Source organism: Panicum virgatum, chromosome 7K (genome assembly GCF_016808335.1).
Source record: "Panicum virgatum strain AP13 chromosome 7K, P.virgatum_v5, whole genome shotgun sequence".
Classification (NCBI taxonomy): domain Eukaryota; kingdom Viridiplantae; phylum Streptophyta; class Magnoliopsida; order Poales; family Poaceae; genus Panicum; species Panicum virgatum.
This window is the reverse complement of record NC_053142.1, coordinates 35,181,834-35,252,653: the sequence shown is the minus strand read 5'-3', so window position 1 is coordinate 35,252,653 and position 70,820 is coordinate 35,181,834. Positions and strand designations below refer to the sequence as shown.

The following is a 70,820-nucleotide window of genomic DNA, read 5'->3' as shown; positions in this document are numbered from 1 at the left end:
GCGGCGGCGGCTGCGCGCGCCCGCCCGGGCGAGCCGGAGCCGACAAGGAGTCCCGCCCGTGCGGGCGACGCGCGCGCGCGCGCCCCGTCAATGTCCGCGTCAGCGTCCGCCACCCGGACACGGCATCGCTCGCGCGGCACGGCGGTTCACGCCGGCGCGCGCACCGGCGGCGCCGGGCCGGGGACACGTAGCCGGAAGAGGATTTTGCCAGGGTAGCGCGCGGCGAGCGGGAGCATGGCCGCCGCTGCGACTTGAGGGATGGGCATGGCATGGTGGCAGGCCGTCGCTCGCCGGTCAGCTAGCTAGCTGAGCACGCTCGTCCCCGTCGTACGTCGTGCCGCTTGGCTTTCCCATTAAGACCCTTTAATCTTTACCTGTAAAACCTGTAAACACAAAAAAAAATATCACATCGAATGTTTCGACACATGCATGGAGTACTAAATAAAATCTATTTACAAAACTTTTTGCATGGATGAGCTGTAAATCGCGAGACGAATCTAATGAGTCTACTTAATCCATGATTTGCAACAGTGATAATACAGTAACCATCCGCTAATTATAGATTAATTAGCATCATTAGATTCGTCTCGTGATTTACAACCCATCTGTGTAAAAAATTTTGTAAATAGACTTCATTTAGTACTTCAAATTAGTAAGATTCCAACGCAAAAATTTTTTGCGCTCGAACTAAACACAACCTAAACAACTCGTCTCCGAAAGGAACGCCCCGGCTAAACAACATTATCCCTGGTTCTATAGATGGACATTTGGCCCGATACCCATGGGGCCCGAAGCCCGGCCCATATTAGCCCGACCCGAGCACGGCACGGGCCCGAATATTATTGGGCTCGGGCCGGCACAGGCACGATAGCCGGGCCGTGCCTGGGCTTCAATCCTGCCCCATGGACACGTCCAAGCATGGCCCGAAAAAGCCGGCCCGATCGGCCCGATGGGCGGCACGGCGGCCCAGGCACGGCCCACGGCCCGCTCCCCAGGCCAAGACAGCAAAAGAGCCGTTGGAGGCCTGCTGCCGGCCCAGCCCAGTGGAGCGAGTATGTAAGGGGCGCCGGCCTCCATTCGCCCGCCCCCGGCCTCCATTCGCTCGCCCCGCCCGCCCCCAACCCCTCTCGGCCTCTCCGCTCCCCTCGCGGACTCGCCTAACCCTAACCCTAGATCGAGCCTCTCCGCTCCCCTCCCGTCTCCGTCTCGATCTGACCGTCTTCTCCAACTCCGGTCGTCGGCTCGCCACCGTTGGCCGTCCACTCTACCCTCTTCTCTTTGTTTTCCTCCCTACTTTTGCATCTTCACCGGTCGACTCGCTTCCTCAACTCAAATCCGTCCCCAAACCCGGTCATCCCTGTATAAATCTCGTAGATCCGGCCGTCCTCGATCTCGCCGGCGTCCTTGGTGCTCCGGATCTGGTAAGTCCCTAAACCCTAACGTGTTTTTTTCAGTTTTTTTATTTCTTTCTCCTATTCTGATCTTTTTGACCTCTCTAAGTAGTTGCTCGGCCGATGCAAAGCCGTTGGGGTACCTGAGGGGGCTGGATCTGGGGTCTTTGGACCCTAACCGGCAGCTCAGTTCCCTCGGTTCCCTCAGTACCTTGATGAAACTCCAGCATAAGCTGTTGTGTAATAGGATAGTTTATTTGCACTGTATGACTATGAGGTTAATTTAACACTGGAACTTGAACTTAATGAGCTGGGCTGTACTCTTTTTTCCTATCTAGGGTTTTCTCATGAGGTGTGAGTTTTTACCTAGATAGATTTTTAATGAGGCAGTCATTGCATAAAACAGTTCATCATTGATATTTTGTTGATTTCTGTCATTTTTTGTTACTCAAGATGAATCGATCTGTTGAATGAGCCATGTTGTGATTTTAGTGCCTAGCCTCATGCCTGGGCACTTGGGTGGCATGAGCTCGGCGGGCGGCACGAGCCCGGCGGGCGGCACGGCACGGGCCGAAAGGGTTTAGTGCCGTGCCTGGGCCTCAAGTCCGGCACGCTGGGCGGCACGGCACGGCACGAAAGTCTTTTCGTGCCCAGGCGTGCCGTGCCTAGTCGTGCCGTGCCTAGGCGTGCCTGGGCCGGGTCGTGCTGTGCCGCCCATTTGGCCATCTATACCTGGTTCTTTCTCCGCCACTGCGCCGTGGCTCTGCATGTGTGCTCCCTCGCCATTTTCGCGCCATATATGATACTAGGTATATGGTGCGCTCCGCCGCACTCCACTTATTTGTTTTTCCATTTTTAAATTTTCTCTTCCATTTCTTTTTTCTTTTCTTTTTTATTCCTTCCTTTTCTATTTTCCTTTTTTTTTCTTTTTTCCCCTTCTTCCTTATCCTCTTCGTCTCCCACCGTGGGACCCCCACCATCGTCCCCCGACCTCCTTTTCTTGGCCTCTTCGCCGGTGTCAACCGCCCGTGCCGCTCCACTCCTGCCACCCTGCGCTGCTCCACCCGCGTGGCTTGCTCACGCGCCGGCCACTGCGCGCTCCTCCCTGCTGCACCCTGCTTTCGCCTCTCTCTCCAGCGAGCCCAGTGGCGCGGGGACCGGCGACGCCCGCACGGATCCGGGCGGTGCGGCCTCCGGCGAGCCCAGAAGCCTGCAAGCGGCAAATCGATGGTGCGGCCTCGCGCGCGAAGCGAGGAGGCGCGAGCGCAAGAGAGCTCCAACCAGGGCCCTCAACCCGTGCATCCAGCAGCCGCGGGCGGGTTCGACGCGGCCGTCGGCTGCGGCGCGGGCAGAGGCAGGAGGCTTGGGCGCGGCCTCGGCGTCGCCCTCGTGCGCCCGCTGGGGGCTGTCGTCGCCGCACTCGGTGGATGGCCCCCACCCATCGGCGTGCCATCTCGCCGAACGGGAGCCGCCACCCACCGCCGCGCCATCTCGCCGACCGGGAGCTGCGCAGACGCCCCATGGAGCTGTTGTTGGAAGACCGCGGCGCGACCAACTCGGGCGAGGTCCCTTGGCAGGTGGCGACGCCCAATCCAGGGACCGTGTCGGGCGTCTCTCTCCATGCCAATTTTTTTTGGATCACGGGACATGTGTCGCCTCCCGGAAGCATAGACGCTCCAAGGACGCTTTCTCTAGGGTGTATAGTATATACAGTATCCGTGCCAAATTTTTTTTAGATCGCGGGATACGTGTCGCCTCCCGGAAGCATAGACGCTCCAAGGACGCTTTCTGAGTGTATAGTATATACAGTAAGTATTGTGCCGGGAGGACTGAGGAGGAGGAAGATGTATCGTGTGCGTTTGTACTCTTGGCGCTTCTGCTGGGTCACACGTGTAAACATTTTTTCTGTTGCTACCTGTGGCTGTCTGACGCGTGCGCGTGCCCTGCAATTGCCGGCTAGCATCTGATGCCACGGAGGCACGGGGCGTTGAAGCACGCTGCCATTTTTAGGCCCCGTTTGGTAGGGTTTCGGCTCTTCCAAAAACAGTTCCGGCTCTGCCTCCTCAGATGGAGCGGCTTTTCTGGTGGAGTTGGAGCCGTTTTAGAAAATGTTTGGCAAAACAGCTTCACTTGTTAGATTGATGTGTAAGCCGCGTGAAGCCACGATTTCATAGTTTCATCTTGCCTGTGTAAGCCGCTGACGGCTTCAGAACCGGCTTCACACGTGAAGCCGGTCCTGAAACAAACATTTGGGAGGGTTTCACCTGAAGCCGCTCGTGAAGCCGCCGGTGAAGCCCTCCCAAACGGGACCTTAAAGTAATAAACGTATCAGTGGTCAGCAAGTGCGGATGCTGAAAATAGTGCGTGTTTGGTAAACCATCAAATCAAGTTTACACAAAAAGACGAATGTTCGCATGGAGTACTAAATGAAGTCTATTTGCAAAACCTTTTCAGGGATGAGTGTAACTTTCCGAGACGAATCTAATGACGGTAATTAATCGATGATTTGCTACAGTGATGCTACAGTAACCATTCTCGAATCACGCGGTCAAAGGCCTCATTAGATTCGTCTCGCGATTTACACGGGGGTTGTGGAGGCGGTTTTGTAATTAGACTTCATTTGATACTCTAAATTAGCGGTCAAAGCGTGCTACAGTAATTCCTGGGAAAAACCAAACGCGGCCGTACTACACGCTCAAAGTGTACGAACATGTAGAATCCAGTCACCAGTTACTATCAGAGGGGGGGGGGGGGGGGGGACTCCGGTCGCCAGTTCACCTATCAGACTGCATACTCCGAGGGCACCCAAGCGGGACTGATTGTTCCTGCAGAGACAGGTCGATAAGCAGGCCGCGTAGCAAATTTGACTGTCTGAAGAAAGACACGGATTTCCCCGGTGAGACACCAACATTATCTTTGATACTCAGATTAACGTCCATTAGACCATTGCCCTGTTCATTGTCTGCGATTCTTGACCGGGGATGCCTTTTTCGAATCCTCACGTCTCTCGCCCATCCATCCATCCATCCCGTCGCGAGGATGCACGGCAGCGCGCTCACTGGTTCGGCCTGCCCAAATGGACCGAACGAACCTCCCAGCCGAAAACGATGGCCAGCTTAGCGACTCCGTAATCATCATCATCATCTCCTAACCGACGTGTTAGCCTGCACTCCCGCCATTTCTGGAGCCCTTCTTTTTCCCACGGAAAAGATGGTACGAGGGCCAGTGGGCGCTCGATGATTCCGGGTGAAGAAACCAGGGAATCGTTTCGCCGAAATGATCAGCTGATGTTAGGCTGTTAGCAACTAACAGCAGGACCCGGAGACGAGAAGGCATCACAGGCAGCTCTCTACCTGCAGTGTCTCCATGCTCTTCCATTATCTTAAAAAAAATGTCTCCATGCTTTCCAGATCGAGCATTTTCTTTCGGTTGGAATTACGGGCTTGGCCCATTTATTCTAATCAATGCAATAAAAAAATTTAAAGCCCACTATTAAATACTAGGAAATCAATTGCTTAATTTCATATCGGGATTTGAGAAGGATCTCAACTGACTTAAAAGATGGACCTCGTGTACACCACTTGTGAAGCCGGTAAGAGGAGGTCGGTGAACCGCACGCGCGCGCGCTCGCCTCACCAAGCCGAGGCCGAGGCCGGCATGGGCGTGGCGCGGCCGGACGGGCGGTGCGTGTGCGTGGCGAACAAGCGGTTAATGAGATTCCTGTGACTCAATTGCACCAGTAATTGCTGCTCATCAAAGCCCATTATGACGTCCAGGTTCGTTGAATCTGAGGCACCTCCACGCCTATATAAACCAGGCCCTCCTCCATTCATCCTCACACCACAAGCACTTTTGCTTCAGGTACTCCTGCTTAGGAGACCTCTCCCTTCTCCCTCTGCTGCTTTCTGTCATTCCCATCGCTAGTGTTGCGCGCACAGCTCTAGCGAGAGCAGGCCTCCGGAACCTCTTCTCGCTGAAGGTCCTGCATGGGGCGCGGGCAATTATTTTTTTGAGGAGCGTCTTGACGCGACTGCTCGCTCCCTGAACGACTACTTCGTCTACATCCCGGCATGAACGACTACTTCGTCTACTTCCTGATGACCGTTCGTGGGACTGCACTGCGAACCTATTTCTGCATCGACGTCGTTCGGCTATATCATACAAGGCCAGTCGAATAAAATGTCTATTCCAGCTGGTAATGGCGCAACCGGTGCCTCCGGCACTGGTCCCGCCTTGGGGTACATTCTAAACCTATTCTGGTTTAACATTTTGTTCATGCTTATTAGTGAGAATAACATGAACACAAGCACATATTTTGTTCACACATTATCACTCTTTTATGCCATAAAATTGCTAGTAATATTTGGAATTAAAATATACCGGAAATTGCCTAGTTTTCTAACAATCCAAAAACCTAAACTTGTTAATAGGCTTTCAGTATCTAGTTTTGCTGCAACAATCAAACCACCACCTTTTGATGATTTTAATTACAAACACTGGCAAGAGCGGCTTATACTATGGTTGACAGTGCTGAGAGTGATGCATGTAAAAGAGGGTAAGCCTGAACATTTCACTCCAGAGGAAGGGAGTGCGTTCGATGAGGCTGATACCCTCTTTCGAGGCTGCGTCATTAGTGTTCTCGCTGAAAACCTGGTGGATTCTTATGTCATACTACCAACTGGCAAAGAATTGCGGGATGCTCTTGAGGCTCAATATGGAGTGTCTGATGCCGGCAGTGAGTTGTATGTGATAAGCAGTTTCTTGACTATAGGATGGTCGAAGACCAATCTGTAGTGGAACAGGCTCATGAAATACATACTCTGGCAAAAGATCTCAAAAATTACAGCAAATAGTCGCCATGTGTGTTACCCGATAAGTTTGTGGCCGGAGCTATTATTTCTAAGCTACCACCTTCTTGTAGGGACTTTGCTACTTCCCTAAAACACAAGAGACAGGAGTTCACCATAGATGGACTCATTGGGACTCTTGATGTTGAGATGAAGGCGAGAGCAAAGGACATACGTGGGAAAGGAGTTGTTGGTGCTTCTAGCGCCAATTTTATTCAGAAGAACAACTCCCACAAGAACAAAAAAAAAACCACCGCAGAGCCAACCAAAGACTAAGTAGACAACCACCTTCAAGAAGAAGAAGAAGAAGGGAACTTGCTATGTGTGCGCTAGTACGGAACACTTTGCTGCAAAGTGTCCGAACCGAAAAGGCAAGAACTCCGCCAACATGGTTATTAGCGAGCCTGGAGGAACATCAGGGTAAGATAATTTATTACCTACAGTTTCACAAGTCATGGACATGGGGATGTCAAACTAATAATGTGGGCTCATGTGAGACATGAGATTGAACTGACCCAACACGTGATGATGACTTCTCATTACACAATATGTACGTTGTGTCCTAAGACCTGAGATCGTCGTATGTATTCAAGATGTGAACCGACTTACTTAGGAGCCATCAAACGCTGCACCGTAACTGGGTAGTTATAAAGGTGGCTTTCGGGTCTGTCAAGAAGCATGATGTGAGACATAGTCGGTCAAGACGAGATTTGCGCCTCTCTACAAGAGAGAGATATCTCTGGCCCCCTCGAGTGATTTGGATCAGGAAATGCATGGTCATGCTGGGGTTAAGAGTTAACCAAGGATTTTGAATCACAGGATCGAGAAAGAGTGGTCGGCTTCAAGCAAGACCAAATATTGTGAGGCAAAGAGAACAGCATGTATAAGATTGTGACGGCTCGACAGATATGATTCGCGCGTGCTTAGGAGTTGACACATCTTGCTAGAGACCGCTATCAACTATTGGCCAGTTAGAGTACTAGGCCATATCTATTCACGCGTGAGCCCATAGGGTCACACACTTAAGGGCCAGAAGCCTAATGAGGATGAGATCCAAATTAGATAGGGCTTCGATGCACTAATGGGCTTCAGTTGGCCCATCAGGGGATGCCTAAGGTAGGGCCCATGAAAGCCCACCTAAGGGGCGCCCAAAAAAGCTATAAATACAGAGGGGGGTAGGTACTGTAGCATCTACCCCTAGTTCATTCTCGCGGATCTAGTAATCCGGAGTGTGAAGCTTCTTCCCGTTAGTGTGGACTTCGTGGAGGTGCTGTGTTTGCTGCACAAGGACGAGCTGTTCGTCAGGTGGTTCACGCAACTGCACTGCCGGCTTCCATCTACACTACACCGACGCGCTACAGAAGTTCCGCAACCGCGCGTCTTGTGGTAATCCCGTGATCTATAACTGCAGTAATCCTGATTTATGTGGTAGAAATTTTTTGATTTTGCTACCCCATATTCCTACGTGGTGGCGAGTACTTCTCAAATTTATTCACTTTATTCTGCGAGGAACATGGTATTATTCATGACAGGACGCCTCCCTATTCACCTCAGTTAAATGGGGTTGCCGAAAGAAAGAACCGCACTCTAACGGATTTGGTTAACGCCATGTTAGATACAGCGGGATTTTCCAAGGAATGGTGTGATGAGGCTATATTGACTGCATGTCATGTTTTAAACCGTGTCTGTACAAAGAATAAAGAGATAACACCATTCGAGGAATGGGAGAAGAAAATACCAATACTTTCATACTTACGTATATGGGGTTGTTTGGCAAAAATGAGTGTGCCAATAACCAAGAAACATAAGTTTGGACCTAAAACTGTGGATTGTGTCTTTCTAGGTTATGCTATTCACAGCGTTGGGCATATATTTTTAATAGTAAAATTTGGAGTACCTGACATGCATATTGGTACTATAATGGAGTCCAGAGATGCTATATTTTTTGAAAATATTTTTTTCATGAGAGATGGAACAAGTTCATCTAGGCAAGAGTTCATTGAGGATGATAGCTCTGCTGAGCCGATAGAACACAATGAACCTACACTTGTGGAAAATTCTGATGAGGATAACAATGATGCTCATAGAAAGAGCAAGAGACAAAGAACTGTAAAGTCTTTTGGTGATAATTTCATTGTATACCTCATGGATGATACACCCAAAACTATTGAAGAGGCATATTCATCTCCTGATGCTGACTATTGGAAGGAAACAGTGAGGAGTGAGATGGATTCTATAATGTCTAATGGAACCTAGGAGGTCGTTGAACGTCCTTATGGATGTAAACCTGTTGGATGCAAATAGGTGTTCAAAAAAAAGCTTAGACCAAATGGTACTATTGAAAAGTATAAGGCCAGACTTGTGGCCAAAGGTTATACCCAAAAAGAAGAAGAAAATTGCTTTGACACTTATTCACCAGTTGCCCGATTGACCACAATTCGAGTGTTACTTTCCCTGGCAGCCTCTTATGGTCTTCTCGTTCATCAGATGGACGTTAAGACGACTTTCCTCAATGGAGAGTTAGAAGAAGAGATCTATATGAATCAGCCGGATGAGTTTGTATCAAAGGGTCAAGAAGGAATGGTTTGTAAATTGTTGAAATCTTTACATGGTCTCAAACAAGAGCCTAAGCAGTGGCATGAAAAGTTCGACAGAACTTTGATGTTTGCTGGCTTTGTTGTGAATGAAGCTGACAAATGTGTGTACTATCACTATGGTGGGGATGAAGGAGTGATTTTATGCTTGTATGTGGATGACATACTGATTTTTGGCACTAGCCTTAATGTGATTAAGGATGTCAAAGAGTTTTTATCTCAAAGTTTTGAGATGAAGGATCTGGGAGAAGCTGATGTTATCCTTAATATAAAGCTGGTAAAAGAGAGCAATGGTGGGGTGATTCTTACACAGTCTCACTATGTGGAGAAGGTGTTAAGTCGCTTTGGTTATAGCGACTATAAACCTGTCTCAACACCATATGATTCCAGTTTAATTCTTAGGAAGAACAAAAGGATAATGCGAGATCAGCTGAGATATTATCAGATCATTGGTTCATTGATGTATTTAGCTAGTGCTACAAGACCTAACATCTCGTTTGCTGTAAGCAAACTGAGCCGGTTTGTTTCAAACCCGAGAGATGATCATTGGAAGGCTCTTGAAAGAGTAATGCGCTATCTAAAGGGGACAATGAAATATGAAATTCACTACACCGGGTACCCAAGAGTACTAGAATGGTATAGTGATTCAAACTGGATTTCTGATGCTGATGAGATAAAGGCCACAAGTGAATATGTGTTTACACTTGGTGGTGGAGCTGTTTCCTGTAAGTCTTGCAAGCAGACCATCTTAACGAGGTCAACTATGGAAGATTGGAAGCAGAACTCACAGCATACCGCCACTGTTGAGGCTGAGTGGCTTCGTGAGCTCCTTATGGACTTGCCGATAATTGAAAAACCGATACCGACAATTCTAATGAACTGTGACAATCAAACGGTGATTATTAAGGTTAATAGTTCAAAGGATAACATGTAGTCATCTAGACATGTGAAAAGGCGGTTGAAATCTGTCAGAAAATTAAGAAACTTTGGAGTTATAGCCTTGGACTATGTTCAGACGGCTAAAAATCTGGCAGATCAGATTACAAAGGGTCTTTCACGAAATATGATCGACAATGTATCTATGAAATTGGGCTTGAGACCCACGTGAGTCATTCTATAGTGAAAACCTGTCCTATGTGATCGGAGATCCCGTGAAGTAGGATGGTGAAACAAACTAAAGTCTGACTGAGAAGAGAACCTTTGTGAAAAAAGAGAACCTTTGTGAAAAAAGCTCATTCCGTGTATAAGGTGCATTTCTCTTCTAATTTGTATGGCAGGTTGGTCTATACCTTAATGTGTTCCAGGTGGTTTCTTTAAAACAAATGAGTTGTTTTCTTGAAACAAAGATGTTGTCCTACAGAACATCTGAAAGGAACACACCTATATGAGTCTGACTACTGGTCATGGTCTATGAGAACTGGGTATTCTCTAGAAACTCATGAAGGGCCTGGAGTATGACTTATAAGCTCCAAACCGCAGAGATGATTATGCAGCCTAGTACCAGTGTAGGGTTCTGGTCAAACTTGTTTGCACAAGACTGACAATTCAAGGCATAGTCCATTATATAGTTGTGAATAAGTGTAGCCTTTGTTCTAGATGGAAGTTCAACTTAACAGTCTCTATCAAATACTGGTATATCAATGAGGGAATGAGAGCATTTCTAGTATGGCTTGAATTTCTTGGTGGGGATTGTTGGAATTATGGGCATGGCCCATTTATTCTAATCAATGCAATAAAAGAATTTAAAATCCACCATTAAATGCTAGGAAATCAATTGCTTAATTCTGTACCGGGATCTCAACCGACTTAAAGGGTGGAGCTCGCGCACACCACTTGTGAAGATGGTAAGAGGTGGTCGGTGAACCACACACGTGCGCGCTCGCCTCACCGGGCCGGGCCGAGGCCGAGGGCGTGGGCGTGGGCGTGGGCGCGGCGCGGCGCGGCCGGACGTGACGTGCAGGTGCGGTGCGGTGCGACGTGATGTGTTGAGATGAGAGAACGTTTTGCTGTTGAAATCATTAAAATAGAGACAATAAAATGTTGGCATTAACAGTTGAATGATGACACAAAATAAAACCTTTGCGGTTAATGAGATTTCTGTGACTCAATTGCACCAGTAATTGCTGCTCATCAAAGCCCATTATGACGTTCAGGTTCGTTGAACCTGAGGCACCTCCACGCCTATATAAACCAGGCCCTCCTCCACTCATCCTCACACCACAAGCATTCTTACTTCAGGTACTCCTGCTTAGTAGACATCTCCTTTCTCCCTCTGCTGCTTTCTGCCATTCCCATCGCGAGCGTTGCGCGCACAGCTCTAGCGAGAGCAGGCCTCCGGAACCTCTGCTCGCTGAAGGTCCTGCATGGGGCGCGGGCAATTATGTTTTTGGGGAGCGTCTTGACGCGACTGCTCGCTCCATGAACGACTACTTCGTCTACATCCCGGCGTGAACGACTATTTCGTCTACTTCCTGGTGACCGTTTGTGGGACTGTACTGCGAACCTCTTCCTGCATCGACGTTGTTCAGCTACATCATGTAAGGCCAGTTGAATAGAATGTATATTCCAGCTGGTAACGGCGCAACCGGTGCCTCTGGCACTGGTCCTGTCTTGGGGTGCATTCTAAACCTATTCTAGTTTAACATTTTGTTCATGCTTATTAGTGAGAATAACATGAACACAAGCACATATTTTGTTCACACGTTATCACTCTTTTATGCCATGAAATTGCTAGTAATATTTGAAATTAAAATATACCAAAAATTACCTAATTTTCTAACACTTTCATCCCTAAACCTGATGCTCTTCGCTCGAAGTTTCCACATTTGTGCAGGCCAGCACAACGCGCACCCCCATCCTGAAGATGTGGTCGCAACACCGTCCATGCAATGCCACCACACAGCACCGCATATAAAAACATACTAAAATGTACTCGCTGCTCATAATAAAATGCCGGTCAAATCGCGATCTGTGAGGATATACAGGGACACCGGGGAGCGTTGACCGAAATCTGCTGGTGAGGTGAGGCAGCATTTTCTCGAGGCTTAATAGTTGCTCGCTCTCTTGTTTTGGATGGACAGCGCGACAATTTAATTTCTTTTTTTTTTAAATAAACGACAATTTAATTTCTGAGTGGCTGGGACAACGCCCTGCAGAAAATTTGACCTCTTCAGAAGTTCAGATGGGATAAAGAATTGGAGCACCAGAGGCGTATTTCTGCGGCGTCGGTTCCAAGTCGTCGATGCGGTGGCGCCGCATTGCAGGACAAGTGCGAGAACCTGCATGTCACCCGATACCTCAGCTCAATATATTTATGCAGATAATGCAGATCAACGTATACGGAAATCTTCAATGCAGGTGTTCATCAAAGCGAATGGTAGCACATAGTCAGATGCGAGGATCCCAACTACTTCAGATTTGCAGTGGTCATCGCTGCTGTCATGCCATGGAGTGCTTTTGGCCGGCTCAGTGTAGATGCAGCCCGCTGCTTCGTTCTAGCGCTGCGCGCGAAACCTGACAGAGGTTACATGTGTAGCATATTTGTACACCGGGTTCAAATACTCATTAGACTGTGTCAGCTCCTGCAAGTTAGGGCTTAATTAACTAAAATATTTGAGTTCCCATAGTGAAAACTGAAAGCCCAGATCCATGGTATGCTGAACAGATGCGATGGATCATGTCACCGCTCGCTCACCACTGATAACAAAGGTGGGCCAAGTATGAAGTAGTATAACCTAAATATGATTATGATGTGGGCTAATGCTGCTGTACCTTCTTCTCTGAGACGCTATCTCATCTCCAGCATGTTCAGCCAACGTGTTAAACAAATGTCACGTTTGGGCTCATCAATATACATATATTTTCCTGCATCATCAGAATGTAATAGCGTCGATGGCCCGGGAAGAAATCAAACGCACCAAATCACAGTAGTTAGGCAATGCTAGGATTAAAATTTGTCATTGCCTGTAAATAAGTCTGGTGTGTCGATGTGAACTAAACTGAAAAGTTCTGAACATCTTCATCTGCTTGCCACATTATCAGAAAGTAGCTGGATGAAACCAAAATAATACCCCCTTGATCATTTCATCTCCCATGTTTGGATGAAGAGATCCCAAGACATTGAGCCCATAAAAACACGACCACCCCCGAAGACAATGAAGTGGCATGTACAGACTAAACTAAAATGGATACAAGATGAGAAGCAGAGCAGGATACTGCCCATTAAGTCGTTCACTTGCCTGAAATCTATGCAGGAAAGAAATTTCCTGCGAACAGTCAGATATATATTGTTATCAACAATATTGATAGGTTTGAGCTACAGCTGTGAAGGTACCAGCTTTATACTTTGTTGATGTGGGCACTACAGTTACTGTAAACTTCAGGAATAAATATTGTTTCTGCACTCCAGCTCTTTCAATACAATCAGAGGAAATATTTCAACATGATTAATCTTTACTTTCATTTAGCTTCTGTCAGCATGTGCACAGAAAGTTGATTCAGTAAATATGCCCAAAAGAAGGCAGTAAATGAGATCAGATATCAGTGTAACTATTAATTTTTGACTTGAAATATCATGAACGGAGTGTACTTGACAGCAAAATGACAATAGAGTAAGAGTTACTCACAAGGTAGTGAAAGATAACTTTGGTACATCTGGTATTTTTTGTTTCTTCTAGTTCAATAAAACTGTTTTCTGATGTTAGAATTAAAAAAATATGGAAAGCCATATTTACCACACATTACCGTAAATTCTATTCTGATTTCAGTATGATTTTATTTTGAATGCCAAGGAATGATGGACACTACAACACATTATTAGAGTTGACAACACACCAAGGGAAGAAAGTATAGATCTGAAAATAAGTTGACATGACCATCTATTCTGAATTCATGAACAATGTATGTACAACTCAGGAGTAGAGATTCAAATGATGTCCTCAAGGACTAGAAATCTACAACACAGGAACCTGCATTCAAAGCCAAATCAAAACAATTTGGCGCGAAGAATCAACTGTCTTGATATCTGAATCTCATGCTTGCAGTTCATATGCGCAGACCAATAATGAACCCTTCAATTTCTGGACCAACTTCCACTCTTTCCCCCAGATTTGTGCTGCAGACAGACATCTGTTATACAAATGTCCTTTGAAGCGGCTTTGCACATGTCATAAACTGTGAGGCCGGCAATGGCTACTGCAGTCATTGCTTCCATCTCAACCCCTGTCTTTCCGCTGGTTGTGGCTTCCCCTTCTATCACGACACTAGAATCCTCTTCATTGAGACTAAGATCAACACGAACATGGGAAAGATTAATGTTGTGGCACAGGGGTATAAGGTTGCTAGTTTGCTTTGCTCCAGTTATTCCAGCAATCTTGGCAACAGTAAGGACATCTCCTTTCGCAATCTCATTTGATGCAACCAAATTAAACACCTTTTGGCCTAGTAAGACCCTGCAACTAGCAATAGCAACTCTCTTACTATCTTCTTTGGGTGAGACATCAACCATCTTTGCCTGCCCGCTCCTATCAGTATGTGTAAGCACTGGTTGTGAATCCTCAGCTTCATAAGCAGGCTGGACTGGTTGCTGGGGAGGACTTGAGCCCAAAGGACTGGATGATGGAGATTCACCAAATATTGATTCCATTTCCTACGATCGCAAATTTTGAGATAATTATTAATAGTCATTCAATTAAACAACCTGGTGCCATTATTTAAGTGTATTTCAATGAAGACGTCACACAGGATTAAGTTAAAAGCCAATATCTAGCTTCTGTACATACAGCATTAATAATAGAATTCCACAGAATGCTATAATTCAGCACTTAAGGCTGAGTGTAATATCAAAAAAATTTAGTGGCAAATTCTAATTCGTGAGCAACACCTGTTAAGCAAAAATGGCACATTTTGCACTATCAAAATGTAGACAAGAATTGAACAAAACTCAAACACACAGGGAAATGATATGAATAATGTTTCTACTTGTAACTTGATTATGTCCTGACTTTTGGTTGACATGGAGAAATCGTGAATACATTATTACAGGGGAGATATCAAATGTAATATAATCCTGTGTCCTGTGGGAAACATCACAATTGTCTATTAAGGTAACTTTCAATTCTAACTGAAACTGTAATTACAGGTCTGCAACCTAGAATACGGAGTACCCAATCCAGGATTATGTTAGAATGCGCCTACATACTATGTCCAGTACTCTAGTTTCAGTTAGATATCCAGGCAACAGGAGAAATAATATTAGTGAAAGACAACATCCAAAACGGATATTCAAATGCCTAACCTTGTTTAGCTCTGCTATATCATCGTAAGGAATCCCAGTTGAAAAGCATCTCCAGCCATTAGATCTTGTTACTCTTGGGAGGACGGAACGGAACATGGACATCATAACCACACCCTTCTGCAACAAGGAAACAGACATGCTTTGTTGCTTACTCTCTACATAAACGGCAATTCCAAGTAGAACATGTCGCGATCAACTACTAATTTAGTAATTTGAGCATGTCACACGACTTTTATCTCAATAGCCTCGCACGCGCTAAAATCCGAATCTATCTAGTGAATCTGGAAACTGATTGAGCACAGTCTATCAGGTTTTAGCCAAGATTTCGAATCATTTGTGTTTTAACTAAAACAGAATTTCATTTCTAGTTTGAGAGCCAAGGCTCCAAGCGTCAGACTGCACAATAGAAGTACCAAACACGGCGGAAACCTTTTTGGATGTTGTCTTTCACTAATATTATTTCACCCGATTAACAGGAGTACCAACAGAAGTACCAAACACGGCTGGGCCACCAGCGAGGACCGGAGTGACGAGCAAGGGCCGGCGCAAGGCAAGTGGACACAGGATATGGGTCGTATAGAGGCCATAAGCGATGGCCCGGCCAGCTCGTTTTCACGTTGGAGGTGTGCAGCCCATGGGTGGGGGCACGGTGGTGGGTCCGGTGCCGCTGGTGCCGGCATTCCCGGTGGCAGTGTTCAGGAGAGGATCGACGACGGGCATCAAGAGGCTGCATCATCCGATCAAGAGTTCTCAGTCCAATCTATCCGTCCAGGTGGCAGATGCAGATCCACTCCCATCGACTCAGCCCTGGACTGGATACCAGCACCATGCTCATGGCCGTGTGGGAGGTTTCCTCTCGTGCGTGTATGGTGTACCAGCACCACCTTGACAACGACGGTCGTGCGGCGATGGGCCAGGGGCTGCGTCTGTGCCGCGTGGACCGCGAGCGACACGGTTTCGCCCACTTGAGACTCGGCCGTCCCCACCTGTCTGCACTGCCCCAGATAATTCGACGAGCACTACGATGATCGCGCTAACTCAGGATTTGAAACTACAGTAATCCTGGATAAAAAATTTCAAAGTGCAGTATGGTATAATCTAGTAGCAATTCGATAACAATACGATATATAATAACCAAATTTACAATAATATAGCTAAAAGGTCATTAATATAGCTAAAAAGGTCCCATAATACGCTAAATCCAACAATGTTTTCATTCTTCATGGCTAAACATCCTGATAATACACGGAAGCAATACAAATGGATGCACCAATTATTCACTTAATATCTGAATTAGAAGTGAGATTGAGATGGAATAGAGTGAGAGAAAAAGCAATACACACCAGTGAGGGGACTGCAATCGGGCAATGGAGATAGTAGAATTGGGGATGCTAGATGCCAGAACCCGGAATGTCTGTTGGCTTGCTGCGGCTGGTGCTCGTGGCCCCCTGCCGCTCGCGGTGCGCGTGCAGTACCCACGCGCGTTGGCGTGGCCGGGCGGGAAGCGGTGGGCGCTGCCCGGTGACAGCTGGGTGCGGGCTGCGGAGCTGCGCCGAGCGCCTGGAGTCGGGGCGCGGCCGCGCGGTTGCCGGCAGGAGGCGCGGGCCTGCCCCGAGCAGGCCAGCTCCGAGCAAGGGTCCGCCGGATTCGAGGGGCAGGCGACGGACACGGCGTGGGGTGAGGACGCGGGTCGGCGGTGCAGCCACACGCATAGGCGGCCGGTGGATGCTCGGGCGGGCAGCGGCCGGCGGAGGCGCGAGCGGGTCAGTGGCGGCGCAGCCCCACACCAAGGTGAAGGGGGTAGGGTGGAGGCATAGGCGGTTTGGGCCTGGCCGATGGCCGCATGGGCTGCCTGTCGACGATTTGGGCTTCGGTTGGATTGTTGGGCCAAAATATCAAAGAACTAACCGTGGTGAGCTTTATTTTGGGCATTTCTCTGCCATCTCTTTTTCGTCTTGTTTTGGCTGTGAAAAGGAACCAGGGCCATGTTTGGATGGAGAGGTAAAAGGGGTCTTTTTACCTCTCCATCCAAACATGAGGTAAAACTTGTTGAGGTAAATGTTTTACCCCTTCTTTTTCCTTTACCCCTCTTTAGGTGTCAAATGGGAGTAAAATGACCAATTAAATGCTATTTTCCAACCATATTTGCCTCTAATCCAAACATCTTTATGGGATAAAATTGTTGGGGGGAAATGATTGGAATAAAATATTTGACTTGAGGCAAATTTACCCCTCCACATCCAAACACGGCGCAGGTTTGGTTTGGGAGAGTCTCCGTGCGGAGAAAGTAAACCGTGGGTGGAAAAAATCGAACAGAGTACACTGTGACGGTCGACCTTCAGGTGTCAGAAATTAAATCGACCTTCGACCAAGAGTCAAACCGAGCCGATTTAAAAACTCAGTGAAACACGTCTCCCCTACAAATGCGTAGAGAGCCAAGCGGCCGGGCAACGGGATTGGTGGGGAGATAAATGTGTGGGTCTCACGAATCGATGGGCACGCTAAAGGTATCAAATCGAAGTTTAGTTCGTCTGGCGTGGATTGGTCGGTCGGATTGAGCACTGGAGCTGCCCTAATAATGTAAAATAATCGATTTGGTCTCTAGGAGAAGTTCATCATTCAACTTTTAGATAGGTCAATTTTTGGGCCAAACCCATTCTTATGTTGATATTATACTCCATAATAATATAAAATTATGCAAAAGTCCTTTCTACCTTATTTTCTTTCCCGTCTAAATCTAGCAACATTTTATTTATCCATAGAATTTTATGGAACATCTTAGGTTGTGTTTAGTTCGCGAAATTTTTTGGATTTTGGTATTGTAGTATATTTCATTATTATTTAACAATTAATGTCCAATCATGGACTAATTAGACTTAAAAGATTCATCTCGTATAAATCAGTTAGACTACATGCTTAATTATTTTTTAACTGTATTTAATGTTTCATACATTTGTCCAAAGATTCGATGTGACGGGTAATGTAGAAAATTTTTTGAGAACTAAACAGGGCCTTAAGTGTTTAATTTAGAACATAAATTTTTTTACCCATACATCGCATTGTATTGTGGACGCAATGAAGCGTAAAATGAAAGCAACTTGCTGTATAACTACGTACCATCACAGAAAATATTATAGAAAGTTAAACGAACAGTTATACAATAGAGAAATTGAGGGGGAGAAAAAGACCATGGGTAAGATGGACTTTTTAGATTTATCTCATGTTATTATAGAGTACAATACATGAATAAGGATAAGTTTGATCCCAGAATAAAAGTTGAGGGACTATATTGACCTATTTGAAAGTTAAAGGATGAAATTGACCCTTAGAATAAAGTTGAGGGACTAAAATACATATTTTACCTGCTTTTTATGTTTCTGGTAGCTAGTGTTGTAGCAGATTATTCAAAGGATTGAGTACTGGAGGGAGGAATCTCTACATTTGAGCAAAAAGGAGATGTATTTTGGCGATCACAAAAATTTTTTGGTATTGGCAATGGAATTAGTAATTTTTTGGAGCACATCCTATTACAAACAAATATATTTTTAGTTTTGGAGAGAGCGATGAGTAATCTGCTAGGTTGGCGTCACAGTTAGTCGTGTTGCCATTTTTATCTTTTGCGTGTGTAAACATAGGCTTGACCCTAAACCCTAATTTCGCTATGGAGAATCCTTCTACACTTGTAATTTTATTACTTTCTGGTAAGGCAAAATAGCCGAATTCATCCCTGAACTATCATGTTGGCTCAATTTCGTCCCTAAGTTATGAAAATGTCCAATTCAGTTCAGAACTATCCAAATTGGCTCAACTTCGTCCATTTGCTGATGTGGCACGTTATGTTTGCTTGCCTCATCAACGCTCAGTCAGCTTAGAGTTTCGACTATTAAAATGACCATTTTACCCGTCCAAGTTTTGAACAGGCCAGCCGTAAACTCGTTTATGCCAACGGGCCTGTTCAAAATGAGATGCTGCTAACCGGTTTGGTGTACTTACAACTGGTTTGTTCGAAACGAGATGCTGTTAACTGGTCTGGTCTTTTCAAAAATGAGATGCTACTGGTCTGTTCAAAACGAGGATGGGTAAAATGGTCATTTCAATATGAGTTGAAAATCCTAAGCTGACTAGACAGTGACTAAGGACAGTGAAGAGTCAAGTCAATATGGCATGCCACGCCAGCAAATAGATGAAGTTGGGCCAATTTGGATAGTTCAGGGGCTGAATTGGACGTTTTCAATGTTGAGGGATGAAATTGAGCCAAACACGATAATTTATGGATGAATTTGGCCATTTTGCCTTCCGGTAATGAATGAAATTCAGGCACTCCCTACCGTGGAGAAAACAAATGATTGCACAATACAGACTAGGGGCAAACCTAGAGCCGTGGCCCTCAGGGCGTCCGCAGCGGTAGTCGATTTACCCGGCGATTTGGTTTTTTTAATTGATAGATAGTGGCACACAGTGCCGAGCTAGCGACTCTCTCGACGCTAGCGTGCACGTTTGCCGATGCCGTCTCCTCTCTGAGGCACGCTCGCCCACGCCCCTACCGGCACTGTGCCGAGCTCGTTTGAGCCGGCGACGTCGCTAGCACTGGCTAGGATCTTTGCGGGTGCCCTCAGGGCGCCCGCCCATGCTCTCCTGCCGCTGACTCAGTTAGCTTCTTCAATATCTAGACTCTAGTTGTTAGGTAACACCAAGGGTAGAGATGTTGAACTGATGCGTCTATATTCGTCGCAGTTGCTGGATCCGCCATTACAACAAACGGTATCTGTTCTGCGATTTTCGATAACTTCGCACTGTCACAACTTTACTTTTCAGGCAGCTCGTTTGCTTTGGCCCAGAGGAAGACATAGGTTCCAACAATCACCAGAGTTGTCCCAATGAGACTGCATGTAAAGAGGATATTAAGCAGAGCAACACAATACAACCAGTCGTGGCAAAATGCCATCAAAACAAACAATCCACTGTGCTAATCAATTAGCTTGTTTCAAGATTAGTGAGAATTCGAGAGATGGCATAGTGGAAGCACCTTTTTTTTAATTACTCAAGAAAAGAAGATAGAAGATGCAGATGGAGAGTGAGAAAAAGTAGAAAAGCAACGGAGAACGGACCTTCCCACAGTGATGTCGTGCGATTTTTTCTTTTTTTATATTTAAAAAAAATCAAAAATATATGTCTGAAAAATTTCAAAAATATACCTCGGTCGCCCTATGGGGGCGATATGCCCTAAATGTAATTTTTTTTCTTCAAATTTGCAACGAGGTCCCTGGCCGCGGGCGCGCGGGTGAAGGGGGGCCTGTCGCCCCTCCCTCGGGCGACCGGGGGGCCCACCCACAGGCGCGACAGGGGGGGGCTGCCCCCCTCGGGCGACCGGGTCTTGCCCCCTTATATAAGCATTCTCTCCTCATTTAAGCCCAAAAATTCCACAAAAAATCCAGAAAAAAGAGAGGGGTGAGGAGAAGGAAAGCGGCGAACCCCTGCCAGATTACGCACTTGTGATCTGCAGGTTAGTATATTTAGCTTATGTATTTTTCCATTGGTATTGTAGAGTAATTTAATTTAATTAGTGCTATAGTAGAACCATTTAAGTAGGAATTTAATGATACTTTAGTTACGTAGTAGTAAATTAGTTTAGAAAATTAGTACTACACATTTATTATTACAATTGTAGTACTATTAGAGGCATGTTTATAAATTAATTACGATTTAGAATAGAATTTCGCATATGCAGTATAGAATTTGAGTGTCATCACATAGTTATGAATACTTATATATTGTAGTTGAAATCCGTACTTAGTTTTTACGAATTATTGAATAAGGTAGTGAAGTAAAGAGTATAACTCGATAAGTATTCTGTGATATACAGATATGTCGAGCAAGATGCAGTTTCAAGTATTTTTTGGTGACTACAATATTTTGTATGGGCCAAATAGAGTATACTTTTCTGCCTTTAAGTGCACATCTAGCGCCATAGATAAACCTCTGGAAAGGAGTTTTGGTTCCATATGTAAGTGGTTGCAGCGTGGGTTCCGTGTTGATCCGTTGACACATATGATGACCGTCCAGTCTCTTGTTAATTGGGAGGTAGAAAGTGATTTATGAAAATTGATGATGATACACAGCACTGATGACTGGCAGAAGTACATGGAAGCAGCTCTAGAGCGTGGGTGGCCTCTGACCATTCTTGTTCAAATCCGGGAGAAGACATAAAATGAAATCCAACATGGTGCAGATCAAGCAACTCCGAGTATTCGAAGAGAGACCAACTATGTTAAGCAAGATAAGTCAGAAGAGATTGAGAACCAAAATATCGGACCACAGAGCCTTGCTGATGAGGGAGAGAGGATACATAGCATTGTGGACGAGATGGAGGCAGAATACCAAACCGCAATAGAGATGGAAGAATATGAGGGCTCATCTGATGACGAGCAGTACTCATTGCTAAAAGAGTGGAAGGAGCATGGTTTTGGCAATCATGTCGCAGAAGACGTACGAAATCAGGAGTGGGAGTACAGAGGGAATGAGGTAGTGCAAGGTGCATCATACCCAAACATTGAAGCCGTAAAAGATGTTGTGAGACTATGGGTAATATCATTACAATGAGAATTTAGAGTCGTAAAGTCTGGCAGTAAAAAATATGAGGTGAAGTGTGTGAATGATGGATGTCCATGACGAGTACATGCATTCAAGGAAAAATGGAAGTCGAACTGGAAATGTTCCATTGTGACAGAGCACACTTATTTGCTGTTAGAAGTTCTTCCCTCACATCGCAATATATCATGCGACTTCGTTGCAAAGCAAATATATGGGTTGGTTATGGACAACCTAAATTATGAGCCAAAAATGATTGTTTGACAAATTGAACAGACTTATCAGTACACCATTAGTTATTTGAAGGCATGGCGGGCTAAACAAAGGGTGTTCGAGATGCGGTTCGGCACATACGAGGCATCATATGATAACCTACCTTATATGTTATCCCAGGTTGCTGCTAGAAATCCTGGAAGCTTTTAGGACACATATCTCGTACCAGTCGTGACTAGGGGGCAAAGCATTCTGCAACAAGCCTTTTTTTGCCTAGGTGCCTGTGTTAGGGCATTTCAGTGTTGTCTTCCGGTGATCTGCATTGATGGCACATTTCTGATTGGAAGGTATAAAGGTCAGATACTCACCGCAATCGGGGTAGATTGCAACAACCAAATAGTTCCGCTCGCATTTGCATTTGTTGAGAATGAGAACTTAGACAGTTGGTATTGGTTCCTTGAACGAGTGAAGGTTCATGTTGTTGTTGCACGTCCAGATGTGTGCCTTATTAGTGATAGGCATGCAGGTCTGCTACAATCAATACTGAAATTGTAATGTGGAACTGCGACAACGCCTCCATTGTGGCCCGATGTCCAAAACAGGTGGTGCATTAGGCATATGGGTGCAAACTTCTATGACCACTTCAAGAACAAGGATCTTAAGAACATGTTTAAGAGGTTGTGCACCCAAAATCAACAGAGAAAATTCAATGCATTATGACAGATGCTTGATCAGTTGACTGCAGAGCTAGTGAAGGTAAGGACATCAGGAGCAAGCACGAGTCAGGCTGCAGAGGCTAGGGATTCAATTGAGAAGCCATTTTCACACTGGATTCGAGGTGCACCTAAGGAGAAATGGTCATTCCTTTATGATACCAACGGAATACGGTATGATATTCAGACAACGAACCATACATAGTGTTTCAATATGGTTATGCGTTCTTATCGTGCATTTTCTCTTGTGGGAATTGTTGAGTTCATCATGTATGGGTGCATGAAGTATTTCAGAGAGCGTTACATGGCTGCAAGCATAAACATCAGCAACCCCCAAATTCAGTTTTGCACAAGAGTGACATAATATATGCAACAGAAGATTGAAAAGGCAAAACTACACCGCGTCATATCTACAGGTACAATGGAGCATAGATTTGAGGTTCTATGTAAGGATAGAACTAGTCGTGGTATCCGTAGAGATAGGGTGGTACAGAAGAGTTTGATTATAGTAGATGGCAAAGCCTTCTGCTCCTACATGAAGCCTAAGTTATTGCATTTGCCATGCTCGCATCTCATTGCGGCATGTGCAGAGTCTGTGCTGCAGACAGTAGTATTTGTTTCACCTTACTTCAGGATAATGAGAATAAGATGTTTATTCCTGATCCAGCCACTAAGAAAGGCAAAGGCCGCCGTCAGACACGTCGTATTCGGAAAGGTATGGACGAGTCTGAAGCAAGCAAGGCACAAAAGCGTTACAGCCAATGTGGAGCATTGGGTCACAACTATAAGAAGTGTCCTTAGAATGCACTTCACGATGCTGTTGACGTCGGTCCTTCCGGAAATCCCAGAGATAGAGCACCTCCTACGTTCAGACGACCATCGGCGAGAATTGCTCGTGGAAGTCACTCGGTGTCATAATCCACCATTGTGCAGTTGCTCCACGGAATGTAGGTTGATCCTGACGAAGACATTGACGCTATAGTGTGGTGCGCCAAATGACGAACAATGATTTCAATAATGCACCTATCGTATACCAAATCGATGCGTGAAAATATAGGTACTGTCATAATTCTATTGCCTTATACTGCACTATCAATAAGGTACTGTCATAATTCTATTCTAATTCATAATTAATTTAAAAACAAGTCTGTAATAGTACAGAAATTGTAATAATAAACGAGTGTTCTAAAGCACCAAATCTAAATCAGCTAATCCGCTAAATAAATTAAATTGTTATACAATATCAACGGATTCATACGGAATTACCGGTAGATCACAAGTGCGGAATTCGGCAGAGCTTCGCCGCTTTTCTTCTCCTCACCCCTCTCTTTTTTTCTGAATTTTTGGTGCAATTTTTGGTAGGGATGAAAACGGTCGGGAACAGTCGGGAAAACCCCTCAATCGTCCCCGCAACTGTATTTTTTGGTCGGGAATGGAAACGGGAACGGAAAAATCGGCCGGGAAAACGAAATCGGTATTACGGGATATCGGGAACGGAATCAATCGGTCGGGAGCATGCCGATTACGATCGGGAATCGATAACTCAAAACGGGAAAATACATACAACCACTTCAAATATTTAACTCGATAAAATAATTACAACTATGCATAAATAATATGGAAACAAGACTCGTATAACTAAGAAACACAGGTAAAGTGAATCACGAATTCACAATTCACGTTGGAACACATGCAAACAATAATTCACGTTTTCAACACAGGTAACACAGCCGACTACGACAAATACGAGAATTCCCGCGGGAATTTTCCCGGCTGGAAACGGGAACCGTGAAAACGGTCGGGAAAACACCCCAACCGTTCCCGTTCCCGCTCATTTTCCCGTTTTGTTTTTCCATTTTCCCATTTTTTCGCGGAAACGGTTTACGGTCGGTTTAAACGGTAAACGGAGCCGGTCGGGACGGGATTTTCCCGTCCCATTTTCAACCCTAATTTTTGGGATCAAATGAGAAGGGAATGGAGGCCAGGGCTTATATAGAGTGGGAGACCCTCGTCGCCCGTGGAGGGGGGCGGTAGGCCCCCTCCCCCCGGCCAGGGACCTCTTTGCAAATTCAAAAAAAAAATACATTAGGGTCCTGTCGCCCGTTGCTTGGGCGACAGGACCCCTGTCGCCCCTGGGCCGGGCGACTGGGGGTATTTTCGAAAATTTTCAAAACAGACATATATTTTTGAAATTTTTATTTTTTAAATATAAAAAAGAAAAAGACGCGTGATGTCGTCACCTATAAAAATAGAGCCCAACACAACAGTAAATACTACAGATAATGGGTTGAACATGGGAGGATATGACGGGCCTTTCTTAGCCACAGCCCAACAGTTCAAGCAATATTTTCCAGCAGTTGCGAGTGCCCCCTGCACCAAACGGTACAGTGTAATATTATTTTTCTTGGAACTGGTTTAATGCATTGCATTTTGTCATCACTTAAACAAGCTCCAGCAGTCAACTAATACTATCTAATTCAAAACCTTCAAAGAGAAGTGAACGCATTAGTCTGCACCATAGTCACAGGATTCGGGGTCGATGTCTCGTCTCACGACCCGAGAACGCTGTTCCGATTCGAGGGTCGGGGTCGAAGAGGGTCAGTGTCCCATTAAGTTTGGATCACGCCCCGATTTGAGAGGGGTCGCAGTCCCATTGCTAGCCGATTTAATTGGGATAAGAAGGTTAATGACAATGGATTGGTGTGATTTTTGTTAGATAATGAGCTAAGTACGTACAATATGGTCTAAATGTACTCTTTTAAGTACTACAGTGTTTGTTATATGTTTGTGTAAATTAGTTTCTTCATTAGTAGTACATATATACAGTGTTTGCCTCTTTAAAGACGCATTGACCCGAAAATATCGACCCGGTTGAACCACGGTCACGTTCCACATAATAATTTATCGTTCCATAGAGATATACCTACTTCGTACCACAATTTTATAAAGTGACGACCATCGACCCTCGACTCTGTTTCTCGATCCGATCGACCCAGAAACTTTGTGACTATCGTCTGCACCACAAATTATCATCTGGGTTTCTGACAAAAGTTTAGATCAGTTACCGAGTACACAATGGTCAGAAGGTTTATGTCACATCCTATCTTCCAGGCGTCCTTGTCCCTCCTCACTATAACTCCTGCAAGTGCAGTCTGAAACCCTCCAATCAAGCACGTCGCCATGGATGACCAGTACTTGTATGGATACACGCTGAGAACCTTGGACTGTAGGTGACCGAGTATCAGAAAAGCAAAACATTGTCAGTCAAATGTACTCTAAAATTAAACATTGACAGAGTGACCGGAAACATTACCTGAATGAGATACCAGCAAGCAAACATGAAGCTGCTGCCTGCCAACAAGAACGTTCCACGCATCCGATGACTTGCGGCATCCACATGCTCTTCATTGCGATGGTGAAGGATAGGGTTCCAGAGATGAAAAATCTCTCCCTTGTACAGGACTACAGGCTGATGATCATTGTGCGCCGACAGAGAGCAAAACTCCCGCAATCTTAAGCAATCCTGCCATGCTTCTGATGTGCAGTGCCTCCATTCTAATGCAAGAACAATATGCACAGGCATCTATATGTTTCAGGTCAGAGTTTATATATTTGCTTTTTGTAGCAAATTATGCAGTTATATGCATCTGAAGTCTGAACTACAATGAAAAAATTGAGATCTGCACTAACATGGGAGACCATGTATGTGATGCCAAATTAGAGAAACTCTGACGCCTTGTTCGGCTGGCTGGCTGGCTGGATGGCTGGCTGATTTGTCGTGAGAGAAAAATACTGCTGGTTGGCTGGCTGGCTAGCTGGCTGGCTGATTTGGCGTGAGAGAAAAATACTGTTGTGGCTGGCTGAATCTCCCAGCCGAACAAGGCATCACCTGAGGATGAAGGAGAGGATGAAGGTTGTCAGAGGAATTATGTTCAGGAATATGATGGCGTAGGATGCCGTTGTGTCGTGCAGGCCATAGTAGTATAGGCTCATTGGTACGGCATACCTGCATCATCACATTAAGGTACAAAGTGCATCAACACTAGTGATGTTCAGATTGATGCCCCTAAAGACTTGAGCTTTCATTTACTACCAACTCTTTGAAACATGAAGGTTCGAAATGACTATGAAAAGAAATTTCTCAGGTGTGCCTCCATGTTATTTTTTTCTAACATTATAATTTTGTAATCTTTTATATTTCGATAAACTCTAACAGAAGTTAACAGGTGATAGATGACTTTAAAAAGAGTTGATGGAACGAATTCAGAATAACTTGAACATTTATATACCCGATGAATGCATTAAGGAAGATCCATCCCGCGGCGTGCCAGTCCATCTCTTTCCACTTCCCCCTACACAAAGATGCAAACTAAAAATAATTGAAGCTGTTTGAAATTAACTAGGAAAAAGAACACAGAAGCGTTTCAATTCCAAGATTTAAACGGGACCTTAGATTCGTTCCACGAGCAAAATTACAAGAGCTTTTATTTATTTTTTAACCAAACTACGTACTGAAGTACATAGCCCAGAAAAAGAGGTCTAGTTTAATTAGCTTCTGATGGAGTATGAGCGACCTGCCGGGCGGACGCGGACGCGACGACGCACCTCTCCCGGAGGAGCGCGACGGGGAGGATGATGGCGGCGCCGAAGAGGCTGCGGTAGGCGAGGAGCGCGACGACGAACATGCCGTCGCCGATGGCCACCTTGGACAGCAGCACCATCCCCGTGTTGAACAGCTGCACTAGCACCATCGCCGCCGGAGCCTTCCACGCCGCCTCCGCGTCCGCGGCGGCCGGCGCCGGTGCAGTGAAAATAGCCTCTCATGTCATATTTCAATATATTGTTTTGGCGATTGATGACACACATAACACTTAAACTAATATGATTGTTAAGATGATCATTCTCAGACTTTTAGGTTCAAGTGATGATAAAGAGAAGATAGGCAAAGTTAGGCCCGAAGGGCCGCCCCTACGGAGGTTCCGCTACCCGGTTAGCAGACGAGGGTCGAGGGGGGGCCGCCCCTCGCGGGTCTCAGGGCAGCGCCTTGAAAGCTATTCGGTCGGTGCATCCGATGGTTGTCGGAAGAACCGACGACATGGTATTTTGGTGCAGAAGGGAATCGAAGTCAAGTCAGCTTATAGGCACCGGATGAACTGGTGGTTCAAAAAATGGCATCGGTGCATTGGGCGTACTGTGTTCCAGAGACGATGCAAGTCGCGCAAGAGCCAAGTCTTCAGCACCGGTTGAACCGGTGAAGCATCGGTGCATACCATCGGTGTAATGACGTCAGCTGTCAGGAGTTCAACGGCTACTTCGGGTTATAAGTGACCGGATGAACCGACGCTACTCTATCCAGAGGCATCGGTTCATCCGATGATACGTAGATTTTCTGCTGACCGTAGGAGCAACAGCTACAAGACTTGGTGGCCTATATATACGTCTCACCCCGGTCATTTGAAGCTTGCTGGAGTTGCTGAATATCCCACACACACCCAAGAACATCTCCAAGCCATACAAGAGCATCAAGATCATATCCTTAGCTTTTAGCACTAGCTTGTAAAGTGTGAGTGCTAGAATAGCTCTTAGTGAGTGAGATTGCAAGGCCTTGAGCCTTTGTGCTGTGGTTCTCTAGTGAACCAAACAAGAGCTTGGTGCGCCGGTCTCTTTGGAGCTGCGAAGCTCACCGGCAACGTCATCGACCCACCGGCTTAGTGTGAAGCGGCGGCGATATCTTTGTGCGGGGGACGTGGAGAACCCCATCCTTTGTGGAGAAGCTCATTAGTGGAACCCGGGGCCAAGGTGACTGTGATTGTGTTCACGGAAAAAACTTGGTGGCCGAGTAGCAATACTCTTAGTGAGTGCTACAACAATGTGAATGTAGGTGTGCCTTTGTGGCTAACCGAATCATGGGATAAACACCCGCGTCAAGAGTTTGCTATCTCCTACCCCGCTCTTTAAGCTTCCGCATTTAATACTTACAACATTTGTGTTTTTACTTTCATAGGATAGTTTTTTTGTTAGGAAAGGCTATAGGGTGCATAATTTTTTTGAATTAGGGGTTTCACACTAGAACAAACTAGTTGCACATCTAGATGGATTAAATTAGTTTAAGTTTTGTGCAAACTAGTTGGAGCCATAGGTCAAGTTTTTTATTACAATCTAATTCATTCTTTTCCCCTCTTAGATTAGAGCACCCGATCATTTTCAGCTGGCGCCGCCGCCGCCCTGGCGCCCGTCTCCACGTCCCTCGCGATCGAGCTGTCTCTGACTCTCTGTCAGGAGACGGCTGGAGGGTTCCGATCGAGACCTTCCTTCAGATGCTCATGCGCCTCCCCGACGATCTCCGGCCGCGAGCGTTTACGAGCTCCAGCTGTTTCTGTTCACGGCTCGATCGATCGCGCCGCCGGACAAGAACAAGAGTGTATGAATGCGCCGCCGCGCCGCCGTCATTGTGTGTGCTGTATATATCAGCGAATTAACTAGGATTAAAAGATTCGTCTCGCAAATTATAGATAAAATATGTAATTAATTATTTTATTTAATTACATTTAATACTTCATGCATACGTTGAAAGATTCGATGTGATGGAGAATCTTATAAAATTTTAGAATTTTAAAAGGAACTAAACAAGGCCTTTATTTCAAAAGCCAAGCCTTGCCCTTGGAGAAACTTTTAAATTTTGACCCAAGCAGCCAGTTCACAAGTAGGATTATCACGCGTGATAAAAAAAGTAGGATTATGTAACGAACATGTCACCATTTATGCCATTTCGAGTGATTTTGGTGATCGAATGACAACACAACACTTTGACTAATATGATTGTTAAGATGACCATTCTCAGACTTTTAGGTTCAAGTGATGACAAAGAGAAAGAGAAGATAGGCGTAGAAAGGATTAGCTCTTAGTGAGTGAGATTGCAAGATTTCGAGCCTTTGTGCTGTGGTTCATTAGCGAACCAAAACAAGAGCTTGGTGCGCCGGCATCTTTGAGCGTGAAGCTCGTCGGCAACGTCATCGACCCTCCGACTTGGTGTGGAGCGGCGACGACATCTTTGTGCGGGGGGCGTGGAGACCCCCATCCTTTGTGGAGAAGCTCCTTAGTGGAACCCAGGGCCAAGGTGACCGTGATTGTGTTCACGGAAGAGACTTGGTGGCCGAGTAGCAATACTCTTAGTGAGTGCTACAACAACGTGGATGTAAGTGTGCCTTTGTGGCTAACCGAACCACGGGATAAACACTCGCGTCAAGAGTTTGCTATCTCATATCCCGCTCTTTAAGCTTCCGCATTTCATACTAGTACTTTATGTGCCTTTACTTTCATAGAATAGTTTCTTGATAGGAAAGGCTATACGTTGCTAAACTCTTTTGGGATAGGGTTTTCACACTAGAACAACCTAGTTGCACATCTAGATAGCTTGTTTTAGTTTAAGTTTTGTACAAACTAGTTGGAGCTATAGGTCTAAGTTTTTAGAGTGCCTAATTCACCCCTCCCCCTCTTAGACTAGAGCACCCGATTCCTTTCAATTGGTATCAGAGCCGGGACTCACTTGTCTCACAAACAAAGCCAATTCTATTGGCAAATTCGTGATTACCGGCTCATTAGATCGGTAGGCTTTACCGCCTAGTGAGTTAGCTCTTTTAAGGAAAGGGATGGATTCTCTAGGACCTCCTCCACATTTCGATAGCACGGGCTTCCAACGATGGAAGATTATAATGCAATCACACCTCCAAGCAAAGGGCCTAAATGTTTGGAGAGTTACGAGTGAAGGAACTAAAAGCACTAATCAACAAGAGAGGCAATACGATGCTATAGCAAAGTGTGCTATTTTAAACTCTCTTGGTGAAAATGTGTTCAACCGTGTGTTTGCTTGCGAAAATGCAAATGTTTTATGGAAAACTATTAGTGAGAACCATGAAAGCACAAAAAATATTACAAATAAAAAATATCATGTTCTCATTGACTTGCTCTGAGACCTGCAGCGTGACAGTCAGCATCAAAGCGTGACAGTCAGCATCAAAGCCAAGCCAGTTCAGAGCTTGAACAACTCTACGCCAGACTCTAAACACCTGTGTAGATGTCACTAAGCATGACACTGAAGCTGGCCACGAGTAACTAGGGGTTAAAGGGTCTTAGATTGAAAATCTAAAAGCCGATTTCTAAAAAGAGTAGACTTTAATATTATATAATTTTGAGTTTATGAACTATGTTGGATTGTGAGTCGGGGCCATTACCACCCCTACGAGTAACCGTCAGATTAAACATTATCTTTGGTTCCCAATATCTATCACAAGTGGTCCACCACTGTAGGAAATTTCCTTCACATGGTATTCAAAGCAAATTCTTGACACGTAGCAGTAATGTTTTGCGCAAAACAAATACTCTCTCTATTCCAAATTATAAATCATTCCAAAAATATTGGAGAGTCAAATCATCTCAAAATTTGACCAAAATTATAGAGAGGAATATAAAGATTTATGACATCAAATAGGTGCACTATAAAAATATAGCTAACAAAAAATCTAATAATACTTATTTGATATCATAAATGTTATTATCTTGTCATATAAATTTGATCAAACTTGAAAAACTTTGATTCTCCAAGATTCTTGGAATGATAATTTGTAACAGATGGAGTACTCGTCTGTTTTTCAGTTTACAGTATTGTATACCAACTAACGTGTACACTTTAGAGTACCGCAACCACCATCATGGTGCCGAGGAGGCTGCAAATTCAGAAGAAAGACGACCAGTATAATACAATCATTCGTTACTGAAGAGGCCATCATCTACCCGCAAACAAAAAAAGGGCCATCGTCATCAGCCTGTTAGCCATAGTCCAGGAGATTTGTCGAGAGGTAAATTCAGTTATGGTTTTCAAGCATGCGTATTAATTAATTGGAGAGATCATGTGGAGAAATAGGCATCTTTTGTAACTCAAATATGGCGAGAGGAAAATTAAAGCAGCTGACCCTGTTTGTTACTGTGATGTCGTCTCCTATAAAGATCGAGCCCGGCACAACAGTATAAGGGTCTCGGGGATAACAGATGCATCTTGCACTGTATAATTCACAAATCTCCTTTTCTTATCGAGCATCATCATCACATTTTCGAACAGGAGGAACAGAGTTACTACATGCATAGAGAGCTAGCAATTCAGACCAGCAGGGAGCAAAAGAAGAACAACTGTGGAAAAGAAACCACACAAGAGAAGCAGATGCGTGCATTAGTATTGCTGCATGCACTGCACGATCAAATCGACCAGGGCTGGAAAAGAGAACAGAGCCCGCCCCCCTTCATCTCTCCATTGAGATTTGAGGTGTCCACTGCTGATGATGCGTGGTGCTGGATGTATCGATCAGTGGCGCCTGGCGAGCGCGAAGGCGGAGAGGAAGATGAGCATTATGAGCAGGACCATGGCGGCGAAGGAGCCGATGAGGGAGCCCGAGATGCGCTCGCAGAAGGAGTCGAACTGCTGGCAGATGGCGAACCAGTTGGCCCGCACGTTGCCCTTGTGCGCCAGGTACACGATCGCCGCCGCCGCCGACGCGCCGGCCGTCAGCAGGGTCAGCATCGCCTAGTCATTCGTTCAGAGTTCAGACCACCACGCCATTAGTTACTAGTAGTTTGCTAGCATCAGCAAGCTTACTACTCTAGTTCGTTCTCAACCCAATGCAATCGAGATGGACACTTGATCAGTTACCGCGTCGAAGAAGACGAGGACGAGGCGGCTGTAGCGCGCCCTGGGCCTGACGATGTGCACGATGGAGAGCGGGATGGACAGCACCAGGTACGTGCACACCACCGCGTTCGCCGCCACGAAGAACCTGCGGGGGTGTTCGATAGATCACCGGCGACACGCGTCAGATGGCTAGCGACGCCGCAACGAGCGATCGAACAGGCAGCAGCGAAGGGTTTGCTGTAGCAGCAACGGGCAACGGCTTACGTGAAGGAGGGCAGGTCGCTGTACTTGGCCTCGAACTGGATGAACTGCGTGAAGAAGGGGAGCGTCTCGTTGGTGGTGCCCATGGAGATGGCGCTAGCGATGGTGCCCACGATGGCGAGGAACCGGAGGAAGACGTCGGCGACGGACGCGGCGCGGCCGACGCCCGACGCCGCCGGCGCCGCCACCAGGGGCGCCTTGGAGCTCTCCCCGTGCTCGACCACCACGTCCTTCGTCATCGCCTTGGATTGACCAAGTCCTATTGGCGCAGCTAATTGGCTGGGCTAGGTTACGATTCTTGCTTGCAGTTGCAGATGCGAGCGTGCCTTGCTGCTCTGGTTGTTTTGCTTTGGATGAGATGATTGGCGCCACTGGCCAGACCTCGCTATATATGCAAACGGATACCTCGAGCTCGAGGTTTCTTCCATTGGGATGGGCTGCAGCCTGGAGCTCATGCGCCCAACCAAACCAACAGCTCGATCGTTCAGTCAATCATGCTGATGAGCAAACAAAGGTGGTGATTTAGGTGGCTTTGACAATTAATGGATCCTCGCGAGGAACACCAACTAAACCTCGTCTCGGCACTGGTTGACTCCGCACCTGCCCTCACTTGCTCAAACGAGGCCGGGCAAGTTGCAGATACCTTCCCTCGTGTCTGAAGTCTGAACAGAACCCAAACTCACTCCAGTGTCTCTGTTCCCAGCCCAGCCTGTTCCTTCCGGTAGTGCAGTGCTAGCAGTGTGCTCTTTGAAATGAGCTTTGTTGGGCTTCCGTACGTCCACGTCGTCCGCGCTGAATTATGCAGCAGCCTTTTGTTTGATGATTATTAGTAAAGGCTTTGTAGTGTGATGGTTGGATGATGTTCTTAAAGAGGATATCATATAATTCTACTATCATTGTTGTAGCAGTTCAGGATCACACCAATGGAATGCGCTGTAGTACAAAGGATCATTACTTTCCGGGAGTACAGGACTTGGCACATACACTCCCCCAACTGTGGCAATCTCTCCTTTTGTTTTCAGGGAAATCTCAACTGCCAATCAGGGATGGATTAGAAAGGCCTGAAGTCTCCGGTCTGGGCCGACAAGCCACTACACTGTACTGAGCCACATCGGATTCCAACCCACCACAGAGGAACTGGACCTAGGAGCCCAGTCTTTCTCCTCCAAGGCCGTCCGGAAAAAAAAAACAGTAGAACTCAGAAGCCTTGACACTTCTTCAGTTTTTTTTTCAGACACGAAACAGGATCAAGATCCTGAACCTTAACACGAGCCGGCTTCTGGTCGCACATGACATCATTTCTCAAAATGATCGTTCAAATGGTATGTGTGTGTGTGTATATATATATATATATATATATATATATATAATAGCTTATTCTGTACCCAGGACACCGCTATTCGATACCCAGGGTATAGAATAGCTTATTCTGTACCCGAAGCAACCCACCCCACCGTCCCGTGGAGTCGAGGCACACGGGTTCCCGTCCGGTTTTCCACGGATCCGCTCGTTGGTTTTTCCTCATCACGTCGCGGTTTTCCTTCCCCAAGATCAAAGCTCGGAACCGCTCGCTGGTGTTCGCATAGGCCGGACAAGATCTGGCAATCGCCGGCGTCGCTGCCAGAAGCTCCCTCCCCGGCACTTCACGCGAGCGCCGGCGCCCCTGCAATCCAGGCAATCAGCCAGCCCTCTCCCGGCCTTTGCCCGCCAGCGCCAGGCGGAGAGCACGACGCTGGCTGCCGTCGTTCATCAAGTACCTCGCGTCGACGGTTCTGCCATCCGAGTGCCCCGTGGCCGGAACCTGCGTCCTCGTCTTTAGCTCGACAAGAGGTATGGTAAAATCCATCTGTTGCCCTGTCTGGATGAAGCCTGATGCAAGCACACGTCCTCTTCTCCTTGTTTCTTGGTCTGAATCGATTGTAAAAACAGGCATCGAGTCCCTCGCTGGAGTACGACGATCCCTCGTTTCCGCGGATCCACGAGGATAAACGTTTGCGTCTCTGAAAGCAGTCAGCAGCATGCTAGATTAAGTAAGAACATTATTTGCCCGCTCGCTAGTAGCATCTTATGATACCCTTCTCCGTGTATACACATCACTGAAATTATATTCAAGTCTACTAATAAGCAATGCTACTAGATGGAATTTACGATTCACATGTTTTTCATTTGAGGGTTAGTATACCAAGGAAAATAATAGTAATATCAGTAATCATAACTTTTTGTTACTAATAAACAATCATTATTGTTGATCGTAGAATATAGCAAGGGAGACTCAGTAACCGGTCAAACATGTCAGCCGGAGGTTGGTTTTTGGAGGTGGGGAGCCGAACGTCGCCGAGCACGATTCCATATCATCGTCGGCACAGCATACGGCACCGGCCGGTGTGTCAGCTAAAGCGCCGCAGCATGCGACTGGATGTGGGGCACGACGTTAGAAAACCGGGGGCTGGCGCGCGCCCGGATGGCGGAGCCGCGGAGGGCGACGGTGCGGCTCGGGTACAGAATGCTTATTCTATATTCAGGGGGTAAAATAGAGCTACTATATATATATATATAAACAGAGCGGTGCAATTTGACCATCTGAATGCCCCCTGTGAGCGTGTTAGACTGTTGAAAAAACACAAAGTGGTTAGACCAGTCGGCAAGTTCTGCAAAATAATCCTACACGGGAGTTGCAGAGTGGCACCATCCTGGACACGGATCGACGCTTCCCAAGCCTGAAAACGGCACCGGCGGCCTTCCGCGCCCTCCATAAGCTGACCCCATGGCCCCTAACCGCCACCGAAGCCGTTGACTTCGCCGCCTTAGCTCCCCTTCTTCTTCTTCCCCATCCACCCCTCATCTCGTCCACGGCCCACACCACACGCAAACAGCTTCCAAGCACGAAGCGGAGCAGCGATCGGGAGCGAGGTGCGGAGGCAAGAAGCGGCGGCGGCGGCGGAGGCATGGACCGGAACCTGAGCGGGTTCCTGATCGGGTGCGTGGGCGCCGCCGTGACGCTGCTGGCGTACAACCAGACGGCGGTGACCAGCACGCAGTGCATCGCCGCGGGCTTCGTCATCCTCCTCTTCGCCCTCGGCGTCAAGGAGGGCTTGATCTCCCTCTGATACGATGCGCTTGAGGCGCCATCGCCCTTGGTTTCCTCTGCTTTCCGCTGCTCCTCGTAAATCCTTCTTGCTTCTGTTTCTTCTGCAGCTGCTGCTGCCTGTGCTCCTCTTTTTTCTTGGAACAACTATTGTAATAACTTTTCCCTGTAGCGCTTGGTTTAGCCATGTGACGCGGATGGTTTAGTCCTTTGCAAGATGAACAACAGATGGTCTATTTCTTGAAACTTGTTTAGCTTATCAGATGATGAAGGCAGTCTGCCTGATTATGTGGTGCGCTTGCGCCTGCTGCCCTTGTTTCTTCTTTAGTACTGAGTGACACTTTGGTACGCCACAGTTCGTCTCTGTTTCATATACAGTTGCAAAATTAAACCACCTGAAAGGCGAAAATTCGTCTCAGAGAAAGATTCTAATTCAGTTTCTCCACTAGTTCTTTAAGATGAAATTGGTCCCATGAGTATGTTTGCCTGAACTTCTGAAAGTAGAAAGCGACAGTGCTCTTCCCACAACTAGTACAATGGAACAAGCTCCTCATTTTACTTGCTTCTCGGAGCAGATTTCATTAAGAGTGTCCACCTAATAAGGCTCCTAGCCTCCTACAATGGCAAATGACTACATGCTTCTCTTGCAAAAGAAGTACATGCATCGAGATGGGATAGCAAACATATCCCCATATCTAAGCAGACACCCTGCTCCTCTCGTGTCTCGTCAGCAGATCATCCCTGTTCCCCTGCCTCACCGACAACATCTTGCAATTGTCCGAGACACATCTGCTGAAACGGCCATGCCTTCTTCAGAACTCGTGAACAATCTTCTTCAGAGAAGAGTACGTCCCCGTGGCGGCGACCAGGGAGCCAAGGACGAGGATCGCGGCGATCAGCGCGACCTCCGCCCTGCCGCACCGCGCCACGCCGAAGATCTTGAGGTAGAAGACGCAGGGGAGCAGCATCGAGGCCATGACGCTGAGGAGCGAGCCCACGAGCGCCATGAGGTGGCCGAAGAAGGGCACGGCGAGCGCGACGACCACCGTGCTGACGACGAGGAGGGTCCTGATCAGTATGCTGGAGGACCTCTTGCTCTTGGTGCCGGCGGTGAGCAGCTTCTCCTCCACCGCCGCCGCGAGCGGCGTCACCATCAGGGCGTACTTGGAGAACGGGTTGATCAGCGTCGTGTAGATGGCCAGCTTCGAGCTGATCCTCCCCTCCGGCAGGTTCAGCGTCACCTGGGACTTGACGTCGTCGCCGTACATGATGTACCCGAGGATCGCCATGGATCCGTAGTTGAGGGTGCAGGCGGCGAAGCAGATGACAAGCACCTACGCATGCGGAATGCAGAATAGTAATTTCAGTTCGTCAGGGGCAGTAAAATGGTACTACTGTTCAATTCAGCCTCAGATATTTCCCCCTTCCGCTGTTCAGTGTTGAACCATACTAGTATATACTCCCTCCGTTCCAAATTACAAGTCATTTCAAAAATTTTGGAGAGTCAAACCATTTCAAAGTTTGCCTAAAATTATAAAAAAATATATAAAGATTTATTACATCAAATAGGTGCACTATAAAAATATAGCTAACAAAGAATCTAATAATATTTAATTAGTATCATAAATGTTATTATCTTGTTATATAAATTTAGTCAAACTTAAAAAATTTTGACTCTCTAAGATTTTTAAAATAATTTATAATTTATAATTTAGAACGGAGGGGGAATACAAGACAAAACAATCGACAATTTTTTTTGCTACCAAACGATAAGGCGACAGTGCGTCAGTGCAGCTGACTCCGAGGCATCAAATGTCAGAGGTACCACCAAACAATAACTCTGGCCATGTTTTTTGTTTATAAAAAAACTCTTCCCATGTTTTAGTTCAAAAGAAATTTCTACATTACATCAAATTTTTACATCAAATTTTTAGACACATATATGAAACATTAAATATAGTTGAAAAATAACTAATTATACTATAACTATTTCATATAGATGAATCTTTTAAGACTAATTAGTTTATAATTGGACATTAATTGTCAAATAACAACAAAATATGCTGCAATACCAAAATCCAAATCTTTTCGCGAACTAAACACAGCCTTTGTTCGGCTGGCTGTGGCTGGTGTTGATTTGTTGTGAGAAAAAAATATTATTAACTCGCGGCCGAGAAAAAACACTGCTTCAGTACTTTTTGATTCTTTTATATGTTTCCTGTATATTATAACACTGCTCAGTCGTTGTCAGACATGTTCTACTAACTTCTAGTGTTAAGAATTACACTATTGTGAAAGACAAAAACAGAAGACACGTCAGTCTCCTACCTACGAAAAAATGCAAATGGTCTGTTTCCGAGGTGCTACGCGGATTACTATATACCTAATAATAATGCGATGTGCAGGACAGATGTAACTAGTACTAGTGAAAGCTATTAAAAAAATGAACAAGCCAAGCCAGTGAAAGTTGTTTCGCAATCAGAGCTAGCATGAATCAGATTGACCGAGCATCGAATAGTTTGTTTAAATAATGCTCAAACGCTGCACTATGGTCTTGCTTAGGTTCCAAATTTTTTTTGCAAAAAAGTCACATTGAATGTAGCATTAAATGTGGATAAAAGAAAAAAAATCAATTGCACAGTTCGCGTGTAAATTGCGAGACGAATCTTTTGAGTCTAATTGCACCATGATTTTACAATGTAATGCTACAGTAAATATTTGCTAATAATAGATTAATTAGACTTAATGAATTCGTCCTGCAGTTTACCGGCGGAATCTGTAATTTATTTTGTTAGTAGTCTACATTTAATACTTCAAATGTGTGTCCGTATATACACCAAAAGAACTGAACACATACCTGAAACTCTTGTTAGAAACTGCCATATTTTTTAGTGGTAGTATCCCATATTCACATTTCCAATTTCATCAATACTAAAAATCCTTCTACGCAAAAAATGCAGAGGTAACATGAACTAAAAAAAAAATCAGTATTTTGTTTTCAGGTATCATTTATGTATGTGTTACTGAAGAAGACATCAGAATCACGGTTGCTACTCACCCGGGAGAACTTCTTGTTTTCCTTCATGGAGTTGCAGAGCGTCGGGAAGATGGCATGGCCGCAGTAGCAGAAGGTGTACAGGCCCAGAGCCGTCGGCAGGCCACCGACGTTGAGCATCCTCCCCTGCGCCCGGAACCCGACGCCGCCGTCCGCCACCGCGGTCCACAGCACGCAGACGACGACGACGGCCGACGCGAGGACGCCGCTGGCCGACACGTACGCGAGCACGCCGAGGCTCCGGAGCCACGTGGTGGGCAGTATGACGAGGGCGACGAGCACGACGAAGAGCTGCTTCCCGGAGACCGCGACGAGGCCGAGGCCGAGGCTGGCGCCCGGGAACAGCTTGTCCAGGTTGTCCCCCTCCAGGATGAGGAAGCCGACGGCGACGAGGTAGAGCTCGGCGTAGAGGAACGCGGACGCGGCGAGGCGGCCGGCGCGGCCGAACGCGAGCTCGCCGATCGCCGGGTACCCCCGCGCGGCCGGGGACGAGGCGGCGGCCATGCACCGCCGCAGGAGCAGGCCCGTGTAGCAGCAGGCCGCCGCGACGACGAGCAGGAGCGCCAGGCTCAGCCACCCGCCCTCCGACAGCGCGTAGGGGATGGACAGGAGCCCGACGCCTGAAGGGGAAAAAAAACAGCAGAAGCTTAGCAATAGAGCAAGCGAACTGGCACGAACGCCGCCGGATTGCAGCGAGCACGCCCGCTCACCGGAGAGGGCGTTGAGGCCGTTGAAGCAGGTGCGCACGAAGCTGGCGCCGGCGGCGGCCTCCGGGCCGGAACATTGCGCCTCGTGGTCGGGGTCCGCCGCCGGCGCGGGGTCCTTGCGCGCCTCGTAGGCGTGCAGGAGGGGGTGCTCCAGGCCCGGCAGCGAGGCCGCCGAGCCGTCGCCGTCCGCCCCGGTAATGGCCATCTTCTTCCTTGTGTTCCCGGGCAGCTGCGGCCGCGGCCGCGGCTGAGCAGAGCAGCTGGCACGCACGCGATGGGACGGAGCGGAAGAGAACAGGGAAGCGAGCACGAGCCGTGCCGTGCCGCGCCGCGCGGCGCCGTAGATAAGCGAAGCCCCCGCGTTGTTTTCTTCCCCGCCCGACGCGACGCCCGTGGACAGGCAGGCAGGCAGGCAGGACGAGACGGGGCCGGACGTCAGAGACCAATGGTTTTCAGCGCGCGGCGGAGGAGCACGCCGAGTTGGCGACCGGGACTGCGACCCGAGCGGGCCGCTGGCGCGCTCGCTGCCGCCGCCGGCGCTCGAGATCCACGTTGTCGGACCGGGCCACGTGAGCTCAAAGCAGCCTCCACAGGATTTGGAGCGGCGGTCTACGAACAGTGAACCTATAAGAAAAGAAGAAGCTGTTCCATCGGACGGAGGAAACAGGAACTCTTGAGTTTTTCACGGGAGCCATTCATGTCCGGGCCGGGCGCCGTCCATTTCGTCCCCTGCTGGCGGCCCGTCGGAGTCCGGCGCCGCCTCGCCGAGGTTAGGAGCCAATGAGAACAACGACGGAAGCGGTACGTGACGAGCGGCAGAGCGAGAGCTACGATCTTCTCCGGTGGACATCGCCCCTGGTGTGCAGGTACGAGTACGACGGTTCGGCAATCTTCTCACCATTTGGCATTTGCTACGCCCTGACGCCGAGGTGATCTGGAAGGATAAAGCTTCAGCCTTTGACGATAAGGAGAGCGAGGAGGACCAGCAAGGGAGCAGCGGACGACGTCGCCAATCCGTGCTTGCCGTTCGGCCATGTGCGCGCCGCGGCGACGGCCAGACCAGGCCAGGCGAACCCGTGGCGACGCCCGCCCGTCCAGATCCCCGGGCCGGATTGGCCGCCCCACGAATCATACCGGTTCGTCGCGATCGCCCCACCCCTGACTGAGCGCCGAGCCGCCGAGGACTTTTTTTTTTGGGGGAGTGACTACGTAACACAACAGTCGAGTAAAAAATTTTTTTAGCATCAATCGATTTTTCTATCCAATAAAGGATTGCCATGTGGAACTGCCAAGATGACAAGATGTGAGTGACGAGAAGCTAAAAATCAGTCGACTTTCAATCGACCACCGACAGGGCAAATGAACTGAAAAAGCTGTGCATGCATCAACCGAAAAATGGAAGAAGCCGAGTGCATGTTGTCAGGAAGATTCGTTAGAATAAGTGAGGTTGTTAATACACTAAGGTCATGTTTGGTTTTTTCGGTTTAAGTCATAAGTCCTGTCACATCGTATATTTACACACCAATTGAGAATACTAAACATTGACTTATTACAAAACTAATTTCATAAGTCGTGACCTAATCACGAGACGAATCTATTAAGCCTAATTAGTCCATAATTTGACCACTAATTGCTACAGTAACCATCCACTAATTATGCATTAAATTGACCTATGAACATTTGAATTGACATCCGAATATTCGATGTGACAACTTAAAAAAACCAAATGAGACCTAAATGACGTGGGCTTTGGTCTCAGATTATTATTAACATAGCTTCACTAACTGAGATTTCAAGGACACTCGTCAGTAGGGCATCCAACGTACTTTTTTTTTTGTGGTAGCTTCATTCATTAATCATGGAGCATGATTACAATCTGCCTCTAGCAAGCTATGGATACACGATGGAGACTCATGCCACACCACCGTCTCCTCCTGTCCATTAGCTTGTTTGGCCAACATATGAGCTACTCTATTACATAATCTATTAGCATATGAAAGAGCAAAGTCTAGAAAACGTAAACTACGCTCGTGAATCTCCATGAGAATTGGAGCTATCACTGGACGGTTGTTTGCCCTATTCTCCCATAGGGCAACGAGCTCCAGACAATCAGTCTCCAGGCAAAGGCGAGTCACACCATGTCTCTCCGCCATAACCATGCCATCTCTGCAAGCGAGCGCTTCTACCATCAGAGCATCCACGCAGTGGCTGTACGATGTTGCTTGTGCCTCCAGGAACCTGCCTTCATCATCACGCAGGACACCCCCGTTGCACCACTGCCATTCACCGCAAGGAACACAGTATCCACATTGCATTTAACCCATCCCGGATGAGGCTTAACCCATTTGGGTATCTCCAGGTTCGCCCTGTCCTGCTTTGGAGGATGCAGTATTTGCCATAGATCAAAGGCTGTGTCTCTGACCCAGATCACCGCCTGTCTGATAGGCAGGCCAGCTTCTCCATGTCTTCTCTTATTGCGCTGCATCCAGAGAGACCACATACCACAGATAATAATAGCTCTTTCCTTCGCTGTCCCGAGCACCAACAAGTCCTGTGCCCATGTCTCCGGGTGTAAACTAGGTAGTTTCACCCCGGTTAGTTCTTTCGTTTGCTCCCAGAACATTCTTGCGATTGTGCAGCCCATCAACACATGCCGAATTGATTCATCCTGGCTTCCACACGTGTCACATGTTGCCACAGGTTCAATATGTCTCCGGTGTAACACCTGTTTAGCCGGCAAAAACTCGTGGATCACTCTCCACCAGAAAACTTTAACTTTGGGTGGCACATCAAGCTTCCAGATGCGTCGCCATGTATCATCACCTGAAGTTCCCACAGGTGCCTCATCTTGAAGCTGCTGTCTTGCGATGTCCAGGAGCTTATATGCTGATTTGACCGAGTAGAAACCATGCTTTTCCGGTTCCCAGGCCCATACATCCTCTCCTCGTCCCCTAATCGGAGTCCGTAATATCGCATCTGCATCAATGCCACTGAAAGACATCTGCACCGCATCCTCACACTCCACTGGCCACTCTCAGAAATAAGCTGGTCAACTCGGGTAAGAACATGCCCCTCTTGTGGAACAATAGGTTTCCCACCAAAGTGCTGCGGAATCCATCGGTCCTCCCATATACGGGTATTCGACCCATCTCCAATGCGCCTAATCAGTCCCTTCTTGAGAACATCTCTTCCTGCCAGAATTGCACGCCAAGTCAGGCTTGCTCGCCTCTTCCTTGTGCAATCTAGGAACTCTGAATCATGGTAATATCTCCCCTTTAGTACTCTAGCACAAAGTGACTCCGGTCTTGTCATAAGACGCCACCCTTGCTTGCCAAGCATTGCCAAGTTGAAGGACTTAAGATCACGGAAGCCCATACCCCCTTGACATTTTGGGCGAGTTAGACGCTCCCAGCTTAGCAAGTGGATGTGGCGATGTAACACCCCAGTGTTAATCGCGATGCTAACCACGTGTTTAACCGCTAACCATAGACTTAAGTTCGTCGTTAGTGCTAATCAAGTTCGTATAGTAAACATCCGTTTAGCCGTTTTCGATCTCGTTTTTCTCGTTAATCCAAGTCTCAACTCAACTTTCGCCCAAAATAAAAGTTGTAGATCTTATCTTCCTCTACAACTTCTATTTTGGCCAAATTTTAAGTTCCTATATGAAATTTAAAAGCAACGCACTATATCCATTCAAAAGCTGTAGTACAAGCGACGCGCAATTCGAGAACAAGCCTATATGCCGCACTATATCCATTCAAAAGCAGTAAACTTTAAAACATGGATTCATCCTGTCCATACCAAGTGCTAGAAGACATGCGAAATCTGCTGCAGTTTTGCAGGAATGGTAGAAGTTTGCTTACCCTCCGTTTTGCAGCACAAAATCTGCAGTCGGATGCAGACGGTGGTAGCACTTGATTTACGACGAGCCTTCTTGTGTGTGCACCATACTTCTTTAAGGATGAGTGGAATCTTGATGACTCGCTAACTGCCATCATCTGAGAAAACAAACACCCACAAGTAAGATTAAGCTGACTCCTCGTTAGCCCCATAGTTATTTCATAAACTCATGTCAACAAAGAATTGTTCTTTACTTTGAATCAGACTGTGAATGCACACAACAACATAATTTATATTTCTCAATTCTCATGGGAGTCCGCACATACAAGAGTAAACATGACTCTGGATGTCAACAGGCTATAACTATAGTTAAAAAAAATAGCTGTTGCCGAAATAGCAAAAATGGTGGTAGCACTGTAAAAAAATGGGTGGTAGCTTTTACCGTTGGAATTGTGACAATGATGAATTCCGTTGATCGTGGATCAACCAAATTACCAAAAGCTCATGCACTCTGGCAATCTGCTGCCTTAGTTTCTCTAGCCCCGGAGACTTGAAACAAGGAAGATGATCAGCTTGTAATTTGCTTTCAACCCACATTAATATAAATCAACTGGGAACTATTGCACACTTACAATTTCTTGCCATTTCTCAAGAGATGGTTTGAAGATTGGCATGGATGAAGCGGCATTTACACCCTGAAATTACAATGTGAAGTAACATGCATTACACATTTGCATAACCAAAAGACTCTTTCCAAGGTCTCAGAAAAACTCAAAGAGAAGAATGTTGCCAGAAAATTTTCCAATTCTTCAGCTTGTAGTACTTGTGGCCTTTAACGCTTAGTATCTGCACCACTTCACTTCTTAAACAATTTGATACCACCAACATGCATTTGCAACAAAAGAATACTACAGCCTACAGTTATGCCACATTGAGGCAAGTCCATTATATGTGACATTTGACTTTGCTGCATATAATTTATTGCCAACTATTTCACATCAGCATGTCTACATAGGTATTGGTGAAACAGAACCAACACATCTACTCCGTAATCCAACACCAAACGATTCAAAATAGGGGAACCCAGAAAAATAGATTGGTGTTACAAGTTACAGACAATCAGACATATATAGTTAAATCTCAAAAAGAAAACAAATATCCTGAGTCCAAAGGTAACAAGTTCAAACATATACTCATGCAAATGAGTTTTATGAAGGTAGCATTGAGTTATAACAGATAAGATTACTAGTTACACTAAAGCTCACCTTAATGGCTATACCGAGGAATTTTTCAATCCAATTATTAGCTGACAAAAGCTTAAGTGTATGTCCCTGTGCAATAAATGTTTAGTCAAATAATTGTCGGTGGATGGAAAAAAAAGAAGATGAATAGTATAGTTTGATTGCAAATATTGAGGTGAGCGGGGACGAACAGTGGACGGAGCATCCAGCACTATACGCCTAAATTTATCGGTCCCTTGCAATTCAATTGACTTTATCAGCTGCAAAGGATACACATAAAGTGATGGGTAATTTTGGAAAGTGCGTGAGCAAATAATAAATCATGTAAATTTTGATTGATACCTCTGATAGTGCAAATGTTTCTTCCAATCCTGGGGGGAATCTATTCAGCCGTTTCAGCATCTCATTGAGCAAAGACTTTGCAACCATGAAAGGAAAGACAAATGTATGCATAAGTAATGTGATCTAGCAAGAAACTAAAAGAAATAAACTTCTTTTCTAAGGTTTTCTTTGTGGCAATTGACCACTAAACTACAATGCTGAAGACCAGATACGATGATACATGCTAAAGAACAGAAACAAGCATATGAAACTCCCCTAAAAAAGCTCAAGCGTCTCCTTACCTCAGGGCACGACCCCAATAAAGAGAAGATCAGTGCTCAATTAATGTACACTTAGCCAGAAAAGAACTATAGCTTGAAACTTTACAGTTACTACATTCATCTAGTGTTGTGATTAACAATATATTGGAGGGCCATTAAAACAAAAAAAAATGGAGAAGGAAAGTGCGATTTTTCTAGGTGGTTCATACCAGATCAGCAAGTGTTCCAAGCCCCATACTTCCCATCAAATTGTTGATAAAAGATCCAACACCTGGACCTGCCCCCTCTAACTTCACATGGCCAATCTGTAAAAGAACATGTTCCAAATAATATAACAGATAGTTAAAGCGAAACTAGCATCACAAGAAAGAGATATGTGATCCCAGAAAATGCAAATGCATCATCACCCCTTGGGAGCAGTCCAGCCGAGAGTGAAATGATCTGGATCAACTTTGAGCAAAGAAACAAAACTAAGCATTTGTTTTACAGCAACAAGTCACAAAACACATGGTTGTTTGATATGATTTCAGAGGTCATTGAGAAGTAATTTGTCAAGATCATGGAAATGTTAATATTTATAAAAAATGTACTTGAAAGTGCAGTCATATAGATCTAACCTATTCTTGAAATACACAACTTGCACACGCTACGATTCCAAAAACAGCATCAACCACTGCAGTTAGATTCATTGGATTTGTTGCTAAAATATCAGTAATATGACTAAAATTCCAGCAAATGGCCAGTGAGCTAATCCAAGGTGTTTATTTTCCAACTGGACAGCACCTGCTTATTCACAGTAGCTCAGAGAATAAAGAATAAAGTAGACATTTTAGCATAATTTTTCCTACCTCAGTTGCAAAAAGGGAGTCAAATCCATCAATACGTACAGCTTTGCTGTCGCTCACGTCCTATAAACAGCATAAGCAATACACTTAACAAAGATAATAAAAACTCAATTGAAGAAGCATGTCCACAACATAGGCCTTCATATACTTGTTCAAATGAATCACCCAGTGATCGTGTTGGGTTTGTAGAGACGATGAGTGTTGGTTCTCCTTGGTTGGCAAACTTCACAGCAAGTGCCGCTGCCATGCTAGTTCTCCCAACACCGCCCTTGCCTCCAGCCACGTAGTACCTTTGCGTAGCATCAAGCATCTCACTGAACCCGCCACTCACATCAACCAGACTGGAACTGCATCTCTCTGTCCAAGGTTTCAGCAGGGGCACAGTCAGCGTTTTCCTTCACATTCGGGGGGGGGGGGGGGGGGGGGGGGGGGGGCAATCTCGGGTCTAAATTAGGAAATCATTTCTGAAGCGAGAGTCCCAGACACGATGAAATCGATGGGATCCCACAAAATCTAATATTTAGAACCTTCCCGCACAAGAAAACATTAAAAGACGAGGATTTAGCGGCGACCACCAATTCTTGGTTTCTAATCGCAAAAAGAAAAAAGAAAAAAAGAATGAAAAGAGGGGATTTGTAAAGCACCCAAGGTTCAAAAAAAACGTAATTAAACGTCGTTTAATCAAGATTAAATGCTGAACGGTGGGGTAGCGTTGCGTTTATGGAGTAAACATTGAAAAAAACGTTGGGCGCGTTTAGACGCTCGTTTAAACTCGCGGCAGCGTTTAAACCACGTGGAATCAGTCAAAAAACGCTCTGCACGGTGGCGCGGGACAGCGGGTGGTGCGTGAGCGGGAGGAAGGAAAGAATGACGCAGGAAAGGAGTTGCCGGCGCAGGAATTAGAAGGCGGGCCCAAGATAGTCTGAGCGACGCAATCAGTCGCGCATCTGCCTCTAGGGTTCCGCGACTCGCGTCGCACCTCCCACCTCCCGCTGCTCCTCCCTACGGCCTGCAGGGCCCTGTCCACCGCCGACTCTGCAGCTCCGCCTCCCTGCAGGGGACCCGTCGCGCGTCCGCCTCCTGTAGGGGACCCGTCGGCTTCCCGTCGGCCTCCCTGCAGGGACCCGTCCGCCTCCCGTCGCTGCTCCTCCCTGCAGCCGCCCCAAGCCCCCAAGGTCAGTGCCCTCCCCTGCTCACTGCTCCTTCCTCCCGCTCGCTTCTCCGCCCCCTGCTTCTCTCCCCTGCTCCTCTCCCCTGCTCTAGATGACAGGATAAGTGAATATTGAATAATGAATCTGCATGTATGTGTATGTGGACTTGGAAATATTCCAAAAGAGACAAGGAAACTTCTCAAAGAAGATGGCAAAGACATGCGAACGCTTCGATTTCAATCCTGGTAAGCTAATGCATCAATTCTGTCCAGATTTGTCTCTGCAATTAATTATGTCCAGAATTTTCTGCAATCAATTTTGCACATGTTTGAGACATTTCACTTCATTTTGTAGCATCTTGGTGGAGGCTTTATGGAGGTGGAGCACCAATTTTGTAATATATGGCCATTAGAATCCTCTCACTGACCTCTAGTGCATCTGAATGTGAAAGGAATTGGAGTACATTTGAACAGGTCAGTTTGCACTCTATTCCCAATGTAATATACATGTGTTGATGTTGGAATTCTAATTTATAATGTACTTGTACAACATCATACAAAGAGAAGGAATAGGCTGACAACAGAGCGTCTCAACTCTCTAGTCTTCATCCAATTCAATAATAAATTGGTGTCCAAGAAGGAGAAAATTAAAAGAAAGAGTAACTATGAAGTGCTCCTAAGTAGTGATGCTTCCGAAGCTCAAGGATTTTTCTTTGAGGGAGGGGATGCTCATGCATTGTCTGTCTTTAGGGATGAGGAAGATGAGGGAGAAATGCCAGAGACAAGGATACCATGGAGTGTCATTGGAGATGCAATGGGAACTAATGAACAGCTTCAACCTCGAAGGAGTGCAAGAGTGGCTAGAGAGGTGTATGAAGAAGAGTGGGAATCTGAATCCGAAGATCTTGATTATCAAGATGATGACATTGCCTATGAGGATGATCATGATGAAGAAGCAATTCTGAATTGCACTACATTTGCGGACTGAGCAGATTTCATGATGGCAGCATGCTGCCAAGTTATCTAAATATCATTATCTACTTGTCTACTTATGTTTAATTTGTGTATGGACCATAAGATAAGACCATTATTGTGTGTTGTACTGCTATGTGCTATTTGTGGGCCATTAAGGCATGTGAACTGTGACTGTTGTGCATATATTTTCTTGTCATATTTTGCCTTGTGCAGTTGTGCTGCTGCCCAGTTGTTTGGAAGCTTGGCTGTATATGTAGTTATTTGATTTTTCTGTTTACAGATTATTAACTTGTCTTTTTTTGATTGTTAGCTGTTGTTGAATGCAAGAAACCCAGGAGGAAAGGAAGGGATATAAAAAACAAGTGTGCAGCAAGAGGTATGGTCACTATTATTACTTCAAGTTGTGTTATTAGTATTACTACTGATTTTGCTCTCAGTATCACAAAAATAATTAAAAAATAAAAAAAACATTTAATCGTGTTTAATCTCGTTTAAACTACTAAAACTCTAAACCATCGGCTAGCGTTCGCTCAGCGTTTAGCGTTTTTTTGAACCTTGAAAGCACCCGATCGAAAGTCCTGCGCATTAGCTTCCAGGTACATGAAAAAGGAATGGGCAAGCGGGGAAAACCTTGGAAGTTCCGGTGAGACACAAGGGGCTCCGCTGCCGCTGGCAGGCAGCAGTGGAAGTCGCCGGGACATAGGGTTTAGGAGAGCCGCCATTTTGGTGCGCCGGTGGGTTTAGCGTTTGGGCCGGTTGCTTTTGGTTAGGGAATGTGCGCCTGGTTTTATGTTACTTTCAAATAATAGTCTTTGTTATCGCAAAGCACATTGGTCAAGATGGCCGAGTTGGTCTAAGGCGCCAGTTTCAGGTACTGGTCCGAAAGGGCATGGGTTCGAATTCCATTCTTGACAGTAAATTTTTTCTTTTACTTTTTTTTTAACTGGAGTGGCCTCTCCTCCAGGAATCCCATTCTTGACAGTAATTTTTTCTTTTGTTTTTTTTACTGGAGTGGCCTCTCCTCCAGGGCCGCTGCCATGAGTGGCAATATCCTTGAAATTGTTGGGCAATGTCATGGTGTGCTGAACTGCTGATAGTTTAGCTCGGCAATAGAGTATGAATCATTTGCTTAGGAGAGCACGAGGCTTGTTATCTGGCAGCTGGTTTGTCACCGCCATTTGAAGTTGCCCGTCGTCGCTTAGCAACTCATACATAATTATACCTCGGATCTGCATGCGTCTTATTAGTATTAGACTAATTCATCATCAACAAGCTAATTATACCCAGCCGGCCAGCTCCCAAGTCAGCACTCATACATAATTACATAGCATCAGCTGCTAGCTCTGAGGAGAGAGAAACTAATTAAGCAGCCAGCAGCAGGCGCGCGCGCGCGAGAGAGAGAGAGAGAGAGAGAGAGAGAGAGAGAGAGAGAGAGAGAGAGAGAGAGAGAGAGACTAGGAAGGGAAGCTGCGGGCGTCTCCCGCACACAAAGACTTGCTTTTTGCCGGCTGCCGCCATGGCCGGCTGCACGCTCGTTTGATCTTCATCAAGAGGAACGGGGGGGGGGGGGGGGGGGTCCTTCCTTGACTAGTTGACTTCCACTGCTCGTTACACTGATGCATCGTGCAGCCTCAGATGCCCCATTCCTTGAGACCTTGACCTGCGCCCCGGCAGGTCGAGCTCTGGACGACAACGTCATTAGCTGCGTGCGTTCGGCCCCAAGCACCGCCGCCGCTCGACTTCCTCCGCGACTTCGACGGGCGACAGCGAGACGGTCGCTCCAAATTCCGACGGAGAGGTCGTCAGCACTCAGCACCGACAGAGCGAGGGCCATGTTGGAATCGCCCGCCGCCCTCGATGCCCCAGAAGCCGGCGGCGAGACTGCCTGCGCGCGCCCTCCGGCACCGCTGTCGCGGCATCGAGGCAAGTGAGTGATGTCGTCAAGGCTGGCTGCCGCCGTCGTCGCCGTGCGTACTGGGTGGACGCCCTCGACGTCGCAGCCGTGGAGGATTGCTAGAGGCGTCCATGCGTTGTGATTGTCGTTTGGGGACCGGATGGTCTGCTGATTGCTGCCTTGGTGGGGACATGTTGCCCTCGGCATCAGGTAGCTGCATCCGCATCTGCCAACCGTGGCTATCCTGCAGATCATGACGAAGCTCTGAACGCTTTACACTGGGGCACTGTCTCTGTGAAGCACGCAGGAAGTGCTGTGCCTGTGCTTCTTCAGAGCTGCACGCTCGTCTGCTGTTCAAGAGGAACAAACCCATCTGCGCTGGCCATGCCTGCTCGGAAAAGCAACGGAGCACCGCCGTTCCACGGGGCCGCGGCGGCCAATGGCGATGCTTGCTCGGAAGCAACACAGCAGTGCCGAGCACCCGGCGCTGCAACTGCAACGGGACGAGAACGAGACGGCCGATCCAAACGCCAGCCGGGAGGTTTGGAACCGCTGGCCGCCGCCGAAGCCCCACAAGCCTGCGGCGAGACCGCAGGCGCCGTCCAGCAGCGCCGCCGCGCGATCCATGCGTCGGGGCAGGAAGACGACCAAGTCAGGGTGTTTTCACTTGAAATCCCGGCCGTTCGTGTTGGATCCGACGACTGTGAAGGACCAAAGGGGTGGACGGTAAACGAAATACCGTCCACCCCCGACCTGGGCGGGGACTCCATGAGCGCCTCCTCGGCTCCGTGCCTCGGCTCGCCGGAGCGGCGCCGCGTTCCAGCTGCTCCTCGGACGCGATGCAGTCGCTTCTCGCCTCCGCACCGCGTCCTTTGGCTCCGCCTTCTTGGTGCCGGCTCCCAGCTCCCGATGAGGCTTCACGACCGTCCCCGAGGTTGCGGCCGTTGCATCCGTGACTTGGCGGCGTCGGCGTCGGCGCTGGCTCGACCACCTGCCGGGCCGCGGGGGAAGCAGAGAACGTGGTGGCCATTCCCGACGCGGCAGTGGAGGTGGAGACCGTTCGCCGACACTTCCCAGCCCGGCAGCCCGACGGGCCGGGTATCGAGGGACGAGCAAGGCCTCGCCGCCTCGCCGCGCGCTCCGGCCAGGCCAGCCGTCGACGTCGCGTTCGCGGAAGACACTGCCCCGCCAGCCTCTCTCGGCGTTCGACGGAGTCACCGCTCGCCGCCACGGGAGGCCAAAGCAGCGTCGACCTCGAGCAGCGCGATCACCCAGAGCCAGGAGACAGGCTCGTCCTATGCCTATTTTATACCAAATCCGGAATCTGGACCGTCCGTGGCTGATCGGACGGACACCAGGGACCTAAAGGGTGGACGGTAAATGAAATACCGTCCACCCCTGCGCCGCCGCGGGGGCGGCGTCCTCTCTGCTCCGCGCGGCACCTCGCAGGGGAAGGGCGGCCGGCCGCCGCCGCTTTCCCGCCTAGCCCCCGGCTTGCAGCGACCAAGGGATGCGCCGCAGCAAGGCCTGCAAACGACGCCGTCACGGTGGCTTTGGTCCTCGCCGAGCAGCCTGTTGCCACCCCGGCCGCCCAGACGCCGCCGCGCGCCTCGATGACCAAGACGTCGTTCCGATCGAGCGCCATTGCGGCTGCCGGTGAGGCCTCGCCAGGAGCTCAGAACGCCATCGACGCCGCGCCTGGATGCCGAATGCGGAATGCCAATGCCATCCTGGGTGGGTTGCCCGTCGATGCCAATGCCGACGTGAGTTCCTCTTGCTCCAGGGCGACGGCATCGTCATATGTTTCTTTCGCCGCGACCACGAGCTCCCCGGCTCCAGACGCGACACGCGAGAGCTGCGATCCTGGCGGCTTCCAACCCTTCTGCTGCAGAGGCAACCCAGCGCGCTCCAACCCTGATGGCGGAGTCCAACCATGGGGTTTTTTGCACGAGCGAACTCAGAAGTGCGTCCGTGCGAGCCCTTTTTACAAGGCAGTTAGGTGCAGTTTTCTGAACTCTGCTCAGTAGACTTTTTTTTAGACGAACCGGCATTCCGGCAAGAGTTTTACGGTTCTTGTATTAATATAGTAGTGGAGTGAGAACAAAACAAAAGGGCTAAGGACTCTTTGTGTCGGAGAATTATTCCATTCCTCTCATCCAAATTTATCAGAAAACGAGCAACAAAAGCAATCGCATCGTCTTACTGGAAAGATATTGTTGGGATCTCTGCTTTGTAGATGCCCAGACAGGGAGCATGAACAGTAAGAAGGGTGACAATGAAAATATGTGTCGAACTCTCCAATAGTGATTAGAAAATTCAACCTTTTACACTGTGGAGAGAGGGGGCTATTTATACCCCTCCCAACTCATTTACAGCTCACTCTTAGCCGGTTCCGGGGTAATATTACAAGGTGAGAGGTTTACAAATCCGACCTTCTCACGTATTCGGGAGGTGTACAGATCCGACATTCTCACATATTCACGTTTCGCTCACATGTCTTCAACCGATGAAGGACACGACAACCTTCGGGTACCTCCGGGAGTTTGGGCCCTGGAGGTTTCATCAACGATAGACCAGCCGTCATCCTCGTCCCGGTCGTGGGATCTTCTCCTGAAGGTCTTGATCTTCGAGTTTATTCTTCCGGGTGGCCGGTCGCCACCTTCGGCACGACGGAAGTGGTACCCTTCAGTCCGAAGGTCTTGGTGTTTGGGCTGGCGCCTCTGTGCAGCCACCCGTTGCCTTCGGCCTTTAGAAGGTTATATCCTTCGGACCGAAGGTCATGGTTTCTGAGCTTGCGCTTCTTAGAGTTCGTCCGATGCCTTCGGGTATGCTTGGCTCCATTTCGTTGTGGCCCTGCAAACAGGTTATGGAGCATTTCTGAGGGTGAGGGCATGACCCGAAGGTCCAATCCCCAACAGTAGCCCCTCGAGGGCGAGGTCCGAAGCCGACGGTCCGAACCCTTGTTAATGAAGAAGATTGCGTGTAACCTTCGGGAAGCTCCCGAGGAAAAAACGTCTCCCGAACCGTCGGCTACAACGGTCGGTTTTTGTTGTATACGTGTCGTTTTCTGACTGCGCCGCTTGGGCTGCCGTCTCCTCGGTTTTACCACTGGAACTGTTCCTTTTCACCGCCTATATAAGCGGAGGAGGGGGTGGGGTAAACACTATGCCCTCTCGAGCTTTGCTTTCCTTCGTCGCTTTTTGCTATAAAGCGCTTTGTCCGAAGGTTCTTGTTTCGTGCGTGGTGAAGCTACTCGTTTTCTTCGGTGTAAGTAACTTTGTTGCTCGTGGCTCGCACTAAACAGACAGCGAGGTTGATCGAAGGTTCGTTTGAGCCTTTGTTCCTAATTTGACTTTGTTTTTTATTTATTTTTATAGTTATGGCATTTATTAAGAGGGCAGTTCTACGTACAGACTCTGGTCCAGCTTCCGAAGGAGAGGCGGGTGTGTCACACCCGATTTTAAGAAGAAAACCGAATGCATAACTATATGTATGCCAGGATCAAGTTTCATACATATAGAGACATTATAAGTGAATAATCAGTAACAGTATCATGAAAAAGAGAAACTAAAATAAATAAAAGACTATCAGAGTTATACAGCTTATCCTGGAAACTGAGGCTTCAAACTTCACAGGCAATCGACTGGGGGTTGCGTACGCCTAGAACTCAGCATCATCTTCAAAAATCTTTATACACCTTCTCCTTCTGAGCAGCAGTAAGCAAGGGTGAGTACACTTATGATTGGTACTCAGCAAGACCACAAGAAATAACCAGAATGTGATTTATATCCATCTTTAAGTTTATTAATCATGTGAGGGTCCAAGCCGCTCTTGACCGTGAGCACGGCTGATATATCAGTTTTACACTCTGCAGAGGTTGTACACTTTCACCACAATTCGCGTAAAAGTTCCGAAGAACTTTGAACCCAACCACGCAATGTGCTAGCTAGGCACAATATCACACTTCCGAGGTGTGATTGCATGAGGTGTGATTGCATAGGGACGCTACGAGCCCTTTACAAAGATTCCCTAACCCATGACAATCCGCTAAGGTTTCAAGCCAAAGCGGTCACAACACTGTCCTAATGAGGTGGTACCTTGCCAAAGGACCATTAAACAATACCAATTGCCCCAAGAGGACCGAGCTATACCCCGTCGATGCATCCCCTCTTGCCCTTTCGGTAAGACTGTCACAAGCTAGAGTCTCTAATTAATCAGCCAAGACCAGAGTCATATAGTATTGTGGTTGTACAGTTTTCCTGGGTGGTTCTCCATGTTCCAATTAATCATAATACTCTTGTAAATAAGCATAGGTAGAAAGATGGTTAGCGTCACTTGCCTTTCACCAATGAAAAACTACTCTTACTGCTCTTCAGCTTTTGCTCACTTGCAATTCTTGATCATCAATCTTCGAACAATGATCCTTCTACTCGGAACAATCTTCGGGCAAACATACAAAGCAAACAAGAAGATACATCCAAGAACAATACACTAGAACAAAAGAAAGACTTTAAGAGAGCATACTAACAGATAGGGCTCATTGCTACGGTTACGAGAGCGCAAGAAATGCGGAAAACGGAACTAAAACGGCGATTCTATGGACTAAACGGTGCTTCAGGGATCTAGTCGCGTTTAACTAAAAGATTAAGGACTAACAGAAAAGATTCGTAAGACACAACAAAGTGTGCTCACAGGGGATAAAAAGGTTATAAAGCTATTGCACACGTCACAAGGATCACGTGAGCGCAAGAATCGCTGAAAACGGAGTTGAAACGTGAAAGATATGGCTAAAACAAGGTTCTAGGGGCTTATTTGTGAAGAAACAGGGCTTCCAGGGGCTAGATCTGAAGAAACCAGGGGCCTAAACATAATTAAACCTAAACTTTAGGGGCTAGCATGCAAAACTACACTTCCTGGACGGCGGGTTCTATTTCCTAAAAGATCAGGGTCTAAAACATAAAACAAAGGGCTGTTTTGTAAATACTTTTCAACAGCATAGGACGGAGGGTTGATTTTCTAAAAGACTAGGGGCGCTTTTGCAAAACTTCCTCGGTTGACCGGTACTGGTTGGGTTGACCTCGAGTCAGATCTAATCTCAGCCGTCGGATGGAAATTGGACGGCCAGGGCGATTTGGGGGGTAGCGGCGGCGCTGGGCGCGGCCGGCGGCGAGGTCTGCGGTGGCGGGCGGCGGCAACCTCATCGGCGGTAGCGCGATCTAGAGGCTCTAGGCTTGATTCACCGCGAGATTCGGTCGGGAGGCTAGAGCGCGACGCAAGGAACGTGGCTGCGGGGTTGATTTGGCGCAAGGGTGGCCGGAGCGGGCTTGCGGTGGCACCTTGCGGTGTGCTGCGCCGGCGAGCGTGCGCAGGCGCGAAGAAGCGGCAACCGAGGAGTAAAAAGAGTCGGGGAGGCTCCTTAACTTGCTGGGAAACTAGACGGCGGCTCGATTGAGGTGGAGGCGAAGCGAGACGGCGGCACAGCGAGCTCCGAGGTCGGCTATGGCGGGCGCAAGCCGAGCTAGGGTTTTGCGCGAACTGGGGGGGCGGCTGCGGTTCGATAGGGTTTCCAGGGGGAGCGGCGTCGCTTAAATAGGGGCGAGGTGGGGCCACCTTGGCGTGCGCGCCAAGCCGACGGGCGGCGAGGCGTGGCGTGGCCGGACTCTGGCTCGAGTCCGAGCCGCGCACTGGAGGAAGGAGACAGTCCCGACAGGTGGGGCCTACCTGTCGGCGGCAGAGAGGAGAGGGGGCGCGAGCTGGGCCGGGGAGAGGGAATTGGGCCGGCGGGATTGGGCTGCGCGGGGAGAAAAGGGGAAAGGAAAAAGGGCTGGGCTGGCTGAGGCATTTTGGGCCGAAAGAAGCTTTTTTTTTCTTTCTTTTGCAAGAGATTCAAACAAATTCAATTTGAATTCAATTTGAAGAATTCAAGTTCAAATTGAACCACAACATTAAAACAATGCAAGGGTAGCATGAGTGCAACACACAACCAACTTCATTTTAATTTTTTTTAAATTCAAACAAACTTTATTTATTTTTACTAAATTCCCTGTGAATAAAAGAAAATGTTGCGAAAATTTTAAAATTATGAGAAAATTGTTTATTTATTTTTAATTTTAATCACATCCTGAAATTCAAAAATTTCAGGGTGTGACAGAACTACCCCCCTTAAAAGGAATCTCGTCCCGAGATTCACAAGGCTAGCATGAGACAAAGGTTTAGGTGGGTAGCATCCAACACATATTATCTTTCTTCTCAGATCGTTCCTTCTTACAACGTATACTTCTTATTTCCTGGTAACTCATACAAAACGCTTCACGGGTATTCAGTCTAATTCCTCCTTTAACTTCCATTCTTTCCACAGCTTCGTTAGCACATCTTTCGAAGAACATCCTTCGTACCTTTATAAAGTGATTTGAATAGAGCTTGATTGTTTCTTTCTGGCTTGGAGTCTTGTATCACATCTCAAGTCTTCATGTACTTCTGTCATTAATTATCATTTTTTTTCACACCAACTGGCAAGGTGTCCATCTTCTCCAAACCTGAGGCAATATAATCGAGTATTACGAGACCTGGTCTTCTTATGCTTTGTTGGACAGCTATCGGCATAATGCCCTTCTTTACCACATCCAAAACACACTCTTTTAGCATACCCATTTCGACTTTCTCATTTTGTGGGACATCTATTGGCATAGTGGCCTTTTTCACCACATTTATAGCACATTACTCTTTTAATACGTCCATCCCGACTACTTTTCTTCTCCTCCACAACTCTTGGTGGAATGGCTTGAACATCAGGATCCTTTTTGGGAGAGGGGTCACATGGAGGTTGAACAACTTTTGGCTGTGGTTGATTGAAACTAAGTTGAGTACCGTTATCTGCCAATGGTTGTGGTAACTCCATATTCTCTTGGCTCGTTTTACTAATTTGTTTCTTAGGCTGCTTGCTTCTTTTAGGCTGATATTCTTTGAAAGTGATAGTCCAATCCTCGAGATTTATAGTCGGATTTCTATCTTTAGCTTGAGTAACTCCTTCTAGGTTTGGAACGTGCATAGATAACTTTCTATTGATATCTGAATGATAATGTTGCCTTGCTTCTGTTGTCATTAAGCTATCTTCTTGTAGACACCGACAGCCATAATGCTCACAACATTGGCACTTTTCTGAAGTCTTACTAATCTCATGTTGTTCCTCTATCTGTGGCTTTGGTGCTTCATAGTTTCTCTTACGCTTTTCATTGTTCCATGCTTCAGCTACTTGCCTCTTCACTGGTTCGGTAGGAATCTTTGCTTTGGTCAACTCCATGCTATGAGGTGATGCTATATTAGGCTGCAACATTCCTTGTAAAACACGAGCTTGCATAGCTAACAGCTTCTCTTTATCAAACGGTGGCAGACCGGTTGGGACTTGATTATCACTGCTAACAGGGTTGTGGCTCCTAGGAAATGAGGCTTGCTCTGTAACATGTTGTTGGATATTGACCCTGGTTGGAACCATTGCTTGTACTCCCTGAGTTTGTGCTGGGATGTTGAGGTCTTCTTTCTCCTTTCTGCTGGGACTCACCATCTAGTTGCGTGGTAAGGATAAGGTCAATAGAGAGAATGAAAAAGCAAGATCGAATTAACAAGGCAAAATCCATGATATCCTCTTCAACTCTTGGTGGTCGCAACTTAAAGAAATCAAGGTAGAGGGGAGAAAGACATGGGGGTAACAAAAAGGAAAAGAGAGCATTCTTGTCTTCAGTTTCTTTCATTTGTTGATCATTGTAGACGAGTGTTGCCATGGACTTCTTTCTTGACATCCTTTAAAGGATTAAGTAGAAAGACAGAGGATAACAAAGAGGGGGAGGTATAAAAAAAGAACCCATCTAGGCAACTGATGTCATTGTAGGTAGAAGACCCACAATACACCAACAACCATTACAAAGGAGCGAATCAGACATGGTCATAAAAACAAACATCATCATGCAAACACTGAATTCCACCAGTCAACACAATCAAAGATGATGCTAAACGTTGTTAATAGGGCTAGAAGGGGTACTCATAAACATGGTTATATCTTCCAGTTTCATCATGGATGACACGTGCCTCCTTCAACTTATCCAATGTTGACTCCACCTTCGTGATTGTAGTGGTAGTGATAGTGTCACCATGTGGCTCAAGCTTGATTCTTTGGTAGTGCTTTGAATTTTCCATCCAACATGAGCAGGAAGGTGAACAGGTGGTATTATTTCCAATTCAACTCGACTCCTTATGATGAACTAGCAGCTCTATTCTTCAGATGACTTGGACAGACATTAGTATCCATGGCACGGATCATCTAATTTTCTTGAATCAGGAAAGATACTTTGGAATCAAAAATCAAGGGATGATTCCAGAGCGATATTGTTGTTATTATTATTATTTTGGAAAGAAGAGGCACAATGTGAAAACTGAGCACATTGTAAAAAAATTTAAAGAAAATAGGCTCAAGAAAGATAAGTTAAAAGAAATTCAAGGATGGAATTTGTATAATCATACATCAAGGAGGATTAAAATCAAGGAGTGATTCAGAAGGAGAAATTAGACCTACCAGAATTGAGGGTCTAGTGTTTGCAAAATAATAAGGTGCAAATGAGAAAGGGGTCAGACGAGAAAGGTGAGTTATCAAAGCGGATTGAGAGAAGAAAAAGCTAAGGAGTGAGAATATTCAATGGAGGGGGTCAAGGAATAAGTATGAATGGATTTCATATCAAAAGAAACCTTAGAACACGTCCATTGCTATCTAGGCTTACGTCCTACAGTCGATACAGCTCTGATACCACTTCTGTCACACCCGATTTTAAGAAGAAAACCGAATGCATAACTATATGTATGCCAGGATCAAGTTTCATACATATAGAGACATTATAAGTGAATAATCAGTAACAGTATCATGAAAAAGAGAAACTAAAACAAATAAAAGACTATCAGAGTTATACAGCTTATCCTGGAAACTGAGGCTTCAAACTTCACAGGCAATCGACTGGGGGTTGCGTACGCCTAGAACTCAGCATCATCTTCAAAAATCTTTATACACCTTCTCCTTCTGAGCAGCAGTAAGCAAGGGTGAGTACACTTATGATTAGTACTCAGCAAGACCACAAGAAATAACCAGAATGTGATTTATATCCATCTTTAAGTTTATTAATCATGTGAGGGTCCAGGCCGCTCTTGACCGTGAGCACGGCTGATATATCAGTTTTACACTCTGCAGAGGTTGTACACTTTCACCACAATTCGCGTAAAAGTTCCGAAGAACTTTGAACCCAACCACGCAATGTGCTAGCTAGGCACAATATCACACTTCCGAGGTGTGATTGCATGAGGTGTGATTGCATAGGGACGCTACGAGCCCTTTACAAAGATTCCCTAACCCATGACAATCCGTTAAGGTTTCAAGCCAAAGTGGTCATAACACTGTCCTAATGAGGTGGTACCTTGCCAAAGGACCATTAAACAATACCAATTGCCCCAAGAGGACCGAGCTATACCCCGTCGATGCATCCCCTCTTGCCCTTTCGGTAAGACTGTCACAAGCTAGAGTCTCTAATTAATCAGCCAAGACCAGAGCCATATAGTATTGTGGTTGTACGGTTTTCCTGGGTGGTTCTCCATGTTCCAATTAATCATAATACTCTTGTAAATAAGCATAGGCAGAAAGATGGTTAGGGCCACTTGCCTTTCACCAACGAAAAACTACTCTTACTGCTCTTCAGCTTTTGCTCACTTGCAATTCTTGATCATCAAACTTCGAACAACGATCCTTCTACTCGAAACAATCTTCGGGCAAACATACAAAGCAAACAAGAAGATACATCTAAGAACAATACACCAGAACAAAAGAAAGGCTTTAAGAGAGCATACTAACAGATAGGGCTCGCTGCTACGGTTACGAGAGCGCAAGAAATGCGGAAAACAGAACTAAAACGGCGATTCAATGGACTAAACGGTGCTTCAGGGATCTAGTCGTGTTTAACTAAAAGGTTAAGGACTAACAGAAAAGATTCGTAAGACATAACAAAGTGTGCTCACAGGGGATAAAAAGGTTATAAAGCTATTGCACACGTCACAAGGATCACGTGAGTGCAAGAATCGCTGAAAACGGAGTTGAAACGTGAAAGATATGGCTAAAACAAGGTTCTAGGGGTTTATTTGTGAAGAAACAGGGCTTCCAGGGGCTAGATCTGAAGAAACCAGGGGCCTAAACATAATTAAACCTAAACTTTAGGGGCTAGCATGCAAAACTACACTTCCTGGACGGCGGGTTCTATTTCCTAAAAGATCAGGGTCTAAAACATAAAACAAAGGGCTGTTTTGTAAATACTTTTCAACTGCATAGGACGGAGGGTTGATTTTCTAAAAGACTAGGGGCTTTTTTGCAAAACTTCCTCGGTTGACCGGTACTGGTTGGGTTGACCTCGAGTCAGATCTAATCTCAGCCGTCGGATGGTAATTGGACGGCCAGGGCGATTTGGGGGGTAGCGGCGGCGCTGGGCGCGGCCGGCGGCGAGGTCTGCGGCGGCGGGCGGCGGCGACCTCATCGGCGGTAGCGCGATCTAGAGGCTCTAGGCTCGATTCACCGCGAGATTCGGTCGGGGAGGCTCCTTAACTTTTTGGGAAACTAGACGGCGGCTCGATTGAGGTGGTGGCGAAGCGAGACGGCGGCACAGCGAGCTCCGAGGTCGGCTATGGAGGGCGCAAGCCGAGCTAGGGTTTTGCGCGAACTGGGGGGCGGCTGCGGTTCGATAGGGTTTCCATGGGGAGCGGCGTCGCTTAAATAGGGGCGAGGTGGGGCCACCTTGGCGTGCGCGCCAAGGCGACGGGCGGCGAGGCGTGGCGTGGCCGGACTCTGGTTCGAGTCCGAGCCGCGCACGGGAGGAAGGAGACGGTCCCGACAGGTGGGGACTACCTGTCGGCGGCAGAGAGGAGAGGGGGCGCGAGCTGGGCCGGGGAGAGGGAATTGGGCCGGCGGGATTGGGCTGCGCGGGGAGAAAAGGGGAAAGGAAAAAGGGCTGGGCCGACTGAGGCGTTTTGGGCCGAAAGAAGCTTTTTTTTTCTTTCTTTTGCAAGAGATTCAAACAAATTCAATTTGAATTCAAATTTGAAGAATTCAAGTTCAAATTGAACCACAACATTAAAACAATGCAAGGGTAGCATGAGTGCAACACACAACCAACTTCATTTTAATTTTTTTTAAATTCAAACAAACTTTATTTATTTTTACTAAATTCCCTGTGAAGAAAAGAAAATGTTGCGAAAATTTTAAAATTATGAGAAAATTGTTTATTTATTTTTAATTTTAATCACATCCTGAAATTCAAAAATTTCAGGGTGTGACAGGGTGGTTCGCAGCCTTCTCAGCAACAGCAGTCCAGCGAGAGCCTTTCGGCTGTGTCTGCGGACGTGTCGGAACTGATGGCTCCGGAGAAACGTAAGACTTTGCTTTTTGAGCCATCTGTCGTATCTCAGAGCATGATAGACTTCTACGTTACGAAGGGCTATTTCGCCGAGGGTGTTTGTCGACCTCCGGGGGCAGAATTGATTCCTGTACCGGAGACCGGCGAGGTTATGGTCTTTAAGGATTTTTTACAGCTAGGCTTAAACTTCGGATGGATCCAATTGTGCCAAAGCTTTTGGAGCCATTCAATGTGAAGCTACACCATTTTACCCCGAACGAAATTGTTGCCTTGGCCAAATTTCTGTGGGTGGTGCGCAGCTTCGTAGGGGAAGTGTCTGTTGATGCCTTTTGTAGGCTTTTCCAGCTGCACTGCCAGCCTCGTAAGGTTTACATAGATGATGATTCGGAGCTTAGCGAGGTTCAGAACGGCTGCTGCACCTTCGTACCTCGTAAGCCGAACAAAAGGACCGGTCTGTTAAAGGTCATGCTCTCGACAGCTTACAAGAACAAGTGGGAGGGGAACTGGTTAGGATATTGGTTTTACGCCAAGATTGGCTTCCCTGACCCCGAAGGTTCTGGTGAGGAGAAGTATCTGCTTGCTTCGGACATTGAGATGTTCGATCATGTCTATCAGCCTGCCTTCAGCAAGCGCGGGCCAGGTTTCAAATCGTGTCTGGAGGCCTTCATGACGGCTTGCCAAGTTTTTTGTGGCAGGGATGCTATTGAGGAATTTCTGGCTGCGAAGGTTTGGCCGCTTGCTGCTGGCTGGTCTCCATCAAGGTTCGAGCGTAAGCGCTTTGTTGGTTTGAAGTATGATGTGACTTCTCCGGTTTTTGGGCTTTGGAGGCTCGAGGGCTCTAGTGACGAAGTTATTGTGGATGAACTGGAGCGGCAGGCTGCGGAGATACTGGGTCCTTGGAACAAAAAGGAGTATCTTTCTTTGGTGGAGGTGTGCGGAGGGAACCTTCGGTTGAACCGTTGTTTGGCTGAGATGGGTGTTCCTTACGAGCTTCGGCCGGTTCCATCGAATGCCATTCCCAGAATGACGCCACCGGGAAACGTTGGTTCGGAGGTTCCTAAGTCAAAATCTAAGGGCAAGGCTAAGGTGGGGGAGGAGGGGAGCTCCGGGGCTATTGGCGCGCGTGGACGTGGGCGTGGTCGGAAACCTTCGAGCACGAAGGTTTCCGTTGCGAGGGCTGAGAGCGCCAAGAGGAAGGCGCGAGACGAGGAGGTGTCTTCGGACGACAGTGGTACGCCCTCATTCATGGAAGAGCTCATGGGGACGGTGGGCGGGGAGGCTTTTTAGATCCCATTATGATCTTAGTGATGAGTACGGGACCATGCTTTTCAGTTCCGGCCGTCGGGTTGAGGTGGCGAAAGCGCTGATTAATCTTCATTGTTCCTCCGAAGGTACGACGAAGCGCCGGAGGATTCAAAGCCTCGTCAAGACTGGGGCCAAGCCTGCGGACATCCCGAAGCCTCCCGAGCCTAGGGTGACCGACTCGACGGCTGACGCTCCGAAAGGTCCAGCTCAGGCGCCGTCTGCTGCACAGCCTGTTCTAGCGGTGAACATCGACGAGGGAGAAATCTTGGTTGGTGAGACATTGATGGCGCTGAGGAGTGGGGAGATTCCCGGTGGCTCTTCTGCTCCCCCTTTGGATAGAGAGGTGGAGGCGTTGGAGGGGATGACCTTCGATGAGTCTGGTAAGTTTCACCTACTAGGCTTTTCCTGATTACCTAACTTGTTCGAAGTTTTTATTTATATTACTTTTTGCAGCTGTGTCGGCGTCGATGCAGTAGCTCTGGCCGCGATGCATGGGCCTGGCACGACTGGGATTCTCCCTCCTGAAAGGGGTAGGGTGGCGTCTGATTACGTTTGGCCTTCCTTCGAAATTTGGTTTTCCCGGAGGTGATTTTGTTTTTGTTTCAGGATTTAATGTAGCCGTGGCAGAGGCTTCTACCTCCGACGCTGCTTTCATTATTGCTGAGCTAAGTAAGAAGCTTACCCATGCCAGTCGGATGTTAATGCAAAAGGCTAAGGCAGATGCGGATCTTCGGGAGAAAAGCGCCACCGAGAGATTGAGTCTGGCTGATAAACTGCGGCGGGCTGAAGCGGAGGTTCTCGCTCTGAGAGAGGAGAACCAGCAACTGAAGGTTAAGTGCTCAAAGTTGGAGTCAACCGCTTCGGATAACGAGAAGGTTCTAGAGAGCCTTCGGAGGACCGTTGAGGTGGATGCAAACGAGAAATCTGCCCTTAAGAGTAGGATCACGGAGTTGGAATGGGTTCAGACTAGAATGGCTGAACTCGAGAGGGTCATACCCGAGGTTGCCAGATGGGCCGAAGGAGTGTACCAAGAGTACAAGAAGGCTCTTGGTGCCCTTGGAGCTGAGCCTTTGCCCTTGCATAAGCCGGTCGAAGGTCTTCAAGTTTTCTTTTTGCTTTTGGACTGGTTGATGTCGGAATTCGAGGGCCTTGGCGAGGTGATGAGCATGGCAAATGACAACGCGGCCTCTGTTTCCTTCGAGGGGCTTGTTGGAAATCTTCTTCGTGTCGGCGCAGTTGATCTTGCCCGACTGGATGGTTTTCAGTATGTACCGTACGAAGGTTTGGCAGTGGAGGTGGCAAAAATTCAAGAGTTGAAGGCTGCTTTTTTTGAGCGTTTCTGGGAAACTTCTGGCAAGGTTGCTATTCGGACTCTGGCGGCCGCAGCTGCTGAGGTAGGGTTGTTTTCAGTAACCTTTCGCTTTGCCTTTTGTTTGTTTTTTGATTGGTTTTGTCTATTTGGTGCAGGAGGCGTGTCCTGATCGGCCTTCGGAGGATAATCGAATGTCCGAGGATCGGAGATCTCCTTCGGGGAATGGTGCTGCTGGTTCTTCCGGGGCTCAGGTCTAAAGATTAGCTTGTGGGGATTTGTTTCGAGGACTTGGAATTTTTTGTAAATATTCTTGTACTGCAGGACGCAAACAGTGCTAAGGTATTGATGAGCTGGGAGGCCTTCAGCCTTGCTCATCCTGGATGCAGCGTTGCGGAGTACTTATGCTGGTCCGGTCGTGATTCGTTGTAACTTTTGCTTTGCTGTCTGAACGCTACCTTCACAAAGATTTTCATAGTGTATAATATTCTTTCTAGGCCTATTATTGCGCCTTTCGGGTTGCCTTTCTGTGTGTATCCTTCGATTTGTCCTTCTGGATGCAACTTTCGAGATTACTTCTTCTCATCCTTCGAGGTGCTCTGAAATGCGCATCCTTCGAGATGCTTTGATCTGCGCATCCTTCGAGATGCTTTGTTGTGTGCATCCTTCGAGATGCTTTGTTGTGTGCATCCTTCTAGATGCTTTGATGAGTGCATCCCTCGAGATTCTTTGTTCTCATCCTTCGGGATGTTCGGATAAGTGCATCCTTCGAGGTGCTTTGTTACACTTGGTAAAAACACTTCATGTATTCTTTGGCTTCGTTAGTGGAGTTAGGACCCGAGGAGTTAAGTGCGAGAGGAATTTTAAGAAAAACGTCTCCCCCCTTTCTCGCACTTGGTTTGTTGGTGTCCCCATTTCGAAGGTTTGGGGTTTGTGCTTTTGGTGCGTTAGTGCTTTGGTGGTCGTGATTCGTTCGGGTAACAAGTTGCTGCCATAAGAGGCAATGCGCGCAAATTTTGTTCTTGGAAAAACGTCTCCCCCCTTACCTGCGCGGCGTTGTCTCATTGGTTTGTCGAATGATGGATGCCGAGGGTTCGGAAAGAAAAAACGTCTCCCCCTTTCTGGCATCCGTCTTTCGATTCTTTCGAGTCGCTTTTTTGCCATAGGTTTTTTGGTTCGGACCACTTGTAAGGTCTTAGCCCCTGCGTTTTTGCACTTATTGAGCGTTTACTTTTTTGCCGAAGGTTTTTTGGTTCGTACCATTTGTAAGGTCGAAACCCCTTGGCGTTTTTCCACTTATTGTGCTCTTGTGCCGAAGGTTTTTGGATTCAGACCATTTGTATGGTCGAAGCCCCTTGGCGTTTTTGCACTTATTGTGTCTTTGTGCCAAAGGTTTTTGGTTTCGGACCATTTGTATGGTCGAAGCCCCTTGGCGTTTTTGCACTTATTGTGCTCTTGTGCCGAAGGTTTTTGGTTTCGGGCCATTTGTATGGTCGAAGCCCCTTTGCGTTTTTGCACTTATTGTGCTCTTGTGCCAAAGGTTTTTGGTTTCGGACCATTTATATGGTCGAAGCCCCTTGGCGTTTTTGCACTTATTGTGCTCTTGTGCCGAAGGTTTTTGGTTTCGGACCATTTGTATGGTCAAAGCTCCTTGGCGTTTTTGCACTTATTGTGCATTTGTGCCGAAGGTTTTTTGGTTCAGACCTTTTGAAAGGTCGAAGCCCCTTGGCGTTTTTGCATTTATTGTGCCTTTATGCCGAAGGTTTTTGGTTTCGGACCATTTGTATGGTCGAAGCCCCTTGGCGTTTTTGCACTTATCGTGCGTTTGTGCCGAAGGTTTTTTTGGTTCGGACCATTTGAAAGGTCGAAGCCCCTTGGCGTTTTTGCACTTATTATGCGTTAGCGTTGATAAGTATGCAAAGTTTGCGGGTTCTGCAGATGCTTGCCGAATCTTGCCATTTTGGCTTCTTAGGCGAGAGTGACACTGTTTGGGGAAAATTCATTGTATTTAGATAGTTTACACTGGGTCCGCTGTCACAGAACAGTCCAAATAATACCAATCAAGTGCAATAATTAACACTTAACCTCAAACCAGGATTACTGCACTCAACCAGTACACTCAGACCGCCTGCTGTAACCAGGATCGATTACACAGGAACTCTCGCCAAAAGACGAGCACAGGTGATTACCGGCAATAAAAGCGTTTAAAACCATTTACAACCCGAGTTTAAAACAGAAACACCAATTTAAACTACAATAAGTGTTTACAAGTCAGTTTTACAATTCAAACCTCAGAGTTCAAACGCAGCGGAAACAATTTAGAGTTAAAAACAGGCTTTAAAACAATACGATAGATAACGTCGACGCCAGAAGACGAACTTCACATCTTGCCCACTGATGTGAGGCTCACCTGCCCGTACTTCACGGAGAAGACGGGACCCACTCGACCGACCAACCCGGAGGAAGTGGTTGACCGATCCACGAGGCGCAGATCTCTTCGGAGTCTTCCGGAACGAAACCTGCTAAAATATATGGCAACAACAAGCCTGAGTATTCTAATACTCAGCAAGACTTACCCGTCCATGGGTATACTTAGCCCAATAACTAGACATGAAAAGCTTTTTGGCTCTGGAGTTGTTTTGCTGAAAAGCTACTAATACTGGATCCTTACTTGCAATATTTTAGCTCAATTTAAGTTTATCAGGTACCAACTAGATTTGCCTAACATCTAGAGCACGCATGGTTGATCACATTATCTTTTCAGAATACCACAGCCAAACATTCTCAGTTCAAACTCATTTCCACTTCTTTACTACGATGTGACAGAGAGATCAAGGTTCTCATATCCGCGAGTCACGGCGAATCGATTCGATTTAACCTTGCAAGGTGGACCTAACCAACACGGCACGTATATGCCCCGTCGGGATATACACACCAACCCTTCACATATGCACACCGAATAGGCGAACTGCCCTGCGACCCGGGACTGCTAGCCCCACCGATACCAACGAAGGGTCAGCCATGAGTTTGGATACTAGCTCCACTGGTGAAGACAGTATCAAGTCCGCCTACTGGTGCACATATGGTACTGAGCTTACCGGTTTCGACTACCTCCTACTCCCGGCATGCGGTTAGTACTGTTCAATCCTCGATCAGTAGTGCCAACAACGGTACGGTCCTCAATCGACACAGGCGGAGGCTTACTTTCCATAACTTCCATATCCATAACCAATGCATCTCTGCCCGGTCTCCATTTTTCCTTTCTTTTTCTCAAAGATTCATTCTCCAGCAACTTTTTCATAAGTAACAAGACCTATATCTCGCGAGTGACAGGAATCACCCGTCTTCTACCGAATCCTAATTAAGCATTGCAGTACTAACGACCTACATACTAGTAGAGTGACTGAGGAAACCTAGGGATCATACATCTAAGGTTCCAATCAACTCCTAGAAACTTAAATGCACAATAATTATATAACGATTATTGAATACTGAAATTAAGGGTTATGCACCGGGGCTTGCCTTGCCGGTCAGCGGGGTTAGCGACTTCTGGATCTGGCTCGACGGCTGCTTCGGCTCGTGGTTCCCCTGCTTGCGGCTCCTGGGTCGGCTCAGTGATCAACTCGTAGACGGCTTCACTCGCGACGTCTACACGTAAGAAAATATGCTATGCACCAATTAAAACGATGCAAAGAACAATGCAAGGCACTCACGATGCAACACGGCAATTAAAAGAAAACACAACATGACAACTATTCGCTAGAGATTTACTACAAGCAAGCAAATAGAACCATAACCTACCTAAGAGCATCCCATTCTGATCCTAAAACCATAACAGAAAGAAACAAACGGAAATTCGAGCAATTGCTTCAAGGATACAATTATGGTAGAAAAGAATTTATTTATCAACAACGAAAGAAAAACTGCGGTAGGAGCTAAACACTTGCAAAACTTAACTTGTAAACCTGACTTGGTGATAAAATGTTTACCAGCATGATAATGTATAAACATAACATGCAAGAAACAATTTATTAACAAAAACTGGGAAAGAAAACATTTACTTTGCTACTAGCTACAATAAATTGAGCATAAATAGATTTGTAAAACACGCAAAACTTTTACTCATGGAAAATTTTTCAGTGGACTACACATGTAAGGAGTAAGCCACTGTGAATTTTTCATAATTTTTAGAGCAACAGAACAACTAGTATTAAATAAACTAGGTTAAACACAAACTGAAATTTTAGCAGGGGCAAAAGTGACATTTCACATGCATGAATATTTTTATTCTGTATATTTTAACTTAAGAAACCCAACAAAATTTAGTTTGCATTTTTCGCATTTTTCCTTGATTTTATACGAATTTTGCAAATCTCACTCAAATCAAAAAAATAAAACAAAACCCACCCCTACCCCCACTGACCCGCGGGCCCCACCCGCAGAGCAACAGAGAGAGCAGGGGCTCCCCTGCTCTGCCCCAACGGCGCGGGGAGCGCGCGCGCGGCGGCCGTGGGGGCCGGCCGGCCAGCAGGGCCGCGCGGCGGCTCGCGCGCAGGGGGGGGCCTTGCGCCTGCGGCCGAGCAGGGGCGCGCGCGGGGCAGCGCACAGGGGCGCACGCGGGCTAGGGCGGCGGCGCACGCGGCAGAGCGGTGGCGGCGCGAAGCAGAGCGGTGGCCGCCCGGGGGCGCACGACGGCGCGGCGGTCCGGCCCGGCCGTGTCGAGCGGCGGCGGAGGCGGGGCGCGCACGCGGCTGGGGGCCCAGGCGACCCCCGGGAGCAAGGCGGCGTCGGGCGAGGCCGCGCAGAGGTGACCCGCGGCGGGCGCAGCGGCGCCATGGCGCTCGCGGCGGCGTTCCGCCGGCGGCGGCGCTAGAAGGGGAGGGAAAGGAGCTCGGGGAGGACGAGAAGGCCTCGGGAAAGCTCACCATGCGGCCGAATCGAACGAAGGGAGGCCGGGAAGGGGAGCTCGACGAGGAGGGCGGCGTTCCGGCGGAGAACAGGAGTGGCCGGCCGGAGCGGGGTTTGATTCAGCCGAGGGATGGCCCAAACAGGCTCAGGGACGGGCGTCGTGGGTGCGGGGTGCGGCGAGGGAGGTTGGGGCACACTGGATCGAGGCGAGACGGCGATGGGTGGTCGGAGCAACGCCGGCGGCAGTCGCTGCTCGCTCGGGCTCGGCTCAACCCGTGCGCGATGAAGGAGAAAGGGATGAGGACGAGAAGCCTCCAGCGCTCGCGAATGGATAAGGCACGCGCGGAGGGCGAGGTTCGACGCCGGCCGACGCGTGGCGACGCGAACGTCGAGATCGGCGGTGAACTGGCGAAAACAGGGCAGTCACCGTTGACCGAGATTGAGTGGTTTTTAGCTGACTTTGACCATCCAAAACTCGAAATTTTACATTGGAACATGAAATTTGGCCAAAATAGAAGTTGTAGAGAACGATAAGAGCTACAACTTTTGTTTTGGGCGAAAGTTGATTTGAAGCTCGGATCACGGACAAAAACGAGATCGAACACGGCTAACTAGAAAGTTACTCTGGAAACTTGATTAGCGCTAATGACGGCGATTAACCCTGCTTAGCGACTAACCACACAATTAGCACCAAAAGATTAACACCGGGTGTTACAGCCTTCCCCCCTTAAAGGAATCTCGTCCCGAGATTCACGTACGAGGGAACGTATAAGAAGAGAAGGTTGAAAGGTGGAGTACCTGGATAAGAGCTTAGGAAATCAGGATACTTGGCTTTAAGAAATTCCTCTTGCTCCCAAGTAGCTTCATCTTCGGAGTGATTACTCCATTGAACTTTGTAGAATCGGTTGGTTGTGCGACGAGTAACTCGATCCTTGCGATCAAGTATCTTGATTGGACGCTCAGGATAAGTGAGATCAGATTCTAATTGAATTGAGTCACTGTCAATAGCTTCTGTTGGAACCCTCAGACATTTCTTGAGTTGCGATACATGGAAGATGTTATGAATTGCCGAAAATTTTTCTGGAAGATTCAATCGGTAAGCCACAGGACCACATCTTTCTACAATTGGGTATGGACCAATGTAGCGAGGAGCTAACTTTCCTTTTACTCTAAATCTTTGCACGCCTTTCCAAGGTGATACTTTTAAATAGACGTGGTCACTGACTTCAAAAACAAGTGGGTCACGCCGTTTATCCGCATAACTCTTGTAACGGGACTGCGCAATCTTCAAGTTTTCTTGAATCAGATGAACTTGTTCTTCGGCTTCTTTAACCATGTCTGGTCCAAAAATAGTCCTCTCTCCAACTTCGGACCAATTCAGTGGAGTACGGCATCGACGACCGTATAAAGCTTCGAATGGTGCCATTTTAATGCTTTCTTGATAGCTATTGTTATAAGAAAATTCCGCTAATGGTAAACATTGATCCCATTTCTGTGGGTAGGCTAAAACACATGCACGGAGCATATCTTCTAAAATCTGATTAATTCTCTCCGTTTGGCCATCTGTTTGAGGGTGATAAGCTGAGCTGCGGATCAATCGAGTCCCTAAACAAGTATGCAATTGTTCCCAGAAGCGAGCAGCAAACTGGGTCCCTCGATCTGATATGATAGTCTTTGGCACTCCATGTAAACATAGGATGCGATCCATATACAACTCGGCATACTTCTTTGCTCGATAGATTGTTTTAACTGGAAGAAAATGTGCGGATTTGGTCAGGTGGTCTACAATGACCCAGATCGAATCATAACCCTTTTGAGTTCGGGGTAAACCGACAATGAAATCCATGCTGATGTCTTCCCATTTCCATTCAGGAATACTCAAGGGTTGCAA

General features: G+C 47.1%; 3 protein-coding genes, 1 non-coding gene and 2 pseudogenes across 5 annotated transcripts; 1 reads left to right on the top strand and 5 right to left on the bottom strand.

Annotated features, from left to right (window-relative positions):
* Window positions 1-13,661: 13,661 nt before the first annotated feature.
* Window positions 13,662-16,929, bottom strand: LOC120642303 (cyclic pyranopterin monophosphate synthase, mitochondrial-like). Of its 2 annotated transcripts, none has more exons than XM_039918762.1 (3): window positions 16,471-16,929; window positions 15,128-15,244; window positions 13,662-14,479 (listed from the first exon to the last, which is right to left on the bottom strand). In XM_039918762.1, exons 2-3 carry the CDS (start codon window positions 15,230-15,232, stop codon window positions 13,904-13,906), a joined length of 681 nt encoding a protein of 226 aa, XP_039774696.1. In that variant the 5' UTR covers window positions 15,233-15,244; window positions 16,471-16,929; the 3' UTR covers window positions 13,662-13,903. The 2 variants fall into 2 exon arrangements, with proteins under 2 accessions (XP_039774696.1, XP_039774695.1); XM_039918761.1 differs by lacking the exon at window positions 16,471-16,929 and adding an exon at window positions 15,332-16,399 and having other exon boundaries at window positions 15,128-15,288.
* Window positions 16,930-24,843: 7,914 nt separating this feature from the next.
* LOC120640176 lies at window positions 24,844-26,349 on the bottom strand (annotated as a pseudogene).
* A 5,344-nt stretch (window positions 26,350-31,693) lies between these two features.
* Window positions 31,694-32,921, bottom strand: LOC120642301 (casparian strip membrane protein 2). Its single transcript, XM_039918760.1, has 3 exons — window positions 32,585-32,921; window positions 32,342-32,465; window positions 31,694-32,215 (listed from the first exon to the last, which is right to left on the bottom strand). The coding sequence occupies exons 1-3, from the start codon at window positions 32,818-32,820 to the stop codon at window positions 31,997-31,999; spliced, it is 579 nt and encodes a 192-aa protein (XP_039774694.1). The 5' UTR covers window positions 32,821-32,921; the 3' UTR covers window positions 31,694-31,996.
* A 3,158-nt stretch (window positions 32,922-36,079) lies between these two features.
* On the bottom strand, window positions 36,080-40,329 carry LOC120642300 (amino acid transporter AVT1I-like). The gene is made up of 3 exons (XM_039918759.1): window positions 39,432-40,329; window positions 38,725-39,341; window positions 36,080-37,000 (listed from the first exon to the last, which is right to left on the bottom strand). Exons 1-3 carry the CDS (start codon window positions 39,631-39,633, stop codon window positions 36,479-36,481), a joined length of 1,341 nt encoding a protein of 446 aa, XP_039774693.1. The 5' UTR covers window positions 39,634-40,329; the 3' UTR covers window positions 36,080-36,478.
* Window positions 40,330-41,237: 908 nt separating this feature from the next.
* On the bottom strand, window positions 41,238-46,307 carry LOC120642299 (annotated as a pseudogene).
* Window positions 46,308-48,914: 2,607 nt separating this feature from the next.
* On the top strand, window positions 48,915-48,995 carry TRNAL-CAG. Its single transcript has one exon. It is a non-coding gene; the product is annotated as a tRNA-Leu (tRNA).
* The last annotated feature ends 21,825 nt before the right edge of the window (window positions 48,996-70,820 follow it).

Excerpts from the sequence above, each read along its gene's own strand:
- LOC120642303 (XM_039918761.1), bottom strand. Across the intron at positions 14,480-15,127 it reads ATATAGCAGAGCTAAACAAG|GAAATGGAATCAATATTTGG; the intron begins GTTAGGCATTTG and ends TTGCGATCGTAG.
- LOC120642301 (XM_039918760.1), bottom strand. The coding sequence starts at position 32,820 with ATGACGAAGGACGTGGTGGTCGAGCACGGGGAGAGCTCCAAGGCGCCC. Across the intron at positions 32,466-32,584 it reads AGCGACCTGCCCTCCTTCAC|GTTCTTCGTGGCGGCGAACG; the intron begins GTAAGCCGTTGC and ends ACACCCCCGCAG. Across the intron at positions 32,216-32,341 it reads TCCTCGTCTTCTTCGACGCG|GCGATGCTGACCCTGCTGAC; the intron begins GTAACTGATCAA and ends ACGAATGACTAG.
- LOC120642300 (XM_039918759.1), bottom strand. The coding sequence starts at position 39,633 with ATGGCCATTACCGGGGCGGACGGCGACGGCTCGGCGGCCTCGCTGCCG. Across the intron at positions 39,342-39,431 it reads CGGCCTCAACGCCCTCTCCG|GCGTCGGGCTCCTGTCCATC; the intron begins GTGAGCGGGCGT and ends TTTCCCCTTCAG. Across the intron at positions 37,001-38,724 it reads AAAACAAGAAGTTCTCCCGG|GTGCTTGTCATCTGCTTCGC; the intron begins GTGAGTAGCAAC and ends CCGCATGCGTAG.